The sequence below is a fragment of the Amblyomma mixtum genome, chromosome 8 (assembly GCF_055824585.1).
Source record: "Amblyomma mixtum isolate Tamu chromosome 8, ASM5582458v1, whole genome shotgun sequence".
NCBI lineage: Eukaryota > Metazoa > Arthropoda > Arachnida > Ixodida > Ixodidae > Amblyomma > Amblyomma mixtum.
In genome coordinates this window covers 109453582-109525670 of record NC_143019.1, presented here as the reverse complement: position 1 = coordinate 109525670, position 72089 = coordinate 109453582, and the positions used below count along the sequence as shown (strand labels likewise).

Here is a 72089-nt window from a genome sequence, read left to right as displayed (position 1 = left end):
TAAATTCCGGGTATTTCGTAATCAAACACCTGGCTGCGAATGGTTGACTGTTGACATCGCAGTTTCACAGTGGGCTCCCATTATCGTTGCTAATGTCTACTTTCCTTCAGGTGTACACAGTACAGATCATTTCAATGTTCTTTTGCATTATAACAACAGTGTTGTGATTGCTGGGGATTTGAATTCTCGGCACGTAATTTGGGGTTCTCGTACAGATGCATGTGACCAGCTTCTTTGGTCATGGATGTTAGCAAGGAACATGCGTTGCTGCAACCGTTCAGGAGTTGCATGCTTTCCGATTCTCCATCTGTAATTGACTTAATATTGGCAGTTAAGAGGGTGCAGGTCTCTTCGTGGTCTGCAGTGAATTGTGGTACTTCTAGAGATTACTTTCCGATAGCTTTCACCATAGTAGCTTGTTCTCTCAGAACGAATGCTCAGGGCGAAGGTGTCGCCGACGACGTCACAGGACCAGGGTGCTCCGGCTTTCCAGGCTGGGGACTTCCGAGCTCAGAGGCAGCGGCCCATCAGCGGCTGCAGTTTTATAGAAACCATAGAGCAAGGTAGGCAGCTGGGCTAGGGTCGCCTCCCACGCCTCTCGGCCCCCTTTTACCTCCTTCCCCGAAATCGTAGTGATGGGCCGCGAAATGGCAGTGCTTAGCACATAGGTAGCTCAGCTAGCTGGTGTAAAAAAAAATTATGCTCTGCACACGCATACCCGCTTTCCCCGCCCTCGTCGCCGGTGGGCCCAGTGTTGCGCTCCGAGGGACCCGAGCCTTTGTGCGAGGGCCATCAGGAAAACACACTGGACAGCTACATAACGGCTGTAGAGGACACCATAGCGGAGTTTGTAGGCCAGTTTTCTAACAACCGATTCCTGGAACAATCTCGCCTTCTCTTGAAAGAGAAGGTGACTACTCGCCAACTGTTAAGATAGGGCCGCCGACGTGGCCCAATCGGACTACAACCAACAAGTTGACGTCACAGAGGGAAGCTGGAGCGCAGCTTGAATTCATTGGTCGACTGGAATTTCGCCTCTGTCTGACTGGCGGGGAAAGAACGTTACTTCACAAGGCCGTTTCGCCACATTTCCATCGTGGCTGCGTTCTCACCCACGCCCAGAAAACACCTTGCGGTTTCCCTATCTCGGCAGAGCGACATGGCATGTGAGAGCTCGAGTGGGTTTCGAGTTTGGCCTCAGAGCTGCCGCTTGAAAGAAATTAAAATTGGGAAATGTAGGGAGTACACGGGTTTGTAGAGGTAGGACAAAAAATAAACTTGCAAATCCGGTGGTGTAGTTGTTCAGGTTCTTCATTCCTCGATTCTAAGACAGTGCGCCATGGTGTTCACGCTGGTTAATGTCCGGCTTCCAGCTCAGCCCATGCTCCTTTAGAGATCCAGTGTCAGGGCATAAGAGCTGTGCATGCCCTGAGCAAAAAAATGCGTTGATGCGATTCCAGCTATATTTTAAAGACTAGCTATTGGCGAAAAGCGCGATGCGGCATTGTGTCTGATAATAAACTGGCTTTTTAAGCAAGTAGGAAGACTCTCGCAATAGCTACAATGTATCGAAAAGTGAATGCCTTCTTCCGCAAACGAGCAAACAGGAAGTGAACGTGGAAGAGCCCCAATGGTGAGACTGAAAATGAAATAGACTTCATAATGTCTGCTCACACTGCCATCGTAGAGGATGTGGAGGTCCTCGGTAAGGTGCGTTGTAGCGACCAGAGAGTAGTAAGGTCTCGTATTAGCTCAGATTGGAAGAGGGAACGCAGGCAAGTACTGAAGCAGAAGGCTATTAACGAGTTAGCATTAAGAGGGAAGGTAGAGGAATTCAGAATGTCGCTGCAGAACAGATTTTCCGCTTTAACTGAAGGAGACTACCGTAGTGTTCAAACAATGAATGATAATCTCACAGCTATCGTTACAGAGTGCGCCAAAGAAATAGGTGGTAGGATGGTTCCACAGGATACCAGCAAGCTATCTCAGGAGACTAAAGATCTGATTAAGAAACGCCAAAGCATGCGGACGTATAACTCCACAGACAGGATAGAACTAGCAGAGCTATCGAAGTTAATAAATAAGTGCAAGGTAGCCGAGATCAGAAAGTTTAACATGGAAAAAATCGTGCATGCTCTCATGAACGGAGGCAGCCTAAAATGACATAGGTAAAAACCAGATGTATGCGCTAAAATAGAAAGAGGGCAATGTCATTAGCAATATGGACAAGATAGTTAAATTAGCCGCAGAATTCTAGACAAATCTATATAGTAGAGAATGTAATCATCAAGTTCCTGAGAGAGGCAGTCGAGCACAGCAATGGGGCATCGCGCCAGTAACAAAGGAGGAAGTAAAGAAAGCCTTAGGAGCAATGCAAAGGGGGAAAGCAGTTGAAGGACGGAGGAGAGATTGTGCTACAAAAACTAGCCACCCGGTATACGCAATGCCTTGTGACCTCGAGAGTACCAGAAGCTTGGAAGAACGCTAATATTATCTGAATTCATAAGAAAGGAGACTTGGAGGACTTGAGGAATTACAGACCGATCAGCTTATTGTCCGTTGCCTACATGGTATTTACTAACGTAATCGCTAATAGAGTCAGGACAACCTTGAACATCAGTCAACCAAATGATCAGGCAGGCTTTTGTAAAGGAAACTCGACAATAGACCCCATCCACACTATCAATCAGATGATAGAGAAATGAGCAGAATATAACCAACCCCTAACTATAGCCTTCATTGATTACGGGAAAGCATTCAACTCAGTGGTAACCTCAGCTGTCACGCAGGAATTGCGGAATCAGGGTGTGGAAGAGTGTGATGTGAAAACATTGGAAGACATTTATAACGATTTCACGGCGACTATTCTTCTTCATAAAGTCAACAATAAATTTCCAATACGGAAAGGTGTCGGGCAGGGAGACACGATCTCGCCAATGCTTTTTACTGCCTGCTTAAGGAGGTATTCCGGGGCCTGAAATAGGAAGAGTTGGGGATAAGAGTTAATGGAGAATACCTGAGTAATTTGCGATTCGCTGATGACATTGCCTTGCTAAGCCACTCAGGGAACATCACTCGGTTCGCGCCCTTCGTGCTGCTAGAGGCAGGGCTTCGCGTTGTGCTTAGTTCCAAGATAAGCGCCAGTGGGTTCGGGCGGCAGTTGAAAGAAAGCGCGGCTCCCGTTTTTCATCGTGATTCACACGACGTTATCAAGCTTGTTATATGCATCTTTGCTTGTTTGGATCTTCCCAAATTCGAACCAATGAAATTGTCATCGTTCCTACGCATGCATTCTGCAAACGTGACAGCGCAATTATCGCCGCAGAAACTGGAGCCGCGCTTTCTTTCAACTGTCGCTCGTGCCTACTGGCGCTTATCTTGGGCCCAAGCTCAACGCGAAGCTTTGTCTTGGGCAGCAAGATAGGCGCGAAGCGAGTTATGTTTTTACAAAGCACAGATGAGAGCGCTGTAATCGCGGCGCAATCGGGCGCACGGAGCGCGCTGTGACGTGGTATTCTTTAAACTCCGCGGGCTTTCGTTTTCCTCGAATAAAAACGGCCACGCTAAGTCTACCTCGTTGGAAGTACCTGGTTTGGACAATAATTGTGGAGCTCCACAACTTTCCTATTGACGCCTGAACGTTTGAAGCTATATTTCAAAAGTTCATTTATTTATCTGGAATAGTTAATCAAATTAAAGGAGAGAAAAAATGGTACTATAGCTTTAGACAAACCCTAACAATATCCACGTGATTTCAGTGCTGAAGAACGCTGATTTTTTTTTATAAACCTTGGTCCATGTTAGCTGGGACACCATGTATATGAACTCTAGCTGTGATTTGACCTCGCTCCATCTCAGTTGCGTACGGTGTCTTTTTTTCTATACCGTTCAAAATGCCCGAAAAATACTCCGTTAGATATGGTTGATGAACGGTTGCAAACTTCGTTAGCACACCGTGATTTCGCAGCTGGTCTGACACTGGCGTTTACGGTATCGTGTGCTCCCTTTCAAGGGATCCGTGTCTGGCGATGCCTAGTTTTAAAGCGCAAGACCACCGACAAACCTCCCGTGTCGTGCAATTCATGTTTAGTGAGTAGTAATGCTCTCGCATTAAAAAAATTGTTTTCTATACGCCTCTTTCGACATTTGAAGCAACACTAACCTACTAGCGGAGCCGCCGCGGTGCCTCAGTTGTTATGGTGCTCGGCTGCTGACCCGAAAGACGCGAGTTCGATGCTGACCGCACTTTGCCGCCACACAACTGCAACAACAGCAGTCGCAATTCAATGGTGGCGAATTGCTAGAGGCAGATGTACTGTGCGATATCAGTCCACGTTAAAGAACCTAGAGTGGTCTAAATTATCCGGAGCACCGCACTGCGGTGTCCTTCAGTCCGAGTCACTTTCAGACTTTAAACCCCATTAGCCAAACCAAACCATACCTAAAGGAGCCGTGTTCAAGTAAAAACTCGAAATAAGGACAAACTAGTACCGATTATGCGAGAAATAAGAGCTGGAGCACTTGCCAGCCATTAAAAGAGCAAAAACGCACAAAAACTACATAGTAGAAATAACCATATGCTTAAAAGACCATCTAGTAGCTCATGCTTTTGCCATGTGCACTCTTCCCAGCGTCTAGGCAGCGAATTTTAGAGCGCAGTCACGAACTCGTTGCTCTCCCGCACATGCTACCATTCTTGATGTAAAGCAATCCAGAACAGATCCGCCGTGGTGCAACTCGACCTCAAGGGCCTAAACTTTGCCAGTCGCAAAATCTTTTTAGTTATGTTTATATCGGAGCTGCGGCTCGGCCACTGAAGCTGCATGACCGCATGGTCATCTTGGACGTCCTGCGCAGCTCGTGCAGTGTGGATGGGGGCGCGGTCGTGCTGAAGCAAAAATAATCTTTCTGGGAGGGCCCATCCAACAATCAAGGAACGAGCACGCGCTCCAGTGCGTCTCCGCGGGCGTCAACTGTCATATGACCTGCAATTTTGTGGATCGGACACAGGCCCTGATCGCTGCCCGCGCCCCACACGTTCATGGCTGTGCTTTCGCTCGAGCGCACGCCCGAGAGGTAACCGTCCGCGTAGCTGAAAAAAAGCGACGTGTTGTTCGTGCCGTATGGGAATAAAATGCACCAAGTTCATAGCGGCATTGTTCACGGAGATTTGGTCCCACCGCATAAAAAACGTCGATTCATCATTGAAAACGACGTAGCCAGTCTTCCGGCGCCTAGTCCTCGTGGTACAGTGCGAACTGGAACCGTTCGTGGCAGTGCGAAGCCTCAAGCCCGACTTTCGATGCCAGAATCATGCAGTTTTTTCCGCGCAATGCCCGCACTGAAGTGCAGGCCAAGATCACCTCGTATTTCGCATGCTGTGAGCAAGAAGTCGTCGACTGAAGCTGCGGCAGTCACTTCTCCAGTTGTTGCCTGCTCCGGAGCTGCACGTGCAGCATCTTCTATCCTGTCTTCTTCTCTGAATCCCTGGATAATTATGTTCCCAGTGGAAACGGGCCGCCCTACTTTAGCAGATATCTCGCTTTTTGGCATTGTGTGAGCCATCGCGAAGCGCTCGTTTCTCGGAACTTTGCCGGGCGTCTTTAAGATATGATTCTTAGATGCATGGCTTTATATAAACGTCAGGCCTAACACCGCTTCTCACTATCGTAAATTTCATTGCTTGTCGCCACGCCTCAATCGGCATTAGCGCTATCATTCTGTTCCACCTAGATAGCTGCTAAAAAAGCCTTACTTCGTGCTTTCTTATGGCTTCATGCTCTGGTACTCTCAATAGCTAGGTTTGTGTCATAACAGGCCCAGAACTCTTGCCTGTGGTTTACGCCCGTGGCCAATTTCGTAACGAGCAACGCCATTTCAGGGTATTTTGTCCCGATGCCAACCTGCGCACAAAATACAATGTGCTATGCGTGTTACGGTCATTTTGTAAATATGCTATCAAGAGCGGCCGTAGATGAGTGCCCGCCCACAGTTCACATGTATTATGCCTTATGTTCAATCTTTCTTCGACCAAAGCAGAACTTCCTTTTGATTGGAAATGCAGTAAAATCGTGCCCATACCCAAAGCAGATAATTCATCATTACTTTCGTCTTATAGGCCCATATCATTATTGTCTACATGTTCCATGGTTCTTGAGCACATTATTTTTAATCATATCTCGACATTTGTTCAACATAATAATCTAATCGACAACAGGCAACATGGGTTCCGAGAAGGTCTCTCCGCAGTAATAGCCCTCCTGGAGCTAACTCACGATTTCGCAACAGCCGTTGACATTCAAAGCCAAATCGACATCATATTTCTTGATTTTGAAAAGGCCTTTGATCGCATCTCACACCCTAAGCTTCTTTCAAAACTAGAGCCACTGCTGAAAAACAGTTCTCTTCTTGCATGGATTGAAGCTTACCTATGTGGCCGATGTCAATGCGTCAGAATAGATCAGGTGTGTTCTGCTCCTGCGCCTGTCAAGTCAGGTATACCGCAAAGATCTGTTCTCGGGACCTTATTCTTTTTAATGTTTATTAACGACATACTTCTATAACGTACCCGTTAAAATCAAGCTACACGCGGATGACTGCATAATATATCATGAGATTCACAATTCCAGCGATCAGGCTCTACTTAATAGTGCCTTAGCAAGGATTGCAACCTGGTGCTCAGATTGGCAGATCTCAATAAACACAAAAAAAATCTGTTGTCATGACCGTAACACGCAAGAGGCAACCATTAAATTTCTCATATTCCATAGGCAGCAGCACTCTCGCAGTAGTAAACAACTACAAATACCTAGGCATAACCATAACATCGGATCTAAGGTGGAATGAACACATATCAGATATTGTGAAGAGGGCTATGCGGAATATATTTTAAGAAGAACTCTGCGACAATGTACAAACAAAGTTAAACTAATAGCGTACAAAACCTTAGTTCGACCAGTAATAGAATATGGATCAATTGTTCGGGACCCGCACACTCGTGGCAACATAGACAAGCTCGAATCTTGCAAAAGAAAGCAGCTAGGTTTATATACCGGTCATATATCGGGTGTTTTTTTTAGGAGGTCCAAGATTTAAAACAAGGTAAATTTCTTTAGATTTATTTTAGCACTGGGGCTGTACTGGAGGCTACGGCCAGGCGCCAGGCAAGAGGAAAACTGCCTTAATTAGTTCGCTGATTAACTAAACATGTTAATAAACTATTCTAATTTTTATTTTAGGGGGTATGTTGTATTCGCAGAATTGGACATCGTCCTCCAAACAGTCCAACCGAGAAAAAACAATTTTAAAAAATTTTCACGCACGTTATGAGGCGCAAAAAATTCACCCTGGTAAGCATCTTCACACCGTAACTCCGCAGCGGTGAGCGCCTCTGACGTAGTTCGCCCTGCGCTTTGCGACACGCGGCGGATGTCACCTGGAGCTCGGACGGGCGGCCAGCGCTATCGCTGCTTGTTTCGCTTCGCTCAGCGGCCTCACGGAATGCCGCGTTGGAACAAAAACGCACTGACACAAATCGCAGGGTGGAGCGAACTATGTCACAGGCGCTCACAGACGCTGTGTTACAGTGTGAAGCTGCCTACCAGGGTGACTTTTTCTCGGTTCGTAACGCGCGCAAAAAATTTTTTCATTAATTTTTTTTTCTAGGCTGGACTGTTTGGAAGACGGTCTCTAAATCTGCTAATACAACATATCTCCTAAAATACAAATTATAAAAGTTAATTACCGTATTCAGTTAATCAGCGAACTAATTAAAGTACTTTGCCTCTTACCTGGCCCGTGTGCTGTGCGATGTCAGTGCACGTTAAAGAACCCCAGGTGGTCGAAATTTCCGGAGCTCTTCACTACGGCGTCTCTCATAGCCTCAGTCTCTTTGGGACGTTAAACCCCAATAAACCAAACCAATCTTACCTGGCGTCCGCCGTAGCCCTCAGTATAGCCACAGGGTTAAAATAAATGTAAAGGAACTTACCTTTGTTTAAAAATTTTGGACCTTCTAAAAAAACACTCGGTAGTTGGCGCACTTCCGGCAGTGCTCTAGTAAAAAAGGCAGGTTTAGACAATTTACAAAAACGGCGTCAGTCTGATCAATTAAAATACATGCACTTGCTGTTTCATGATAAACTAGGTATCCGAAAACACGAGTACATAGAGCCTGCACACCGACGAACCACCCGATCGCATCGTAGCAAAAAGCTTAAAGTTATTCCGGTCACACTGAAGCTTTCGCTAAATCTTTTTTTCCAAAAACGGTCCGTGAGTGGAACCGGCTTCCGGCCTGCATTGTAGAGTGTCCATCTACTGAAGCATTTATGAATGCTCTCAAGTTGTAACTGATGATTACGGAGTGTTCTTGCGATTGCTTTGTGTTTTTGCACGCAACTTTCCAACATCTACTTTTGCTCGCGAGTGCATCTCATTGGTTGTGAAAGCAGCTTGTTGTGCCTCGATTTGTTTTGCGCATGCCACTTATGTTTTTTTTCTTATCTCCCGCTCCTGCTTACAGCCTCAACTAGAGGCTAGCAGTACTGTGTAACTAAGTAAATAAATAAATAAATAAATAAATACATGCAATTTAGAACACTCGAGTTGGTGCCCGGCTTTTCTTAAGAACGATTTTCGCATGCATAAAGAACGAATGCAGGAAAGACGATAAAGACGGTTGCGTTCTTTTTCTCTTCCTCGTCTTTCCTGTGTTCGTTTTTTATGTATGCCCAACGCGTTAATAACAAATCACACGGTCGGCAGAAATAACACAAAGTGCGACCGTCAGCTTGTACACTTGGACGGGTCGTACCTATCGACAGTCTTCCTAGTTTCCATAATACTGCCACCGCGGTATCTCAGTGCTTATCGTCCTCAGTTGTTGGTGCCCGGGAGACGCGGGTTTGGTTCCGGCCGCGGCGGTCGCATTACAGTGGAAGTGAAATGCTATGCACCGCGTTCTGTGCAATTTCAGCGCACGTTAAAGAACCCCAGGTATTCAAATTTATCCGGAGCCTTCATCTGCGACAATCTTTATATAGAGCCTGAGATCCTTTGTCAAGCATGCTGACAGCACGCTTAACATGGACGTTGGACAGCGTGGCTAGCACCGAAACCAGCATGCGAAGAATTCGCCGCTGGTCAGTATAGTTGCATCAGCTGACGATAGCTGGGGTGAAATTCGATACGAGTTGTCTTTCGCCTGCACCTCGTCAACAGGATGCTATGTTTCGCATTCGTCGTGTGGGAAAACCGGCGCGGCTACAACGGGCTGTCGATGTCACCAAAGGCGACGCGTGGTCAACTCCCTGCTTAGCCACAGAAGCGGCGACAGTAAGCTTGCCCTGAAAGCAGCCAGCTCAGCTCTGCCAGTGCACCCTCATCTACAGGACGAAAATAGCTGCCAAGGCCAGCAGTACTTGACCTTTCTGAGGGGTCTCGGGGGTTAGTTGGGTCCCGTCATCAAGTTTGACAGCAGCATCCGTCTTCAAGGGAGAAGCTAACGGCGAACGTTTTCTCTACCTCGCATGGCCTTGCGCGTAGCCTGGTCCTTGCACTGATGAGGAGCACGTGCGACCACATACAAAGCATGGGAATGCCGCTCGCGGACCATTCCATGTCTTCGCGACGTAGGTGGCATCATTCTCTCAATCTCAACAAGTGGCGGGGGTGTGCTCCCTAAGGAGAGGGTGCGTGATGAGTGCCAACTATTCAGGACATGCCTTCCTCGGGAGGCCCGGCCTCCATTTAGGGATTACAGGAAAGAAACCCTAATAAACTTGACTCCGAGTACGGCCGAGTATCTCGCTCTCATCGAAACTTTTTTTTACTTATACACACTCTTAGTTGCTGTATGTACGTAATGTAATTTCTTGTATAAAGTTCTCCTTGCCTGTCTCGTAACCCCGTCTCTATCCGACCTTCCTCATCACCTCTCCGACTGGACCATGCTGCCTAAGTCGTAAAAAGGAGAGTGCACGCTTCTGATGTGCTCGTTTTGTCGCGTTCTACTTGTGGATACGGTCTCACGCGCGCACAGAAAACACGACGCAGTTTTCTTATCTCGGGAAGGGTGTGCGATGTCTCGCACACCTTTCGAGTTTGCCTTCAAAGCTGGCGCTTGAAATCAATTTATATCAGCAAAAGCAGGGGAAACGTGGTATCGTGGTTTTTATTGCCCAAGGCTTGCGTGGCTTTTTTGCCCCTACACGCCAGAATGTGTACAATCTTCAGTGCAGCGTGGACATAGCAAAAAATTCTAGTATTAACCTGCGAGAACACTACAATACGTGATCTTAGAGAATGAAGCAGTTAAGAACTTGAACTAAACTACTCTAAACAGAGATTAATTTGTTATATGACATTACCGACTCCACGAACTCCTGTTTTCTCGACACTTCGTAATCTTTATATCTTCCATGCGGCAGTTTTGATGCCAAATTCGTAAGGCTCGTGAGCTCTCGTAAGCCATGTTGAGATGCCGAAATAAGCGCAATGCAATGTATTTCTGCATGCGCATGAGACCGCACCTACGAGCAAAACTCGGCGAAACGGGCCCGTTAAGAGTGATTATTCTCCATCTCACCCAGACACAGACGAAAGAAAAGTCTCATCGAATTGCGCTCTAGCTGCCGCAAACCACCGCAAACGCACAGAGCGTTGTCTCGGCTCCTGAGTCCATTTCATTGCGGCGCTGGCGATAGTCCAAGCCACGCTGTCGAGCTTTCGTGTTAAGCGTGCTGAAGGCGCTACACGACGCAGAGGGTGTGGTTGAATGCTAAATGGACAGACCGGTAGATGCTTTAAGGCACTCGCTATGAAACACGCAATGTCTGGCAAGAGAATTTTGTTCAGAAACTTGTCTAAGCATTGCAAAAACTGAGTCAAGCGAATGCATTACCTTCTTGCATCATTCCGTTTTCCAAGCCAAAGAGAATGAGCAAACAGGTGATTGTTTGGAAACACTGGCCATTGCATATCAGAGCGAAGTCTGCATTTGCACTCAGTCTGTCATGCTCACTGATAAATCAGAGTGAAGCCTGCATGTGCACACAGTCTGTCATGCTCACTGATAAATTTTATCGATTTCGATCTCGCCCGCGTTCTAACCTTACGAGTTGGCCCAGGTCCTTCACTTGTTAGCTGCCGGGACCGGCTACTTCAATACAAAGATATCGCAGAACACTGCGTACCAAGGCTAGCGGTATACCAGCCGGCTGATAGATCACTAAACATAACGTAAGACAGTATTTGGACCCTCCTGCAAGCAAGATACCGCATCTCACTGGTGATGACTAGGTGGTACCGAGGACAACATAAAGACACATGTAAAAGGTGCAAAAGCAAAGCAGACATGGTTCATTTCGTCTGTACATGCCAAAACATAAAGCAAACACAGAACGAAGAAAGAACAGGGGCCTCCTGGGAGACTGATGCTGAGCACTGAACTTGTCATTAAACTGGCTGAACCAGGGAGCTCCGAGCCTTCGTCTAAGCGGATGGGTTTTCCCATCCTTCTCTGTTGGATGTTGAAGTTATTTCAGTCACTCAATCAATCAACCAATCAGCGGAAATTTTATATTCCGTTGATTTTGAGAAAACGAAAAACTGTCTCCCGTTGTCAGTGGACACCTTAGTCGCGCTTTGATGCACGTAGCGGTGTGTCCACCTGCCATGAACCGTGATTTTGCACAATATTTCCTGCTTAGCAGTGCTATAACGCCAGCCATTTTTTTATTTCTCCCCGCTTTCAGAAGCGCATTTTAGCTTATTTCTGGTGAGTGTTATCTCCTTGCGAGGTCTTTCAGACTACTGGAAGTTAATCTTTTTATCTTTTCTTAATTTCATCCTGTGACGTGTGTTCTCATCTCCCCCTGTAAGCAGCGCACCTTCCTACTCTTTCCCTACTCTCTTCATACCGTTATATTTTTGATGCTCGTTTACATGAATAAACTTCGTCGTTAGTTAGCCTATTGCACGTGTATTCTCTGTGTGGCCTCTGTTTGTTTGCTGGAGCTCTCATGAATCATCCACCAAATAGCTCAGAAAGAAATTCTCATACGCCTACAAGGATACACTGTAAAACTAGAAAAATATTTCGCAGTGTTGCTTACACCTGTTTTCAGGGTGGCTCTACCACCAGGTACCTCCATGCGGGAGGGTTTCTTATGCGCTAGTGTGGCAATATTTGAGAAATACACCCCACTTGATATCGAGTTTGATACTTTTGCAATCTGTTCTTAGATGTACTCCATTTTTCTTCACGAACGAACACAGAAGTTGCACCGTGAATTAACAGAAATTCTTTGAAACCGTTTTTAGCGCGTATTCATATGAATTACCCTAGTTTTTATGCCTGCCGGCTAAAGTAGGGTCCTCCCTTTTGCTCACATTACAAATCGGTATTAGTCTACAGCAAAATTTGACTACTGGGGGATAAATGAGGCAGTTGTCTTCACTTGACATGAGACTCAGTCAAAAAACCACCTACTCTATACCAGTTCATGCTAGCCTCGTTTGGTTTGTTTTCATAAAAAGTCGTGTTTTGTTTAATACAGCTTAAAAATAATTTCCTCCTATATTATGTTTTAACGAGAAGCCTTCATTGGCGATAGTAGCCAACGTTTCAAACGGGACACACCTGCTTCAAGCACGTGGTAGAGCGCGCAACGTAAACAGAAGCAGGCAACACAAGTGCGACTTTTGTGTAGTCCTACACTCTGCTCTTCATTAATCCCTATGCACAGGCAGGATTATCGATAATAAACTTATATAACAATTAAAGGAGAAAATTTTGTCATTGTGAGTCTCTTGAGGCAAAAAGAAGGCCAGATTTAGCTATATTTCTGGATTAGCAGGGAATTTATTATTTACGGCATCGAGCCCCAGTGCCTAAAAAGAGAAAAAGAGAGGTCGAAATTTCCGCAGCCCTTCACTACAGCGTCCCTCATAGCCTGAGTCGCTTTGGGACGTTAAACCCCCATAAAAGCTTTATGCGCAATGTTGCTTTAGTATTTATTACTGCTCTCTCTTCATGTTGACCAAAATAAAATCTTAAATCAAATGAAGAATGGCTTTACATAAATTAGCGTTTCGCTTTTGAACCACAATGCCCCTGCGAGAAGTTAAGGCAACACAAAGGCAGCCGGTCCCATATTCTATATCTCAGTCTAGTGTGCACTTCAAATCGCCCGTACACAGTGTTAGTACGGTGACATTAAGTTTCCGCTACAATTCTGAAATATTCTGATCAGAATGACTGCGCTCCACACCTCCACTCTGCTAGTTATGCAAAAAGGTTAGGCGCTGCTAGTTCCCCTCCACCTGCAGCTTCTAGAACGGGAGCTATTGTAGTTGAGCTTGCCACTGATATGGCGCCGCCTTGCTGGGGTGCTTCTAAGTATATGTCCTCCTAATCTTGTCCCCTATTAGCGGCCGTGTGTCGAGCTAAGAGGAGCCGTGCCACCGTTCGTGCTCTGGGTGGAGCCGTACGTCTGCAGCGGCCAATGTACGGACGAAATCAGGGCGATGCCGGCAGGTCTTCATAATCAACCGATGCGGAGAGTTGGTGGTCCCAGCGCTCCAAAGCTCGTCCCGGTTTCGCGCGAGTTCTGCGTGTTTCGGTCCGAGTTACGGCTTCTTTAATGATGTTGTGTGTAGGAGGAAGGGCCACCGTTTCCTCTTCAGCGCTGTTTAAGTGTCACTGTGGCAATCCTGTGAGGGCTTATTGGGCTTGACGACGAATCGGCCAACCAAGCCAAGTCGTGAGGTAGCTGAGTGTACTAGCTTGCACTCGAGGACAGAAAAAAAAGCGCTTGCGTGCAAAGGAGTCTGTCACACAGCCCTGAACAGTTCGGGGCCGTGATGCTCACGGTCCTTTAAAAGTTCTTTTATATTTATTAACTAGATAGGTGGGCGTTGTGATCCATTTCACTTGCTGCTCCCTGCTGCGTTAAAAAGGTAGAACTCATAGCGATTGAAGCCGCAGAGTAACTATGTTACTCTCTGCGAAAAAGTCAGAAGTGCCCTGAGAACGGGAGGGGGGGGGGGGGTGGCATCGAAGGCAGTATGAAAGAACACGAGTAAATAGAGCCTCAGCCACAGTGGTCGAGCTCACAGGTTTAACTTAACCGACAGGGCATCTTCAGCGGCCTCTTATGAGGCAGATTAGATCAGTGTCTTTTACAATTGGACATATTCGAAATCCATCAAAAGCGCCCGCCCGCAGATCACCCCCCTCCGCCCGCTCCCCGGCCGCAATTTCAGCTGGCGTCGTCCTGCACAACAGCCTACTGCCGTATGGAATGGGTTACTGCGGCTTCTGATGCTTTAATCATAGCCTTGCATTGAACCACAAAAGTATTGTTTATTTTTCTGGCGCTCTACATTAGATCAAAAGCCCTTAAACAGTGCTTCCTTCTCCATTCTAGTAAAGTATAACACTTCAGAACTAACCCCCAAACTCTGAAAGCTTCCTTACCTCAGTAAGGGAGCCTTCACTGCAGTGAGGAGCCCTCATGTCAATCTGAAACCTTCCTTACTGAGGAGCCCTAAGTAAGGTCGTCCTTGGTGCCTCCTCACAGTTGAGGCAGCTGCCAGCTGCCTTCATGCGTCCTTACGTCGCTCCTGGCCCTGAAGGAGCGCTTCACCTCACTGCTGCCTCAAGTGACTCCGCACACTCACGCGGGCGGCGAGACGCGGCGCAAGGACGCGAGCCCGGCGTGAGCGCAGTTAGCAGACGGGAGAAAATGGCAGCGTGGACTGACCGCTACGCGGGCGACTACACGCAATTTTTTAACCGCGCTCGTGAAAACGCATTCGATGAAGTGTACCTGTATCCTCGAACAGCTAGGTTGCTTCGCGACGCGGTGAATCCAGTGGAAGTGCACTCAGAGGAAGAATTTGCGTTCAGATTCCGCAGCGGTGCGGCTCTGTCACACTTGGGCATTCGGCGGCGACAGCGAGCGAAATCCGCCACCGCCGAAATGTTGCCTCGTTCACACCTCCCGCCCACCACGTCGCCGCTCGTGGCGTGAGAGATATGGCTAGCAAATAGCATAAATCGACGCTGTCAATGTACCATAAGCGTGTGCATGCTTACGTACGCTAAACGCAGGTATTTTGCGGGACGTTACAACGTTTCTCAAATTTCCACGTATAAATCAGCGTATGCAAACAGCGACGCAATGACATGACGATTGACGTTTATGTGGCTATTCCCTTTGCATCTGGTGGACGAGTTTTCCGCCTAGCACAGCCTAGTGGCGCCATCTGGTTGTTAGGACGGAAACCATTTCTGTCAACAAACCGATGGTCTTAAGCCTAAAATCGGCTGAATCGCCAATCTAAATAAAAAAATAAGGCAAATTTATCACTCATACTTTTCTTATAGGCGAGATGAGAGGAAGCGAAAGACCGATGGCCCATTTATGGCCAGCGAACGCACTGAAAAACGCAGTAACGACGACGAATTCAGTTTGAATCGAGGGGCCCAGCTTCGAAGGGCGCCGCCATGTTTGTTGTCGCCGCGGGAATGCAACTTCCTACTAGGCGTCCTATTGGCCGATGTGAAGGAACCCTCAAACCCAGACACGCGGCGTGCGTTCCTTACTTGAGGAGAGGCGAGGGAAGCTTTCAGAGTAAGCTGGCTTCCTCCATCGAACATTCGCGGAAAGGCGGCCTCACGTAAGGTTAGGAAGACTTCTAAGGAAAGGAAGCTTTCAGAGTTTGGGCCTTAGGCTTTAAAGGCAGAATGAGTATTTACAACCGGCCCTCTTTGAATGAAGGAGCGCATTAGTTTACAAAATATAATCTTTTACCGTCTAATAGAACTTACGAGCGTACCTCAGGCTGTTTTGGGCCAACTTTCCCCTTATACTGAGCCGATATTGTTGCGTGGATCCTACAACATTCTGAATCATAATATAAGCAGACAGATGTGCGTTATATTTTATTGATGACACGTTTCAAAATTCAAATGATAGACAAAAGTGACAATGTCAAAAAGTGTCAATGTCAACGCTTCGTACAGACCGAATCAAGTAACCAATATTGTTCAAGAAACGAGATAAGCTGTTTTGTTTGAAAACAATGGGAATAGATCTTAAATACTTTTTCACATATTCACATTAAACGAAAATCATTAGTCATGTATTCCCCATAGCTGGCCGACACTTTTTTCGAATACCACTTTCGTGGTGCAGGCAAATGGCTTAACAGGTTCGCGCTAAGCGCCATTGCAAATTAGGATCGGTACGTTAGGCTGCTCATTTTTATATTTTACAGAAATTTTCCGTAATATATACACACTCACAGTATAGTCGGAATCGCTTTGGGACGCCGAAACCCCATAAACTAAAGTAAACAAATTTTATACGCAAGAATGGCTAGTTGACGCATAGGATATACTTCTGGAGGAACACAATCCTACATAAGTTCCACTTACTTAAATGAGCAATTATATATTACATATTGAAAATGCAGCGGCGCAAGCGTAGGGCTTTCTGAAAAAATTGCGCCGGTTTTTATTATATAAACTGTGAAAAATATGAGTAATTTCTAACACCTCACCGATTTCTATAAGTGATTTTGTACGAATTGAGAAATTTCTACACACGTAGGCGACTGATGGTTACAGCTCATTATTGCAGATGTAATGAAAGCCGTTCGAATGCCTTTTAAAATGAATTCCTCTGAAAAAGGCTTCATATACAGCATATAAAATGCTATACAACGTTTAAATTGGCTTAATTAGTGTGCATATCGATTCCCAGTTTGTTGTTTTGCTGGTGATATATAATGTGTGCATTGTTGCGATCCATCACTTTTGAAAAATTATCTTTATAACACCTCACTATCCATGCGGCGGTATGCTCATATGTTTGAGAGAGTATTTTAAAAGCAATATACCGGGGCACTCAGCATGAGCGTATCAAATTTTTGTTTTCTGCAAAAATTGATTCTGTGGTTCTTTCTGGGATCTTCGATGGCTTTCCTACCTCGAAAGACTGAATTATTTCAGAGTGAAATTTATTTGAAATCTTTCCTGCCTCCAAAAGCCTCCCGGAGCAAAAATATTAAAGTAAAAGGCGGTGACCGCTAAGCCCTGAGCTCGCTCCCTGAAAACTACACTGAGGCAAATCAGTTTACGTGCGAAATGGAAGCGTGAGTGATGCGAGGTTTTCGTTTTCCTGATTGTTTACAGATAATGAAACACCAGTTTAAGGGAAACTGATGAAGTAAAGGTATGATGAAGTAGTTTAAATATGCAGGCTTTGTTATATTTATGCTCATTGTCTACTATTAAAGAAAAAAATGTCTCAGTTTGGTCCTTAAGCAGTGCTAGAATTGTAGGACGTACAATCTAGGTTGTTTTCCTTGGCCCATGCTGTCGTACAGTATAAATGACGCCAGTGAATGCTAAAGATCTCATCGGTTTGTGTACACTCTGCTCCGATAATGTGCTTAGATTCACAGGTAGCTTTTCATTAATTAAAAAAAAATTAGCGTTTCGAGTCGCATGCGTATTTCAGCTTTGAATGCTACAGGAGAGGGCATTGTTATCTTGTTCACAAAAATACCTCATTCCTGAGGACCTTTCGAAGGGCCTCAGAATTCCAACAATGAAGAGTAGTTTTAAAAGAGAGCTCTACACACAAGCAGACATTTGAGGCACAATTAGACCGAAAACAATTCTCATTCGAGCAGGCATGCTACGCCGTGCAGTTCGTAGGAGAGAAATATACAATAAGTCCGCATGGCTTGACGATCTAATAGTCGGGTGACGCCAAAAAAAGTTACAATGGCAACCTAATTGGCCCCTTCAGACAAAAAAAAAATATATATATATATATATATATATATATATATATATATATATATATATATATGCATATTTTTGAACAACGTGAAAGTCTTCATTCGGTGAAATTGATACCGCATACCTAGTAAGAGTGAGTCTTAGCTCAAATTTGGCTACTTCACGTTTAAAGGCGAAGTTTTGCAATAATTTGGAGATAAAGGTCGACGTAAATATCAAGCATTTCTTTATTTGCGTTGCACAATGGTACAGTGTTTCACACTGGTGCAGCAATTCCACCAAAACAGGCTTTACCCACGAGGACTCTTGCGAAGATAGGTGCAGAAATATTCCTGGCTCTTGTAAGCATTGTATATAGGATGCCCGCAAAGAGCAAGTACCATGAAATCGCAATGACTTGGAGGCCCCTTGAGCAGATTTTCCTTCACCCATAAAGTGCAGAATGTTCGCCCTGAAAGAGCAGAACCATTTGCCTCAATAATTAGACAGCATAAAATCAGAAGGCAATAAAACACCTCATCTTCCGCGTGATATAGAAACATTTTCTGCTCTGAACGCAAGTGCTCACAATCCCCCCCTCCCCCCTCCCAAACAAAACAAACGAAACGTGACCATTAATCAGCATGAATATACATTTCAGGCATTGGTGGATCGAGCCGCCGTGAGGCAGACGCCCGGCTGAGCTCATTTCGTACATCACTGTTTTCCATCAGAAAAAAATGCAGAAGAATCTTTCCAGCTGCAAGAAAGCGCTTGTGCGTTCATTTATTTCTAAATGTGAAAGCATTATACTGCTGATTTCAACAAAACCCGCCCTGGTCGATCAGTAGCGCTGGTCCCAGAACTCACAGATGAAGTCATCGTGGTAAAAAGGAAAATGAATGAGTGAATGAGCTGTTTATTTAGAAAGGAACGCTCAAGACCGTTTGTTGGGGAATTGTAATCTGGGAAGTTATTGGCAAATATCCTAAGATAAGTGGCCTCTACAAAGCAGTGTAAAGAGTGGCTAGGCCACCCATGCCGTCCCTTAATGTATCAATAGACCCTAACGTTTCCCTTCCATGCAGGAAAATTTTAAATTCTCCCGAAGGTGTAGCGTGTTAAACCCCGCGCTTTCATATTGCGAAGAATCCTACTATATGCGTTGTCTTATGACTGGTTGCTGAAGTGTAGATGTCTCATTGGAAAGGGACAGAAGAAAAAGTTAACTAAATAAGGAAATCAAAACAATGCTTTCGCATCGAAATCACGTCATCGGTTTTAAATGTCTTTCGCAATTTTTGTTCTCTGTTACTGTCCGCATTTTTCTTAAGTCTAAAGTGGAAGGAATTCTTCTTTGTTATTCTTCGTTGATTTCAGCGTTGCCTTATTTCAAAAGTATATCAGTACGCGGATCTCATATAATTGCTCCTGCTTGCACTATAGTTAAGATGGGCACCGGTTCTTGAAGTCTTCATTCCACAGCAGGAACAAGAATGCTCTTGTACAGCTTCTCCTAGCACACTGTGCGGAATTCGTTTCGAAAGTTGCGGTTTGACAAGACGTTCGAGGGAGGCGACTTGAATGATCCCAAGGTTCATTGCAATGAGCGCAAGTACTTTTCAAGCATCACGATTCTGACAGGCGCCGCCTGTGTGCAATAGGTTATGATTTGATAGGGTATGCACGAGCTAGTAACGTTGACAAACATGATAAATAAATATCATGACCCAACAAAATGCACCAGCTTAATTGGCTGAACATTTTTACTATCCGTGCCAAAGACGCGGGTCAAGATCCCTCTCGATCTGGGGTTTGGTTCTTACATTTTACGAATAATCTGCAACTGTCTGAAATGATCATGTCATTGATTTGTCTCCGTAATCAGTTCCACCTATAATGAGTGAAAGTACCTAAATTTTTCCTGGATCGAGTAACTGCTTCTGTTATATAAGCTGTTTCATTTCTATAGTATATGAACTGCTTGAAATGTTCTTGTTTTAACATGAACAGCTTTCTTGTGCATAGCCATTTACCGCCATCTGTAGGCATCAGTACCGAAAGTGCTGTACTGGATGGGAATGTTTTCCTTTTTGACTGAAAAAAACTGTACACTGCGGTGAAAGCATAGGCTAAGTTAGTCATGATCGGCAACTCTTCCCACGTTCTTAGAAATCTCACCTAATAAAAACATTGATGCACTCCCATCGACAAGTTATGATGGGAAGAGAGTGAACAAAATATAAAAAATTTCTATGGTAATTTTTTTATGTTATGTGAAAGAGAACACGTGGCAGGACCCACGCATACTAAAACCGTGCGGCCAGATTTCCTTGGCTCGTGGGTGTTACATTTCCAACCCATTCTTCGGTATAATAACAAGAAAAATAAGTGTTTTTGTAATCACTCGCAGGCCTTAATTAAACGGAAACCACCCTCCTTGGTAAATGTATAAAATGTACAACCGGCAGCAAAATAAGTCAAAGCATGAGACAGGCGGCCAGAATCACATCTTCGCCGCCAAGTCTGACGTGGCACTTCTGTGGTCAAGACATCGCAGTGCGTGAGCGCGTCCTTTCACGTTCTCAGCCCTGTCTTTTTTCTCGCTTGCATTTGAGTAGCTGCTTATCTGCAGCGTTTGGCGGTAGGGGTCCCCTTCTTCATTCACTACGTCACGTTCGCTTCTCGGCGGGCGCATGGCAATGATTAAGCGAAGTTCGAGCGTCACGCTGTGAATAAAGAAAAAATTCGCTGTGGCTTAGCTTGGTTAAGCCCGGTAATTGCGAAAGCAATATCCGTACCTATGCCATGGTTCAGCTGGTAGTGTAGCTGGTGGTGGTGCTTTTGGTTAGACTTGTGGTGATGCATCGGTTATACAATCCAATCCAATCTAATCCAATGTAATGTAATCTAATCTAATCTAATGTGATCTAATCTCATGTAATCTAGTCTAATATAATCCAATACAACCCAATCTAATCCAATGCAATGTAATGTAATCTAATCTAATGTAATCTAATCAAATGCAATCTAATCTAAGGCAGCCGGTGGTGACACCGCCACTACTCGCAGACGGCTCAAAATGGTCGCCCAGCTCTTCGGCGTGACGTCACACAGAGGTCATGCGAAAGGTCATTTCATGTGCACCGCCGTCGCACGGCAAAGGCTTGAAAGTGCAAGTAGGAAAGCTTTGGCTTTAAAACGGCGCCTAACGCCAAAAGGTGGATGTCATCGGAGAGTCTGGTGCAGACGAGAAAAAAAGACACGGCTGCGATCATGAAAGGATGCAGACGCTCACTGTGGTGTTTCGACACGAGAAGTGCAGCTTTACTTGCTTTTCGCGGCCTGTCGCGTGGCCCGACTTATTTTGCCGCCGGTTGAACTCTTCATCTTGTGTACAAGTGATTAAGGCTGGCACTAAACAAATTTCGGTGAAAGTTGTGGTAAAGAAATTTTGAATAACCCAAGAAACAAACCTAATTGGAGCTGATTAAATATTTCAGAATCCTATGTAACCATGATACAGGTAGGAATATGGATGTCGTAAGTAATAATGATTCATGAAGTTTGCTGCTCAGCGGAATGCGGCTTCGATATAGAAGGCAGCTAAATATTGTAAGTATTTTGTAAATCCTTCCTATTTCATTCTAACCATCTGCAAATTGTGCAAGTAACGCCAAAACAAATTTGAATCGTGCATTGATTACTACCGTTTCTGTTGTAAGTGCCTGTCAGAATGCAGCTCTCGTCAGCATATAATACTGGCTGGTCTTTTGCGCCATTGTAGGAGAGCCAATTACGGGCATCTGTAAAAAGGGCATCAGTTAAGTACATCGAGGAATGCAATTAAATGTGTATACCGCTTATCATTTTGCGCGCGTTTTATGCAGGATGCCTGATTTGACGGCCAATCTGTTTGCGACTGACATGCTTTGATCCGTTTAGCGCGAAACATGTTTATGGTAGTGAATGAATAGCATAGATGACAAAATGACTCTTAAAAAAGAAATAACTTACCTTACCTATTACTTTCCTCAAGCAGGCGCCTGTATAATTATATCACGTTATCCATTATTACTCGCAAAAGTAATGATGTTTCATTACAAAGGCTTCCAAAGAAATGCTATTGCTACAAAATTAATATGGATTTTCATGGATACAAAACTTGGAGTCAACGAAGTAAAAGATGCACTGAACACGCTGGACGCACACATTCTTTGGCCTTCCCGAATAATGCCGCCCCAGCCAACTGCTCCCCCAACCCTATTTTTTCTTATTAGTATTAGTAGTAATTAGTATTAGTAGTATTAGTATGAATTAGTATTCTAGTATCTTTAGTATTGGACAGATATAATTTTTTCTTGGTAGTGTGCATACTGGGTGATGTGCGGGATTGAATTAATGGATTACGCTGTCGCGTTATACTCTTTTCGGCGAAGAATAAGACTACCCGATTTTTTCCCATACAAGGCCCGAATATAAAAATTGTAGAGCAAGGTCTACCGGCTTACTGCAAGATTCAGCGAAAGATGTTATCGCTTCAGTTCCACCATACAACCGTGAATTGTCCCTCCTCTTCACCTCCTCCTTCCATAGTAGGCGCCCTTTGGGCTTCTTACAGGGCAGCCACCGTCCGGCTGCGCATTTCTCTGCTGTCTCCATAATCCCCAAAGCCGCAAGGCCACACGTTTCTTCTAATTGTCGCTCCTTTGCCCTCACACATTTCCTCCCTCTTTTTTTTCCACTAAATTGAAAAAGGGGATTGCCTTCTCTCCATGCTGCCACATGCACTTTGTGGAAGATGGTCGCCGCCTGCCACTATTCGTACGTTGCTACTGAATTAAATTTGCTTGAACTCAATAAATTGACTTGCCACCTACCAAGCTATGGGTGACAGGTGGAAATTGAAATAAATGTAGCAGAAATAAGGTAAACTATAACATATGGAAAAGAAAGCGCATTCGCAGAGGGCCTAAAGGTTCGACCACCCAGCGTAGGCTGAACCACCACGATGCCTTTTTTCTTATACGCACTAAATCTCCATGCACGGCTTGAGGTGTATAGGCCGAGTGCGAGTGCGCTCTGGTAGCCCTGATGTCGCAACTCACTGACGGCGGCATGTTATGTATGCGCGTCCGGGGGATTCGCTTTCTTTAAAAGCTTAACGTGTCATAGCTCTAAAAGTGGGTTTTCAGTTCACTTTAATATATCAGAAATTAATGTATTATGGCTAACGCTATATATTACAATGTATAATGCACGGCTATATTTCTAAGCAAAAGATATAACAGCGTTCGCCGGAAATAATTGTAATGCATTCGACGCCTGACGCTACATTCATTAGATTCATATGTACCTTGCCTGAAAAAACCTGGTTCTATTAGCTCCAAGGTCCATCGTCTAGGTCTCCTTGCTTAGCTCAACATTCACTCGGATTTCGCTTAAACTGGAAGGCGGTTTTCCTCCCTGGCTACAACTGTCTGCATTTCAACAGAGTAGAACGTGTATAATCAGCATCGGAATGGTTCTATGAAACCAGCTTACACGTTTATTAATGAAACTCGCCAGCGACCGTCGTGAACCTCTCAACGACTGCAGAGGTATGAGTAGATTCTAGCATAATTTTGACGCTCCTTGATCAATCATTGAGTGAATACAGGATATACAGCCAGTATATTAAAAGTGCGCTAACATATTCATTTACTACTGTGATACCAAATGACATCGTAGTTGAAATCAAGAGGAAGAAATGGGCTTGGGCAGGTGATGTAATGCGAAGGCAAGATAACCGCTGTTCCTTATAAGGGTGACGGAGTAGATTCCAAGAGGAGGCAAACCTAGCAAGGGGCGGCAGAAAGTTAGGTGGGCGGATGAGATTAAGAATTTCCGGGGATACAGTGGCCGCAACTGGCAAAGGACAGGGTTAATTGGACAGACATGGGAGAGGCCTTTGCCGTGCAGTGGGCGTAGTCAAGCTGATGATGATGATGACTAACAACTATTTTTTTTTGCACACAAGTGTGAGTAGAGTCCAACGGTGACATCAAACGCAGCACATCCACGCAACAAGATATCCGGTGCGCTGGCCTCAACCAACAAACGTTATATTCGCTTACGGGTTCCAGCGTACGCCGGAGCCGGTCTGCGCATGCGCGAGGCGCAGGCGCGAGCTGGCGTTGGCGCTTGCAAATTCATGCCCATGTGAGATATTGGTATAAGTACTCTAGTTCACTATAGATATTGGCGCCGCGCTAGCGCCGGCGCCGGAAGAGGCTCGCTGGTTTGCGGTCGGTGTAACCAATCAAAGAACGTGATATGTCTTGCCTTTAGGCAGTGCTTCCTCGCCGCCCGCTGCCTCAATGCGAATTGAGGGCTGCGTGTTGCTCGTGATGTTGGCTGTCATGCTGAAATTCATTACACTGAAATGAAAAAAAATGTGGGCCGTGATACATTAGAAGTTCAAAAATCAGCCATGCCAGCTAATCCAACTTGCACCCCTGCCATGGAGAAGTCTGTTGGTAAAGACAGCACCGGTACTTATATCGATCTAGCTCATAAGCAAACGATAAAAGCAGCAGTTTTCAACGGCCAGACGTCTGTGCAAAGCTAACATGACAGAAGCGACCATACGCGAAAGTAGGCAATGGTTAAATTTTTTACAATTCCGGGACTTCATTTCGGACATTTTTGTGACTTTTTTTTTGCTCGTATGAGATAAGTCATAGTTGTGCAACGATTAACTAACCTTGTTTCGGATTAATATTACAAAGGACTTTCTCTACTAACAGTTAACTTGGTTTTGTCAATATTAATGCCTTGTTCTGGAACAACTGCCCTTGATCTGCATGTTTATGTTCAACAGTAGTTCAGTAAGGCTTTATAGCTTCAAACACAGCCTGTGTAACTTCCCGACCAATGCACTAGGCCGCCGCCAAAAAGGCGGTGGAGCGTGATATGCGAGATAGCTACTGCAATTCCTGACAGATGGCAGCACCCGACCTGAGGTAGCCCTTGTCTGGATCGCGTGGCGCAAACGTTGACTTCAGCAATCCGTCACATGTCGTGCGCGCGTTGCGCTGTCACGCCCACGTTTTTTTATGCAATTAAATACGCCGCTATTTTAAATTAGTCGCCCATGTGTTTCCTCTCGTCAGATGCCAAGCCTTAAGGCGAATCTTTATGGGCCCATCCGAGGCGCAAAAGCGCAGCGCTTACGGGTTCCAGCGTACACCGGAGCCGGTCTGCGCATGCGCGAGGCGCAGGCGCGAGCTGGCGTTGGCGCTTGGCAAATTCATGTCCATGTGAGATATTGGTATAAGTACTCTAGTTCACTATAGATATTGGCGCCGCGCTCGCGCCGGCGCCGGAAGAGGCTCGCTGGTTTGCGGTCGGTGTAACCAATCAAAGAACGTTGTTCTCTCGGCGTCCGGTTCGGCCTTTCGCGCTATTTTCTTCGCTGCGCTGAGCTGAGCGCGAGTACCAGCGACAGCAGGCAACAAGCCACCGAGTTGCGTATGTTTTCCGACGCTCGTCACGGCGCGGCGCTGGGCGCGTAGGCGCTCCGCTCGTGCGCCTCGGATGTTTCCATGGAGATGAGCCTTTAGGTCCTCGCATTAGATCTCCGGCGACCATGTGGCTGTCGTGCAAAATTCTTGCATAGCAGCTGCTTTGCTTTGATTGCAGGATTTCGTAAAAGGTACTTGACAATAGACCCCCTCCGCACTATGATTCAGGTGATGGAGAAGTACTCCGAGTATAACCAACCACTGTAAAGAGCCTTTATACAGTTGTTTCAGGGAAGACTTTAAGTAATCCTGAAAAATCTGTTTTCTGAGGTAAAATATGTCTTTTTTCATTGTATTACCAGTGTTGGCGGACACAAGAGAGCCAGTGAATCTTGAAGCTGCTTAACTAATTTTTATTCACGAACTGCTTGGCTATTAGAGTTAGGCGCCTTGCTGCAATTAGAGATTTGTAGCCGGTCGTTAGTAATATACCATATCGATTTTTAAAATTTACAAAACGCGATTACCCTTGGCCCTGTGGCTCGACAAAATTTAGCTTTTTTGACTAGCTACGTGCACTGGCAAGGCTGCTTTGCCTGCATGGTATTCGAAAGCTCATGTATTTTGCCACGATGTACCCAAATTTTGGCGACCCTCAATAGCCACAGTTTTACAACAAAAAGCCTATTTTTGGAAATTACTTAAATCTTCCCTGTAGGTTACCAGGTGGCATTGGACTCGCTCGAAACTTCGGCAGTCATGTAGGGATGGCGCAGTCAGTGTGTAGAGGACACGTAAAAATACTGAAAGGTATCTACAGCGAGTGCACAGCTAACATAGTCATACATAAAGTCAGGAGTAAAATTGCAATAAGAAAAGGCATCCGGCAGAGAGACACGATCTCGCCAATACTTGTTTGCAGGTGTTCAGAGGCCTGGACTAGGAACAATGCGGAATAAGAGTAAATGGAGAACGCCTTATTAATCTGTGATTCGTTGATCATATTCCCTTACTAAGTCATTCAGGACATGAACTGCAAAATAGGATCAATCAGATGACAGGCAGAGCAGCATTGTGGGTTTCAAAATTAATATGCACAAAACCAAAATTCTTTGGTTTGGCTCAGTTTATGGGATATAACGTCCCAACGCGACTCAGGCTATCAGAGACGCCGTAGTGAAGGGTTCTTTATCATGCGCTGACATCGCACAGTACAGAGGGCAAAACACATGCCTAGAACGACCAAACTCTGTGTTCCGGAGCTCCCAAATCCGCTGCAACCAAGAAGGCAAAAAATGACGATGAAATTCTGTGAGTTTAAAAGCAAATGTTTACATCCAGACCATTTTTAACCATCTCTTATCGCTAGTTATCGCGTGATACGCCCGAAACTCGCTCAGAGCGTGTTCTAGACATGCGTTTTACCCTCTGTACATGGGCCTGTACAGTTTCGCCTCCATCGAAATTCGACCACCGCGGCCGGGATCGAACCCACGTGTTTCGGGCCAGCAGCCGAGCACCGTAACCACTGAGCTACCGCGGCGGCTTAAAACCAAAGTGATGTTCAACAGCCTCGCAAGGAAAAAGCAGTTCACATATGGCAGCGAGGGGCGGGAAGTGATAGAGGAATACGTCCAGTTAGGCCAGGTACTTACCGCAGACCCGGATCATGAGAGTGAATTAGCTAGAAGATTAAGAATGAGGTGCTGTGCCTTCAGCCGTTCTCTTAAATCATGAATGGCAGTTTACAATTATCCCTAAAGCGAAAAGGACCTAACACCTGTATTTTACCGGTACCCACCTATGGTGCAGAAACGTGGAGGCTATCTAAAGGGGTTCAGCTTATGGACAGCGCACCGAGCTATGGAAATGAAAATGATAGGTGTAACGTTAAGTTATCGGCAGACGGTGTAGTGGGTCAGAGATCAAAACTCGGGTAAATGATATGTTTGCTGAAATCAAGAGGAAAATAACGGGCTTGGGCAGTGCACGTAACACAAAGCTGGCAGCGGAGATTGTTAATTGAAGGCATATGGGAGAGGGCTTTGCCCTGCAGTAGACGTAGTCGGACTCATGATGACGATGATGAGATGTGCTGAAACCTGCAGGCAGATTATGAGCTGTCCTACGTTCATGCGTACAATGTTTCTGTATAGCAACATGTAACAAGGATTTCGTGTCCTAAAGAACAGTATGAAATATATTGAGATATCTTTGTACGGTTTTTCGTAAATGGCTTAAAATTGGTAAATGGCTAAATGCAACATATTCAGTTTACCCAGTTTTGTGTCTTCGGTCTTCGAAAACAAAAGGATTTGAATGCGCTTCGCACACTGTACAAATCTGGCAAAGCGCGAGATCTAATTTCGTAATTTAAAGACATCGCCCCGTATCTATAGTCATACAGAAAACGAAAATATTAATGTCCGGTTCTCCTGGAGCCGAGAATATCGTATTAGGTGCCATGACACCAACGAAAAGTTCTGCATACATCGATGTTTTTTTGATCGCATATAGTTCCATAATGATCTGTAAATTATGTTTCTCATTATTTAGATATATGAGTTCATTTTGTGAATGCTTGAATATGTCTGCACTCAAAAGTAATGAGCTTGAACTCAGCAGAAACTCATGAAAACTGTATATTTATACGCACATTTGCTGCATTCCGGATCGAGGTCCCCTGTAAATAAGTACTTCATGTTAACAGCTATCAATACAGCAATACGTGTAAATAACTGGCACTGCGTCATTCTTTCATGTAGTACTAAGTACACAGATACAGTTATGAAGAAACCTACAGAATATCTCAATTCATATTGTTGCCTTGAAAGTAAGGCCAGAGTTTTGAAATAAATAGTTTGTCAACAGTTTTGAAATCCAATCTAAATGCTACTGGGGGCCAACATATATTTTCAACATAACTGAGCATGCCACTGCAGAGGCCACATGCGCGCCACTTTGAAAAATGGTTGGTTTGTAGCTTTATTGGTTTGACGTCCCAAAGCGACTCAGGCTATGAGGGACGCCTTAGTGAAGGGCTCAGGAAATTTCGACCGTCTGGGGCTCTTTAATGTGCACTGACACTGCAGAGCATCCATGCCTCTAGAATTTTGCCTCCATCGAACCCGGGTCTTTCGGGCCAGCAGCCGAGCGCCGTAGCTACTGAACCACCGCGCTGCGCCACAATGAGGAATAAACAAACCATTTATACAAAATACACATACACATATAGGCGCAAATATTAGATACCGGGCCGAATTTAACGTTTACAAATTTGTGCTTATAAAACTGCGGGAGATACAGCGGTGTGGTCTGTACGGGTGGATTTTGTAAAGAACTTAGCGCAAAAACGGACAAGGGACAGAAAAAAGGACGCATAAGGCAACGAGTGCTGCTACCAACTGTTTATTCGTGCAGTCGTACAAGGCGTATAAAAAAGAAAACGGCGAGCATGCACGTAGAGAGGGCAAAAAAGGCACAGCAGTCTAGCAACAATTTATTTTTAAAAAATTCTAAAAAAGCACATTAAGCAGAATATACGTGAACAGAAGTAACAGAAGTGCTACTCACACAATGCTCGGGCAACATTTCGATGTAATAAGCCTCTAGAAGGAGCCTAGCCCTATCATTCCCGCTTTTGCCAAGATTCGTGGTCTTCTCAAATCTTTTCCTACACGTGCTGTCACACGTAGCAAGGTTCCGCACAAGGTTCGCATTTGTGTCCTTATTTTCTACGGTATTAGCATGCTCCCGTTAACGTATATTCTGCTCAAGGGGCTTTTTTAGACTCGTTTTTTTAATAACTTGTTGCTAGACTGCTGTGCCTTTTCTGCCCTGAATACGCGCATGCTCCCCGTTTTCCTTTTTCTAAGCCTTGTTCGAACTCATAAATAAACAGTTGGTAGCTCCGCTCGTGAATCTCTTAAGTGTCATTTCTTCTGTCGCTTGTCCGTTGCTTGCACTACCTTCGTCACAAAATACACCACCAACTAGCCCGGCAGCTTGCTCTCCTGTACAGGTGGGTTGTCCAGCGAGGAGGACATACGTACAGCCTTTGTCAATACATAGGGGAGAAGGGGTTTTCTCCTGTGGCCAGAAGGGAGGCTCGTTTTACATCTTCCGTAGTGGGTTGTACCAGTATAAAAATTTGGCTGCGGTTTAGCTCTGGTTAAAGCTAGAGTCACGCAATAGCTACAGCTGGCCGAGTGGTACTCCCTCAGCTGGCGGAGCGGAGGTGCCACGGCTCAGCGCGCAGCCACGCTCAACTCGCGAACGGGCCAGGCGGCTGATGTAGTGTAGCTGTCGCTATAAAACAGGGATAGCGTTCGATGTTGACGGCTTTCAGCTCCGCAGTATAACCTGACCCACTACAATGAAAAAAAAAAGTTGACTACTTAAGTTTGTTCAACAAACTGTCCAATTATTAATCCTTATCATCTGCAGTAGCGATCAGAATGGCCTACAACGCCCTGGTGGCCACATTCTCCTGGCTTGCGTTTGATAGAAATGGAGTAAGATGTGCTGGACAGTACCCGGCACGGGGGCATGCTGCTCGGCAGATATATACGAAACTTTTCAGCAGTTCCAACTCGCATTGCTTCGTGACATCAGGGGTGGTATTCTCCCGGTGTCGCCTTTGCGATATGTCGCATTAGGGCGGGGCCTATAAAAGTGCGTACAGTTGCTCGAAGAAACGCAAAACGCCGCCGGCACTTTCGTCGGCGGTGCTTTCATTCACTCCGAGAAGCGACAATTTACCACTGCTGATTCACTAGCAGCAGTAGTTTCGTATATTTTATAGCAAGAATGTTTGCCATCACATGACGTCTAATGTTCAAAAAATATTTGTAAATTTAATATAAACTCGCTTTACTTCATTTAAGTCTATAAAACACCGCGAAAAAGCTCCAAATCTATTTTGGTTCTTCCGGACGGTTGTGCTAGGTTTCGGCTGCGTTTCGGGCAGTTGCAGACGGTAGCAGTGTAGCTGGAGGTCCCATTAGGCTTGCGCGCTCCTGAATCGAGAGCGTATCTCAAAAACTAGGCTGAATTGCAGCTTAAACTTTTTTGTCGGAGCAAGGGAAGTCATAGCGAAAAGCAACAACACCAGTAGTTGCTGGTAAACATGCCGACTGGAATCGCAAGGACTGCTGAATTGGCTGAAGCCGGCGGCTCTCGCTTGGAAGGACGCCGCCATGTTTTCACGCTAAGGGCGCAAAAGCCGCAACTGCCGATTGCGTTCGTACGCTAACGCTATTTCCCCATTAGTGTTCTGCGCATGCGCACTCTGGACCCGCTATTCCGCTATGCACGCAATTACGCAAAGCCCGCAATACTAAAACTCTCTAATATTCAGTTGTAGGTTTGTAAAAGTCGTCACATTGCTTTAAATCCTCTTTGGCGTCTAGTATCAATTTCGTAGCCCGTCGCCCGCGCGAATCGTTTCAGCGCATTCCGTTGTTCGACTCAGCGTAGTAAATTAGGGCGATGTCACGATGACGTAGCCGGAAGGCGGATCCGTGTTGTCATGACGCCGTCACCGCGGCTCGAGCCAATCAGCGAAGAGCGAATGCAACATTTCGCAAAAGGCGACACCGAGAGAATACCACCCCAGCTCGTCATACTGCTCGCGATAGTACGTAATGTCCGCCTTGTTGCAGAATCCACCTGCGCTGACAGCAGCGACGTATCTCTCGCCATTTTTAAAATGAGAAACTCGCACTATGTCATAGTCAAGAGTTGATACAAATATGAAATCTACTGCAAGAACGCCGAACCATATTCTAGGCTGGCTCTTAGTTACTGATAGCCACGCTCGAGCCTTGGGAAGCATCCCCCGTCGGGCGGTTTCCTTATTTTTATTCGCGAGTGGCACCGCGCTCGGGTTCCTTTTCCCCCTTTTATGTAGGCCGATCCGCCCGAACAGGGATTGAAACGTGCCCAGAAGAAGGTAGGTGCCTGCACGTACTACACAGAAAGCTGGGACATCTGCTTTGGCCGGATGCGGCCGTAACCCTTACAAAAATGAACATTGAGATGCAATTAACTGTTTATAGAGTATTTATTGAGTCAATAAAAAGTCTATTAATATTCAAATCCTAATGACTTTGGTCTATAAAAAGTCAATATGTTCTTGACTGGTATGACCCAATATAAATTTAATTGACTACAAGTGAATTAAAACTCAAGCAACAAAAAATCAATTTACATCGATTTCTCACTATGTCATTAAAAAGTCAATAAGTTCTTGACTTATATGACCCAATATAAATTTAATTAACCACAAGTGAATTAAAACTCAAGCAACAAAAAATCAATTTACATCGATTTCTCACTATGTCATTAAAAAGTCAATAAGTTATTGACTGATATGACCCAATATAAATTTAATTGACTTCAAGTGAATTAAAACTCAAGCAACAAAAATTCCATTTACAGCCCATTTCTCACGACTCATTAAAAAGTCAATATGTTATTGACTGATATGACCCAATATAAATTTAATTGACTACAAGTGAATTAAAACTTTAGCAACAAAAATTAAATTTACAACAGATTTCTCACAAATTTTAGAACCAACCGCAACAACAGCTCAAACGATTCCCATTTCAGCTGAACAGCCTTTATTCATATTATATCTGCTATGGGAGAGGTCATGATGTTGAAGTTGGTTGTAGGTTGTGACTCGGAAAAACACTGCTCATGAGGTCGCTTCGCAGTGTAAAATTTAACGTACAACTGAACACAGTATTCTTTTTTGGTACCAAGTGAGAAATGTGGTATGAAACTATCCTTAGGTTGGAATTAAATTGCACAATGTAAGGGAGAGCTCACTTGAGTTACTGATTCATAAATGTGACAGCATAATGGTGCGGAGGCAGCATTACCTGAATACCGGGCGTTTCAGCAATCACCTTCAAACATTTTCAAACATAGGCTTTTTGGGGTAAAAATATGGTTTGTGCTATCACCAGTGTTGGCGGACAACAGAAAGCCGGTAAATTGTCTTCAGTAAGCTGGTTTACTAATTTTTAATAAATAACTTTTTAATCAGTAGAGTTAGGCGCCTAGTTGCAATCAGAGATTTGTAGCTGGTCGTAATAGCCATATCAGATTTTAGAATTTGGAAAACGCGATTACCCTTGGGGCTGCGGCTCGACAAAATTTGGCTTTTTCGACTAGTTACATGCACTGGAGGGCTTGCTTTGCCTGCATGCTTTCGAAACCGAATGTATTTTCGCACGATGCAGCCAAATTTTGTCGAGCCACAGCAGCGAGTGTAATCGCGTTTTAGAAATTCTAAAAACTGATATGGCTACTACTAACGACCGGCTACAAATCTCTAATTGCAACGAATTGCCTATCTCTGATAGTTAAAAAGTTAGAAATTAGTTTACCAGCTTACTACCTAAGACAATTAACCGGCTTCCCGGTGTCCAGCGATACTGGTAATAATGTGCCGCAAAAGCCATATTTTTACCCCAAAAAGCCTATTTTTGAAAATTTTCGAGTCTTCCCTGAAAAACCTGATATTTATTACGATTGAAGATGTCAATCCAATTGGGGATTTTTACAGGTGTGCGTTATAAGGGGCCGTACACATTTGCTCACAAAGGGAGCATTCACACGTATGTACACGAGGGTAACTAAAGACTATTACAACAAAAAGGAGGCAAACGCATGAAATAAAATGGCATCATCTTGATTGGACCATAGAGTATAAGCATACAGGCTGTTGAAATGCCTCGTGAGACCAGTATTCAACACACCTATTGAGAAACCAATATACAGCATATGTACCTTGCGCCCGCGCCGCGGACTTGCTAACGCCGTTCAAATCGAGCGCGCAGGCTGGCAGGTCACGTGACAAGACGAACACATCCGGGCACCATGTGACCACGTGGGTCGTTCCGGCGTGCTGCCGTTTGTGCTCGCCGCTCGCTCGTTGGGGCATGTTTTGTGTTGTATTTATTTCAAAATCGCTGCTTCAAACTCGTGTTTGGTTTGACTTGTGATCGTAGCTTTTGGCACCGCTGGCAGTACAATTTCCAGCCCTTCGTGTGCTTCGTGAAAAAGCGACCGCGCCGGGAACCCTGCTGGCTTTTCGTCATGACAGCACGTTGGACTTCACCGATGGAAGCTGCTGCGTCTTTTATCTACCGGAACCGCCTTACAAAAGAAGAAAGCGGTTACTGGAAGGCGTCGAGTCTTCGTTTTCAGGTAAGACCTGTAATAATGCGCAGGAATGCGCGCAATTTGCCACCACGCAAATTAACCACCTAGCACTAAGGCGAGAAGAAACGGAAGAGATGAGGCGCTGCCGCCATTGTGCACGGTTATTTCTGCGGTGGCAAAATGCACTCTACATTGAGTCACTATAACTAGCTGGCCTGTCTGTGTTCACAGTGTATCCGTTGCGACGCGAACGCCGTGAAAATAAGCTAAAATCATTGTTCGACGTGGTTGTGCACTGCTGCCTGCACGCATGTTTTTCGTCGCTATCCGCTCGCAGCGGTTTGACGATAGTGCACGCAACTTGACCTGTTTAGCGTTGCATTATGTGCTGCGCGTACACGCGTCGATACAATTTCTTGAAGTGGCTTCGTAAGCTTTGAACACACCTATGCGAGACGATTAAACCTGCTGTCGAGCTCTAGGGGTATGCTGTGTTCGCTCTGCATTCGACGCAGCTAACCCATAGCTGCCCGCCTCGGTGGCCCATAGTGCGCGTCATTCGGTCTCTGGCGCTGCATACTGCGCTACGCGAGTACGCGTCAGGGCTCGGCATTTGATATACTCTGCTCGATACGACATCGAGTCGAGTTCGCTGCAGCGGACTGTGCGGCACCAGACCCGCCGCGGTGGCTCAGTGGTTGCGGCGCTCGGCTGCCGGACCCGATAGACGCGGGTTCGATACCGGCGGTACATTCCAGCGGCTAAAAAGACACGGACGAAGGTAGACGAGACAGGACGAACGCCGGACTTCCGGCGTTCGTCCTGTCTCGTCTACCTTCGTCCGTGTCTTTTTAGCCGCTGGAATGTATCACAATAGTACTACCAACCAACTAGCCCAACTTTCTACGCTTAATTCGATACCGGCCGCGGCGGCCGAATTTTGATGGAGGCGAATTCTAGAGGCCTGTGTACTGTGCGATGTCAGGGCACGTTAAAGACCCCAGGTGGTCGAAATTTCCGGAGCCCTTCACTACGGCGTCCCTTATAGTTCGGGACGTTAAACCCCAATAAACCAAACCAAACCAAGCGATACGCGCTACTGGCCACTGTGGCGGGCGGTTAATCGCGTTGGAGTCAAAGGCAGACTGAATACGTCGTCCTCCAAGGCTGAACTGTCGGTGCAATCGCCTTGCAGTGGTGTCTTACAAGCTCAAAAAGCCACATTCAGTAACAGGCTGTATGAACGCGTATTCGCGTAAATAGAGGAGTGATGCGGCTTCCCAAATGAGAAAACTGCCTGTTCGATCATTAGTGTAGCCGTAAAGTGCTTTTAGTGGCAGGCGACCGTGAAGAAAAATCATTGTTAGATGTTGAAGAATAACCAGTCCAAAAATAGGCTCGAGCACTTTGCAGCCTTTTCTAACAGCCCTTTCAGATTAATTATTTCTGAAGAACCCTAAACAGTGCAGAGCTTATTGTGGATTCAAGTGTGAGCAAAGTAACTTTTGTCTGTTTAAACTTTGCTTTGTGTTTGTGTGAAACTGGCAGTACGAATTCTTACCCATTAACACAGTCATTGTGGGTACGTCATCTTCCATAGATTGCACAGGTGAAATTCAAATTATGATGTTATGCAGGTGAAGTGCCTGCTGTCCAATGGTGAAGAGGTCTGAAAAGAGCTGTCACTGAAAAGGATGTCTCCGCTGTCCAAATGTGGGGCTGTCTTCCTTGTCTGTGCCCGTTCAACGTGTATTGCAGAACACATGTAAGTACTGAGTTTTCTAAAGTGCGTTTTTCTAGAACTCTGTGTTGAGATCAGTGCGTTGCACCAGTGTGCTTTGAACCAGTGTTGACGGCATATGTTGGCATTTGCCTTTGAAATAGTATATGTGTGTTTCTTCTCAATAAGGCGTCATCCAATACTGCAACTTTGATTCTGGATTTGAAGTGGCGGGCTACAGAGCAGCATTTTAAGGCGATATTACAGCAGGAGGACAGCCTTGTTATCCTTCTACTGTAATACCTGTGTCACATAGCACTCCTCCTAAACAGTTGTAGCCGTAGGATAACTTTCATTCTTCTACTGTAACGCCAGTGTCACATGACACTCCTCAGAGACCCATTGTAAGAGGCTGCGCAAAAGAAACCAGGATGAAAGGGAAGACACGTATACCAAAGGACGAGCGCTGAAGTACCAGCTGGTAGTTCAGCACTCGTCCTGTGGTATATGTGTCTTCCCTTTCATCCTGGTTTCTTTTGCGCTGCCTCTTACAACGATGCTTAACCGACTAGCCCACACAAAGTTATTGATCCTCAGAGACCTTTCCAGCGAAGGCATCTGATTTCACTTGAGGAGCAAAATATGAAAGGCATTAATAGTAATTTAACTGTAAACCTTAAGATTTTTGCCATTTCGGTGAGTATACTTGCTCTAATTCACATATATTTGTCTAGGAGATTGTAGCGACCTGGTTGACTCAGATTTTTGGCTTGCTACCTGATGGCATGGCTAAACAACTCGAAAAGAATAAGATATAAGACATGAATGCATGCTGCACTAACAACTGTTTATATTATCAGTTTTCCACATTATATGGGTTGCACTGTATATACTCAGAAATAGAAAGGAGCCAAGTACAAAGAAAAGCAAACCAAACAACAAAGAGGTAAAATGCGAAATGTTACCCTCTTTTTCTCATGCACTTAGTAGCAATGGTCATAGTGAAAAATAGCATAGCAATAAAGAAGCACTTGGCTTGTAACATGCGCACCTTTTTGGAAATACTAGAGTGTAGTGGTGCTTTTGCCATTCTAAGAAACTGGCTTGTCTGGCATGGCTCTGCATCTTGATGTGACTAATTGCATCATGTTTTGTTATGAAGGCTAGTGCGTTTTAGTGCTGGTTATTGCATTACTATTTCTACTTCCTCTGTCTACTAGTGAGTCGTCAGTGTGTGTTACACTTCCTTCTTTATCACATTTAAATTTTTTAGGTATTGCACATTTCAGTGTTGTGTCAAGGGCATGTGGAAAAGCTGGAATCACAGAATTGCTCTTAGCAAGCCCAGCCTCTTGTGTGATATACAGGCAGTGCTCCTACTGTTGCATACTATTTTTATTTTTGAATATTTGCTATTACACACACTAATCTGTGATTTTCATCAGCATGAAATCATTTTCCTAAATGATTTGTGCAGTTAACGTTATAAAAAGGCAAAGTACACAATTACCGTTTTCACTTCTTTCTTACATCGGAACCTACTACTATTGCATGACACCATCATTGTGAGGGTGTAAGTTTTGTGTTTATTTTAAACAACTACATGATTTCTGACTTGCATGCTTCAACAGGCATGAAAGCATATTACCATATGACACTATGCAATCAACAAATGCAATTCGATCTTGGCCGCGCCGGTGTAATGTCGATGGAGGCAAAATCTAGAGGCCCGTGTACTCTGCGATGTATGTGCACATTAAAGAACCCGAGGTGGCCAAAATTTCTGGAGCCCTTCACTGCGGTGTTCCTCAAAGCCTGAGTCGCTTTGACGTTAAACCCGCAATTAACGCCTCATTCCTGGCTGTGACTATAGCATAGAAATTTTATTCCTGTGTTCTGTTTCCTGCAGGTGCATTCATTTATTGCTTCGAGATTGAAAAGGCTGTGTACAAACTCTGGACGGAATCCAGAAGGATGCAGTATTTCTGAAGCGGGCCACCACAACTGTGTGGTGAAGAGAAGCAGTGGTACAGCGCAGCTTCATTGGCAGCTGCTCAGGAGAAGGATATTGGAAGGCAAGGAAAAGGCTCTACAGAAGACACTCACGCAAGTGAAAATCGATGCACTCACAGGTGATTACTGGTTTTAGCTGGATTTAGCACAGAAGTATATATTCACTCCGTCAGTGTATTCGAGAATTGCAACTCAGGATTTGTTAGTGGTTTATTAGGAAGCACAAAACAAAGGGTAATAACAAATGTATGGGATGGAAGCTAGTGACCAATTCACTGTAGGTATGTCATCATGTGAAGGTTTGTGTAGAAGAGGTTAATTGATGGGCATAGTTTGTAGCTCATGTGAGGGACAGTATAAATAGCTTAAATGGCAAGGTTCTGAGACCAATCGGGCAGTGCATGAGCAGAAAAACTAGCCAGGAGTTAACAAATTTTCATGAATGCTCAACTGTCATGCTTTAGAAATAAGGCTGTTGGTATTTGGCAGCCATGTGCTGTGAAGCTCGGTATTTTAAAAGTGTTGAGGCCTAAGAGATCTGATTCAGTGTTGGCATTCATGGGTGCTGTCACATTAGCCATCCTCCTTTAATGCAAATAGCAGCATTTGCTAGTTGTCTTTGCAATGGGATCATTGTAGCAGTGTATATCATAATAAATATAATTTTTCTCCCTTAATCTTCAGGCACTGTCGCTACACACAAATGGATTCAAGCTGTCATCAAGGCAATGAAAGATATTCGACTTTCTCGGAAAAGATGCACGCTATGACGCGAGGGGCCTCCAGTGCGACTCATTCGCTGCTTTTGTCTACTAATAAAGCTAAGGTTGCTCTTAGGCAAATGTGAGCATTTTTTTTTTGTTCTTTCAATACATACTTGCTCTTCGTGCTTCTCAAGAACATGAATCATGTAATACTTATTTGCATGCTGCTACGTACATACTACCGTGCTCAAATTTGAGAGACCCCTGTGAGTTCTTGCCGAATTTTACCAAACTGCATGTGGGCGCCGCCTGACGAAGCAATCCTGTTGTCGAGACCGATGCCCATATGCAATATGGCACGTTTCAGCATGCACTTGCATTGGTTTCTTAATTTTGCTCACGATAGTATGTCCAAACATGGAGCATCACTATGAAGACATGTTAGGTAACAAATTTGTTTCTGGATGGTTCACCCTTCCTTTGACATCATCATCCCGGAATGCTACACCAACCGCACCAGGAAACAGTAAACCAAAGCACACCAGAGCTGGTATCAGCCGGCTGAGTCACACCAGATGAGAACACACTATGCCATGTCACAGAACTCATTTCTGAAAATCTGGTCTCGAAACACCAGGAAGGGTAATTCGCCAATTTTCTTTTGTGCGAGTGTATCGCAGTGTTGTGATTTTGAGATCACCACACGCACATAGCGGATGCACTATGTAGCTCGGAACACTGTGGCAAGGTAATAAACAACCAGTAAACTTTCGACTAGATGTATTTAGATCTTTTAATAAACAGTCAGTTAAATGTGAACTGCAGGTCAATTAAATAAAAATGCCAAGTAATAAACTGGCAATTAAATGTGAACTGCAGGTTTATAAACAGTCAGTTAAATATGTATTGCCAGTCAATAAAATCTCTATTTAGATCTATTGAGTTAAATTAATAAACTGCCAATTGGAATACGGTGGCCAATTTTAAATTGAAACTCAACACAAAAAAGTCTATAAACTGTCAATTAAACCACAAAAGAGTTCATAATAAACTGGCAATTAAATGTTAACTTAATATGAATTCAGTGTTAATTGACATGCAATTAAATGTGAACTGCAGGTATATAAACAGTCAGTTAAATATGTATTGCCAGTCAATAAAATCTCAATTTGGATATATCGAGTTAAGTTAATAAACAGTCAATTGGAATACGGTGGCCAATTTTAAATTGAAACTCGACAAAAAAAGTATATAAGCTCTCAATTAAACCACAATACAATTTATTGCCGAGAGTCAATAAGTATTTAATTAAAACTGGGTAGAAATTTTTGTAAGGGAACCGCCGCCGCCGCTCTGTCGACAACCAATCCGAACAGTAAATTCATGACCACCTGGATAAGGCGCGTGGTGGGTCCTGCCGCGTGCCCAATATTATCGGCCATGAAAAACATTAGAGCTGATTAATGCCCGTGCTATAGGATAGGGTCACGGAACCCCGGCTGCAGGGCTCTGTATTGGCTGGTCGGCTGCGTGAGCATTACGAAATTACGACAAATCACGCGACACTACCACTTCGTTTTTCAAGTGCAACAAAAGCTGAACTTTCGTCTCCCAGTATGCAGGACAGAACTTCGCCTGCTTCGCGCCTAGCGTTGGCCTCGTCCACCAAGGCACCACGAAGACGCTGTTATTGACGCATGCGCCGCTCCGGTGGCGGCGCAGCACGTGGGCGGAAGGGGGTGAAGGAAAGTTTCCCCAATGTTCCTTTAGGTTTCGCTCCATGTTCTCCAGCCGCTATGACGCCAAGGTAACCCACGATGTGTGACGACCGGGAGCTTAATGCATTTTATCCTTTAAATCTGTGAATGTTTAAAGAAGTCACCCTTAGAAAATGCGTATTGTCCCTATAGAGTGATGTTTCTCAGGTCGAGATTTCCGTTTTGCAATTAATAATTGTTCGAAAATTGAGCCCAGAAGGAAAAAAAAAGCCTGTTAGACTTCCGCGGAAGTTTAAGCAGGAGAAAGGTAATGAAAAAAATTTTTCGGGTGAGCAAAAAAAGATCAGGTCAAAGAGCTAATAGAGCTACAAATAAAAAAAAAATGGGAGACGATAGCGTGTCCGGTGCCTGTTCGGAAAGTCTTTCCTTGCGACCTCCGCTGAAAGTATCACAGTTCCTACCGCTCCTACTACACCAAGGTGCACGAACACTGCCTTTTCATTGCGTCTGCAAAATATATTTCTTGATAAGGCCACAAAGGCGTTCTGTTCTGAACGTGACTGTGTCTACGCCGTTAACTTGTTGGCGCTGCGCTGAACATGAAGAGAACAAAAAAAAAGCGCTATCTCCCGTTTTTACGCATTTGAGCTCGTCGTTGCTCTCGGCGCCAATACAGCGCTCTCTGGGCCAGTGAAAGCGCTCCTCAGATTCTCAAGGGACTCGAGGTTATATTCCCGCCTATAATCTTTAAGTTTTCAGTGCGCGCCCTCTGTACCAGTGTCATAGTGGTCGCTGGACACTTGGAAAACTCATTTAATTGCCGCTCTTTTTTCTTTTTTTCCCTTTGATCCCCTCCCCAAGTGTAGGGTAACCTACTGGGCATCGCCTGGTTAACCTCCCTGCCTTTCCGTCCATAGCTCTCTCTCTCTCTTACCGCATCAGCAGTATGCGATAGGCTCTCTTTCTTCTCTTACTTCATTAGCACGTTGACTTGTGCGCGCTTTTGTATGTTGACTTGCGCTACATTTAATTCTTAATTTTAGTTGCTTCCAGTTGGCTTACCTAAGCGATGGAACGATCAATTAGCGAGTCCGTACAGGGCCAGTCACACTTGGAGGGAACAGGGCTTTCCATGGCCACGTACAAGCGGAGTGCCATTTCATCTAACCCGTTCATGAATCATTGCAGAGTGGCGCACGATAAGCACGACCTCGGCGTGGTGCTTCGTGTAATCTTCCCCTTCGCAGGGGTTTGCCAGCGGCTTGGTCGCAATAGGTCTCTGCGTGTGCGCAGCCACGCGCTGCCCTGTTCTAAGTGGGATTGACGCTGTACATTGTAGCTCAGTCTACGCTACTCTGGTACGTACCTGTTGTTTCTACTTTCGTGAAGCAGGGAATTTTCACTGATTGATTAAAACACCAAGCTAGATTATTGGCCTCATTACCTTTTAACACCGAGTGTTCGGTCATTGGAGCCGAATTTTTTTTCACGTGTCACCCATGCTTAAAGAATTGGTAAAGCTCGGAAAAGGCTCCGCATAGACACTCAAGAATTAGACCTTGGCAAATCCCTCCTCTACGCAGTTCTAAATCCTGATGTGCTGCAAGCATCATGGAGCATAATGAGCATTAGGAAAGGATAAAAAAAACGCGGAAATAAGAATTTTTTCAGTGTAATACGCCAAAATTTTTGTGACATCATGAAACACCACTGATTCATGAAACATCATTGTTCGGCAAAATAATGATGAAAATCCGCGACACGCACTGGACAGCTCGGAAATATAACCAAAATCAATTGCCTCATAAACACCTTGGTGTCCACAGCAGCAATAACCTAATAAGGTCACGTTATGCCGAGGAAGAAGCAAACAAAGATTAAAGCATGCTGTCCTACATTGAATGTCATTTTTATTGCTGCTATGTACTCTTAGGTATTGCTAATATGATCTTATTGGCCCAGATCAGGTTGGCTTTAGAGCCTGTTTCACAAGTTCCACTATGACGCAACAGTGCATTATCATCTCACCCATAAGCCACTCCATGAGGAGAAAAGGGTAAGGCAGGAGGGGTTCATTAGTGTATACAGGGTCTGTTCTGAAAGTAGTAGAGTCATTTTTTAAATAAAATTTATTCATGAGAGTAGTAAAAACAACTAGAATTTTTCAAAGTAGCACCCTTCCGCACCTACACGCTGCTGCTAATGAGTTTTCCAGTTTTCGTACGCCTCCAGGAACGCCTGGACCAGAATGCTGTTTAGCACCCTCGTCACGGCCTGTTGAACCACCTCTACCGATACGTGATGTTTCCTCTTAAGCGTCGATTTTATTTTCGGGGATAGAAAAAAGTCTGACGGGGACAGGTCGGGGCTGTAGGGGGGCTGAGGCAGCGTTGCCGCCTTGTGCTGGGCAAAAAATCGGGGTCCTCATTCACATGATGAAGAAGATCCTGGCAGATCGCTTTCCGGTTGGCCTTTTGCTCCTCTGAAAACACTCCCGGCACCAACTACGCGCACACTTTTCTCATGGCTAAGTTTTCTGTCATGATCTCAAAAACTTGGGTTTGAGGAATGCGCAAGTCATCAGCAATCATTCTGATACTCATCCTACAATCACTGTTCAGTAAATGTTTCACTCGCTACACATTTTCGTTGGTCTTCTTGGTCGAAGGGAGTCCTGAGCGGTCGTCGTCTTCCAATATTTCCTTACCTTCTCGGAGCAGCTTGCGCCATTCAAAAAATACCTGGTCTACCCATGGCAGCGTCACCGTAGGCGTCCTTAATCATGTCGTGAGTCTCTTTGCCCGTTTTAACAAGATTTACACAAAATTTGATCGCGTATCGCTGATCCGGTAAACGCTCCATGATTTGGCGTGACGAGACGTTTCGACAAGGGTTCACAGTACAAGCGACCTGCTCTCTTCAACGGCCGAGAGCCGACTGCCGATTTTCCCCAGCATTCCAAATATCCCCCTTCAACGATCCTGCACGCGCAGACCGCCTCTCGTCCGCCCGTTCGCTCAGGAAAAAACCAGTCCTACTACTTACAGAACAGACCCTGTATAAGGAGAAGAAAACATTCTACATAACTTAGGAAGGTTTCAGTGACGGTTGACTTCATTCGTGTGCTGAGCTAATAGATGCGCTCCAAGCAGTGATCATCGTAACATATTTGGCTTTTTATCAAACACGGCAAAACTACCCTACAAACGTTTGCGTCAAACCTTCCACAATTCGGACCCAACCGCGTATAAATATTAGGTGCAGCGATTATTCGCAGGTCCATGAAGCATTAGATACCATTTTTACATTGCGGTGCTATCTGTCTATATTGCATTGCAAACTTTCATTGAGTACTTCATTGGTGGGTTGGCGCTACTCAATCTATCTCGCTTTTTAACGCCTCTGGCACCGAAGGCGAAGTGGGTCATTTTTTGAGAGACAATGGAAACAATTAGCTCTTTTGATGCACTTCCATTTTTTTAGGCCAAATGTATTGAATTCCATGATTTATTCGTTGGCCAGAGCAAAGTTCATAGATTTCAGACCTCGCAATTTTAGATCAGATTATGGCGCACGTAATGAGGACGTATGATCGACTCGGGAAAAAGACAAAAGGTACTCACGGTAACGCTTGTTTGAAGTAATCTATAGTTCTGATAGAAACGTTTGCAATCGCCGCAACGAGAGAGGATTTCATGCATAATGTGGCTATTGGGTTCCAGCTGATAGAGGCCCGGTAGAGATGAAGTGCTGCATCACTGCCAAGAATCTAAAATAAAGGAGCCAGAAGGCGACGCTGGTATTAGGTAATCGCATTCAATGCCACTGACACAAAATGTGCAAGTTTCTGATTTTTCTAGTATGTGTACTACGTCACAAAATGGTCATTGAAAGTTGCGAAGGAGTCCACTTCCCGATGAATGCTGCTGCTTCAGAATAATGCGGGAGTTCTTATTGAAAATATCAGACACCACAATTTAGTCTATTTACTGTGCGCCATTTATTGCTAAATTTCAGCTCTATGCAGTTTTGCTGCAGCAACCGAATGGCGACTCTTTTGTCCCAGATATGTTCAGATTATGTGACCGATGCCGTAACACTTATAATACATCTAATTGATCGTTTTAACTCGCTTCAGGTCTTCAGGTCATGCTTCAGGTAGGAACGCTTCAGGCCCTACGAAGCCGCAATGATAAAACGGAATAAACCGTCTATGCACTTTTTGTATCCGACGAATGACAGCAAGCCTTGTCTTTCAGCCACTGCCACTACTCGGTTGCTCAAGCCGGAACTATAGCAGGCGCGAAAACACTAATGAGTTCCTTAATAGTTTTGAGTGATTTCGACGTCATTATAATGTTTACTATTCTCGTAAACTTTATTAAGTTTGGTTTATGGGGTTTAACGTCCCAAAGCGACTCAGGCTATGGGAGACGCCGCAGGCAAGGGCTCCGGAAATTTCGACCACCTGGGGTTCTTTAACATGCACCAACATCGCACAGTACACGGGCCTCTAGAATTTCGCCTCCATCAAAATTCGACCACCGGGGCCGGGATCGAACCCGCGTCTTTCGGGACAGAAGCCGAACACCATAACTACTGAGCCACCGCGGCGGCTTAAAAAGAATAGGTACGCAAAACTGGGTATATCTACCTCTTGAAACCATCACGCCACCTCAGCGAAAGAATATCGCAATATATAATGGTGTACAAAACGACGACTCATCTGAAAACTGTACTCTAACAAAAACAAACAGCTTAGTGCTAGAATGCTGCACCACAAGAGCAAATATTATATTGCTAAACACGTTGTGAAAGGTGTTTCTTAATGCTCGGAACCGCGTTACACAGCATACAAGAGGAAATTCCCTACTGAAAAATCCGGTATGAATTTTAAACCGGAACCGCATACCGGGTTATTGTACAGGATTTGCGATACCGGGTTACCGGAATATCCTGTATAAAACAGGACAGTCCTGTATAAAACAGTACTCTCCTGTTTTGTGCAGGATACTCCGATAATCCGGTATCGCAAATCCTGTACAATAACCCGGTATGCGGTTCTGGTTTAAATTCAGACCGGCATACAGGACAGTCCTGTATTCTACAGGCTAGGCCCGTATTATGCAGGAGGGCCCTGTATCACAGAAAAAAGGCAGGAATAAAATGCTTCAAATCTATCCCACTTGGACTAAATCTGCCCAAAAACTGGGGCCATAAGTGTACATGCCAAATGCTGCAATATACAGAGCCTCAGAAACTGGTAATCTGCGATTACCAGCGACTCGTATTGCAGTCGATGTGCAATTGTGTTATTTTCTCCCAGCTTTTACCAAGTATTGGTAGCTTGGTGAGTATTATAATGCATCAAAAACTCCAAAAGATGTTTATTTTTTTCGCATGTCTTGAACCAGCTCACTGAGGTAATAATTTAACTCTTCGCGACGATCTACCGGTGCTGGGGTCTCTACAGGGTGCTGGCCAATGAAGTAGTCAAAACCACCTGCAGAAAAGAAAATATGATTGGTAGTACATAATGCCCCCAGCTTATCATTTAATTGGGCACTGACACACAACATAATGCATTGAGCACTGTGACATGCAACTTACGGCCAATGGCTTGTAGCTTTTCAGGGGTCATTGGCTTTCTGCCCACTGTGGAGGCTTCTGACTTCAGGTTGCGATGGCAAGCTTGCCCTGTAACGCTCCTTTCCAGGAGTTGTGGAGTCGTCCAAAGGCTGCATCCTTGCAGAAACGCGAATCTTTGGGTGCCACCATAACTGCTGCCCACGTTGCCGAAGGAATAAAAATTCCATTCCCGACGTGGACCTGTATGCAATAATTACAAATGCATACCCCCAGTAGCACAAACCATGCTCTGAATTGCGGGCCCTCGTGGGCCCAGACAAGCCACAGACAAGCCAGGCGTCTCAAGACGCCAGGCCCTGAGCATTGGCAATTGTCAGTATCGTGAATGCACCTCACGCCTTCCATATTTGAATCAATAATGTATTGCAAATCTGCGTCGTAACATTGTTGGTGTGTAAACAGGTTGCTCGGACGATACCGGTGCTTCCGTGGTCATCCTCCATTATTTACGGCACATACCGCAGCATCGATGCGATGCGTGATGTTTTTTCAAGGTCTTGAGCCGCTCCCCCTCAGGACGCTTATCGCTGATTGCTCTCGCACGTATACACGATATGCCTCTGTAAAGAAAGAATACAAACCATAAAGCTAATTTTAGTCGTGTTATCATGAAGGACCAGCAATTTCGGTATGTAGCTGAAAGAAAATTTTGAGCTATTTCGTCCCTCTACGCTGTGCAATCCACAAATTGCTAGTTAAAAAGACACTGGACAGTTAGAACTTTTCTGTTGACGCCGAGAATATAACCGAGACGGAGGCAGTACTTAAGAAACGGTGATTTGAAATGCGTACTTACGTCCTAGCAGCACGACGTCGCCGTCATGAAATCCGCCTTCACCGCCGTGGCCTCCACCGGTCAAATGTCTGTAAATGTCACGGTTCACCACTCACGTCTTTCGGACCGAAGTTATCTAGCACTGAGACAAGGACGACAGGGTTCCACCATACTTGCACTGGACGCACGCATGGAAGGCGATGTCATCTTCGATCGTGGATTGATCAAGCAACACGATGAAAGGCACAAAAAACTGTATAACACAAATTCAACGAGGACTAGCGAGTGCCAGCGTGTTTTCGCAGCTACCTTCATCCCTTGACACTCAACCCAACCGCAGGAAAGAAAAACCTGTTCCAAACAAACGTGACCGGACACAGTGAACAACAAGTAGAATCGGAGCCGCCTCTCCACTTTATGGAGCGTCGCGGGGAGTGTGGTAGGGAGGGCGGCTTAAAATGTTCGGTAGTGGGCTGTAGAGTGAGTGCCTCCTCCCCATTTCGGGGAAGGGGGCTGGGAGGGACAGGACAGACACAAAGGAGACCTCGGGGAAGGATCAAAGGCAGACAGAAAAAAACAGGGTTGAGCAGGTTTTTTTTTTCTTTGAGAGTGGACCCAGGAAAAGCAGGGAAGGCGGTGGTGAGAGGAAAGAAAAAACTTGAAAAAAAAAGTGCGCAAAGACAGGTTACTCGTGTGACGTTTTTACGGGAGTTTGTTTTTATTTTGTTCTCTCTAGCTCTGTACCTTTTCACTAGCTAACCTTTTCTTGTTCGTCGATAGAAATGTTCTCGGCGATTTGTGATTAGTATCTCTTCCTTATAGAGTGAAGGGTGGGGTCGCTCGCGATGGCGCTTGGACAAGTTGAGTTATCAATGGGCAATCACTTGACGAAGAAGAAGTGCAAAGAATTCCTGCACGAAAACCAAGAATTTTCTTTCTTGATCGATGCGTCGCTACAGACTGCCGCTAGCGAACAGCTGCTGCAATGAACGCGACAGTAACAAACCTTTTGGAGCCTCTGGCGCAGTCACCGGAGGCTCGCCATGTTTATCAGCCAGTCGTGAAGTTCTGCACTGTGAAATCCAGAGTAATCTGCGCAGGACTTACGAAGGCTGCTGGCGGATGTATACTAGCCGTTTGCCCGCACACAGCCACCCTGGCTTAGTCAGGGTGCTGCACGGGAAGCCAATATGGCGGTTGCCCGCAAAACCCCTTCATGCAGCCCCCGCCTTTCATGCACAAACTGCATGTGTTGCCAGTGAGAAGCTCACGCTTAGCCCTTTTCTTTTCCTAGCCCTTTAAACAAAACCGTGTATGTGTTGATTATCGCACTTGTGCGCACGCTAACCCCCCCCCCCCCCCCCCTTCCCCTAAAAAACATCTGCTGGCGTACAACAGTCAATCTGCAGACCAAGCACCGAAACCGCAGCACATATCGCTCTGAATACAGGCTGGTATGTCCGGTTTGAGCTCCGTACCGGGCTGTCTGTCCGGTTTGAGCTCCGTACCGGACTGGTCTGTCCGGTTTGAGCTTCGAACCGGGAATGTACTTTCCGGTATGAGCTCCGTACCGGAGCGGTCTGTCTGGTTTGGGATCGATACCGGACCGGTACGAACCGGTATAGCCATCAAACCGGACGGGTCTCGCCGGTATGAAACCGATATGTTCCGGTAAAATCCGGTTTGCCGCGATGCCGGATTTTTCAATAGGGTTGCGAGGGCTTCTAAGGTTCAAAAGAAAAGGGAACAAATGGCGTACAAAGCTATCTCGCCTGTCTTTTTTTCATAAAATATACCATCATAACACAACCTTGCGCTATCTTTGGGTTCAACCACCGTCATACATTTCAACTCGCCGTGACCACAGCAAAAAGGTACATATTCCACACTCAAATACGCTTGCATATTCATACTCTTTTATTCCTCGGACAAGCAATGACAGGAATAACCTACCAGCATCACTAACAAGTATATCTGAAATTGAGAACTTTAAATCAGCATTACAGTTTCTTTTCATAGCTAGTGCTCATATCATCATCATGGCGTTCATAGATGGTGTTCATATTCCCAATACGACTGTTTGTTTATTAGGAACTGCAATCCTTGTTTATTATTTGTTTTCCTTGCCATATTTTTCTGTATTTATTAACACCGTTACTGATGTCGTAGTTTACTCTTTGTACCTTTGTTCTTTTTCATTCTTTTTGTATGCTTACTTTCGTTTTTGTACAGGTTTTACAGAGATTGTGTATATTTTTTACTAATAACTTTTTTGTGTAAATTGTGTATGCCTCTTCATCCGCCCCTCCCCTCTATAATGTACACTTGTACCCTGAGGGTATAATAAATAAATAAATAAATAAATATCCAAACCGAACATAATAAACTGACACTGCGGCGACTACTCGCTATGATCATGAGATGAAATAAATATAAACTGCGCAAAAACTTCTTCCTGCCACTTACTTTAGCTTGATGCTACCTTTTCCTGCTACGAGCAGAAGGGACTACGTGGGAGATCTGGCGTAGGACAACAATGTGGGTACAGTTAGGAAGGCTGCACCCTGTATGCCATCACACGATGATGTTCTCTACGTAATCGTACTGATTAGCCTTGGAAATAAGGCAGTTGCAATTTTTAACGGCTGTTTTTTTTAATATGACTGGTTAAGACTCGGCTAACATCTCCATGACGTTGCTGCAACACCTGCTACTGCTTTGAGGCAGCGCAGTATCGCGCTGTAAGTGCGCAACATCTTACCGAGCTGGCAGCTACTAAAATAGGTATTAAGTTAATTTACACTCGTCCCATTCTACTTCTTTTCACGATGTGTACCTAACTGGGTAGTGAAGTTCGAATATTGCCCAGTTTTCCTGTAATACTAGCCATTTCGCTCTCTGAAGTTTGAAAAGTATGTGCAGTTTTTTAGTTTTTGTAGAATATTTGTTTTGCCGGACTCCCGTTCATGAGCGGTAAGATTTCTTGCAATATTATTCCTTGCGGAAGTCGAAATAATCTGGAAAAGAAGTATCGCGCGATAGTAGGCTTCTTTTTTGATTAAGACTTCATTCAGATGAGTATTACTGCTAAGATTACAAGCCAACTGTACTGTATACATTAAATTTCAATGAGATCACTCAGCGAGTTACACAAGTACTGGCCAGCGAATACTGGGAAGCTCGAATCTAGCTGTTTAGAAGCAACATGAGCTGACGACGGGCACACAGAGGCCATAATGGCGAGCCGATTATTGACCGCGGGATTATTATTAGCGCTATACTTGTCACGCACTCGCCTACGATAATTCGTCCTTAGTAGCGGTTGTTTCTCGTACCTTCGACGTAGAGGAAGAAGTAGGAATAGGTAGTCGCATAGGGCCGGCTTAGACTTCAGAGTTGGTCTTACCTGCACCTGGGTAGCACTGGTTTCATATTGGGGAAAGGATTGTATTCCAGGGCTAAGCCTCTCAAGCGGTGGCTTGACTTATGGACAAATGTCGTGTCCAGGGGCTGCGGCTGAGCTCTGGAGGTTCCCAGGATCTCTTCGTACATGAATCGATTCCCAGCACCTCCACAAAAATGCCACCGCACGCCAAAAGAGCGTCCTTACTGGCAGAACAGTACTTGGCAAGAGCACTGAGCAGAGCACAGCCTACTGATCCTAGAGCCGAAAAGAAAACGATGAAATCCGGCGCGCGGCAAAGGACGAAGACAAACTGCCTGAGGACATCATCATCATCATCAAACTGCACGGGGGCGCCGGTAGAATGTCTAAATTAAGTGTGGCAATATTTAAGACAAGCTCATGGGTCTGCGACAGCTGGACGGTTTCGGATGGGTCTGAGATGATCAGTTCACCGCTGAATTTGTCAGTCTCGCCAAAGATAGTCATTGTCATGCCTCATCTCTTTTCAAGATATTTTTAAAACGTTCAAGACCCCATCACCAGCACTTTGAAGTTTTTTTTTTCATTCCAATTAGTAGTGCTCTTCTGCACAGGCACGTGAAGCTGCTGTGTTCGCGCTGCCATGGGCTCGAATCCCAGTTGCGGCAAAATTGCAAAAATCGCAAGATCTTCCTCGATGTTTACGCATCGGAACAGTGCGTTCGGACTAAAAGTAACAGACCCGCTCCATGTTCAGACTCAAGCCACTCTACGTAAGAGCGCCACCTAACAAAGCCCTACTGGTGTCTACGCCAGCGAAGTAGACCCTTCTTGACACCAGAATATCTTTGCCAGGTTTCCTCCCCATGGAGAGAAGTACGTGGCGGAACTTAAAGAAGAGGTCACTAAATTTTGCCCAGAATGTACAGTCGCCGAATGAAGAACATGGACCACGGTTCAACACACATTCTCCAGAAGAGCTAACTAGCGAAACGAAATGAATGTTTGGTACAATGCAAGTTATACTTACTTTGCCGTAACGCATAAAAGTAGCAAATATTTCTTTTTCTCTTACGCCACGTTACGCAACCGAAATGTTTGAACACGGATGCGTGGTTCCTGTTATTCTGTCCGCGACTACAGTATGCAGTAGATCTATGACTCTTTTCGTCCTGAGTCGAGAAATCCGTGTCTATGATGACATGATGCCATCATTCCTCAAGCGAAAAGTATACGAGAGCTGTATCTTACCGCTGCCCACCTATGAGGCAGAAGCGTGGGGGACAAAGCTTTGAGCTATCAAAAGAAAAATGATAGGTGCAATGTTAAGAGAAGGGAAGCGGGAAGAGTGGGTGAGGGAAAAAACGCGATCTAATGACATGCTATTCTGTATCAAAAGGAAGAAGTGGTCTTGGGCAGGGAACGTAATGCAAAGGTACTTAAGGGTAACCGACTGCATTCCCAGAGAAGGCAAGCGTAGCAGGTGCAGCAGAAAATTAGGTGGGCGCATGAGATTAAGAAGTTTGCAGGGATAGGATGGCCGCAGCTAGCAAAGGACAGGGTAATTTGGAGAGTCATGGGAGATGCCTTTGCGGTGCAATGAGCGTAGTCAGGCTGATGAAGATGATATCACCGCAGCACTGCTGTAGCCCGGGCGAAACGCACAGTCAGCATGTTCCCGGTGACTCCCTTGCACTACTACTTTCTAACCGCCTGATGAGGTTTCCTCCAGCTCTGCGTATCTGCCGGCTGTTCCAGGTCGCGATGAGGTGTGGTGTATGAAGGCTTAACGTCCCAAAGCGACTCAGGCTATGAGGGACGCCGTAGTGAAGGGCTTTGGAAATTTCGACCACCTGGGGTTCTTTAACATGCACTGACATCGCACAGTACACGGGCCTCTAGAATTTCGCCTTCATCGAAATTCGGCCGCCGCGGCAAGGATCGAACCCGCGTCTTTCGGGTCAGCAGCCGAACGCCGTAACCACTGAGCCATAGCGGCGGGGGTTCACTTTCTTCAGCTGATCTTTCAATCATCCAGTGGTGACACGTTATACTGCTCCCGTGTCCACGATAGCAGTAACATTACAGCGGGTATGCGCTGGCTAGGAGCCGGTTCGACGCTTGGTCGCTGTGTCGAATCGCAGTGGTGTTTGGTAAGTTTGACATTACTGTCCGGCGTTGGTGCTGTTGTTCCTAAATAGTGCATAATGATCTTTATTTACAGTTTGCTGCATTTGTACTGGTTTATATTTGCCGCTTCGCTGTGATATCACCCTTACTAAAACGGTTGGACTTCATTCTTTTCTATATGGGTGTTGGAAGGCCGCTTGTGGAAGGTCGCTGCGCAGTTACAGCTTGATATTCGGAGAGAAATGATGATCGCGACAATGACCACGACTGAGCTGGGAGCACCTAATATTCTTAGTGCACGCAGTCATCGGATCTCCGGAAACGTTGCCAGGTGATCACTGGCATTCCTTCATGAATAAGCTATGAAGAACCATTCCTTTTTTTGGGCAGCCTCGGCTTAAGTGGCCAAACTAATCTCATTCAATCGGTTTGTGACAGCTTGTCCGAAGTTTCCCAGGCGTCGCGTTTTCAGCGGCTAGAGCGTAGCTCATAGGCTGGCCAGATGGACGTGTTCGGCGGTGCAGACGGGGAATAAGCCAGCTGGTACGGGCTGATAGTGGCCTTCAACGGGTGGAGGTGCTGATTAAAGTCATGAAGACTTTCTTCAACGCCGATGATCAGTATCGCAAGTTCAGATAGCGCTGGTGACCGTCGCAAGCGCCGTGATTGCTGACAACCTCATAACTATGTCGCTCCGCTTTAGTTAAAAAAAACGCGTTGGTGTAGAGTATATTCACTTTTGTTGCTTGTGTATATTTCAGACCTGGCTATAGAGTGTCTTTTCACCATGAGCGATTTCTGATTATTTTGGCGACCAGTGTCGTGAGATTGTGCAGCAGGCCGGAAAACGTTGGTCCTTGACACCGCTCATCCATGAGTTGACTTTGCTTTGCTCCCCTTTCCCGGGATTTGCGGTTCGGAAGGTATGCTGCGCTTATTTTATGAGTATGGTAACCGTCTAATTGCTACCTGCGTGAATGAAAATGCTTCGATAGAATCAAATATTGTCTCTTAAGCTATGATATCTTTTATATTCCGTGCAATGTGCCTGATAGGAAAAATGAATGCCTTCCTGTTCGAAAAATATTTGTAGTTTTTGCCATCTACTCGATGTCATTGCACGTTAGAGAACCACAGGTGGTCGGATCTGTCCGGAGCCCTTCACTATGGCATCTGTCATTGCCTGAGTCAGTTTAGGACCTTAAGCCCTATAAACAAAAATTCCTTTTGTTACGGCTTTCATTGTTGATTTGCGTTCACTCATGATCATGAGCTACTGCATATGCAGGCTGGTAGCTTTATCACAATGCTTCTTTTGTGAAATTTATTCTTCCTTCTAGCCACTTTCAGCCCCTTCTGTATAATAATGATTTAGCGGCTTCCACCTTCGGCAATCGCGGATTTATCTATTTACTTGGCAGCCCTACCTGCATAAGCATGTAAATTTCCCTAATAGTGTTTAGACATGTGGAAAAGATTTTCATGTGTCTTTTTTGGTTCATTTGTTAGCCTTAGTGGCAAGAACGTGCACTTATGGAATGACAGTTTTCTACTATGAGAGAGAGATAATTTGCTCAAGAGATTATTATAATGGACATTTGGTATACTAGGCTTGCAAGTTAATAGTGTTACTTTCCGTTATCCCTTCAAAATGGATTGATCGTCTTCGTAAAGGTGCAACATTATTTTTACTTAGCATAAAGAGCAGCGCTCAATATTGTAACGGAAAACAGGGCGACAGGTCGCTAACCAGCAGAATGCAGCAGCCAGCCAGCCAGCGCGAGACACTTCAACGTCTTCGAAGACACTTCAGCGCCACCTGAGAACGCCAGGTGGCATTACTCCCCCTCCCAAAAAAAAAAAGAAAAACGTAAAGGCGGGGTTGCAGTACGGGCAGTGGAAAGAGAAAAACAAAACAGCACAAGCACACAAAAATGTACAAGGGAGGTGGGCGAAGGTGTCCCACGCGAAAACTAGCGGAACACTGAGCGTACTGTCCATTACCTCGTGAAATACGGCTTCATGCGGACAACGTGCACAACCTCAGAGCGGGGTGGGCGACGCTGAGGCTGCACAGTCCCGTCAGGAAGAACTTCGTAGGTCACTTCTGTGACGCGGCGCAAAACTCGATAAGGTCCAAAATAACGGCACATCAGTTTTTCAGACAAGCCTGGGCGGCGTACCGGGGTCCACACCCAAACTTGGTCACCCGGATGGTATTCGACGTGCCGATGACGGAGATTGTAGCGGCGCTCATCCGTGGTCTGCTGCCGCTGAATGTGAATACGGGCAAGTTGACGTGCTTCCTCGGCGTGCTGAGCGAACTGCTCGGCGTCCGGCGTGAGTGGGTGGTCATCAGTGCAGCATGGAAGCATTGCATCCAGCATCGTCTGAACGTCACGTCCGTAGACCAGACGAAATGGTGTAAATCGGGTCGTCTCCTGGGTGGCCGTGTTGTAAGCGTATGTGACATACGGGAGAATCTCGTCCCAGGTTTTGTGCTGCGAGTCTATGTACATTGCGATCATGTCGGCGATCGTTCTGTTGAGTCTCTCTGTGAGCCCGTTCGTCTGTGGGTGATAGGCAGTGGTTTTGCGATGGTTCGTGTGACTGAGCTCGAACACGTCGCGCATGAGCTGTGCTGTAAACGCCGTACCTCGATCAGTGATTACGTGGGACGGTGCGCCATGACGCAGCACGATTTGTTGCATAAAAAACTGGGCGATCTCAGATGACGTACCGCGCTGCACCGCCTTGGTTTCCGCATACCTTGTTAAATAGTCGGTCGCGACAATGACCCATTTATGACCGGCCGATGACACAGGGAATGGGCCCAGAAGATCGATGCCGACTTGATCAAACGGCGTCCGAGGCGATTCAATAGGTTGGAGCAAGCCCGCTGGCTTGAGAGGAGGCGCCTTACGACGTTGGCAATCGCGGCAGCCTCTGACGTAACGCTGGACGGCGTGAGAAAGTTTGGGCCAATAATACGCCTGGCGCACGCGTGCCATCCGTTACACAAAAATATGTAACGGAAAACAGGGCGACAGGTCGCTAACCAGCAGAATGCAGCAGCCAGCCAGCCAGCGCGAGACACTTCAACGTCTTCGAAGACACTTCAGCGCCACCTGAGAACGCCAGGTGGCAATATACATATAAAAGCCTAGTTGTTCAGCCTAGTGCAAGCTGTGCATTGATAGCGCTGATTTCTTAATTAGTTTATGAAGCATACTTTTGAAAACCATGGCTGTCGTCATATGTTGATCAAATCAAAATTTCTTAACTTCTTCGGCAAAAATAGGGCTGTTAAATTTTCTAGAGAAGCACAATCTTCAAAGTTATGCTAAATATGTCCTTAAATGGCCACCGGTTGCCTGAGCATTTTGCTTTCCAAAAATATTGAGGAATGCCGAGCTTATAATGAAGTTGCGTTACAGAGGTGCCAGAACGCGTCTAGCGTCTTAAATGCATGTTTCTAGACAACGTCGGCCTTACAAGGACAACTTTCGACAGTTTTAAAAGCGAATCGAATATTCGTTCCTTTTTCTTCAAATCTTGAAGAAAACAACATGCGCACTCAGCCAGGATGCATTGCAAAGAACGGCTAAATTTAAATTCTAGTCCCAGGGAGCCAAAGTGCTGGAAGAAGTTAAAATCGTAGTATATACAGCTGTATGATGCAATCACACAGCTATCTATCATAGGTTTCTATAACAAGTGTATGATTTTTCAGGACATATGGTATCTGTTCGGCACACTTTTTGAAGTTATTGTATCATACAACTTTTTCATTGGGGAGTATATTGCCCCTATGCGATCTTTCACAATGCGGCGAAGAGGACAGACATTGAGGGTTTCGGTATTATTGTTAGCTTAACTCCGACATCAACAGCCAACCACAAAGATATACGGCACCATGCGCATAATTGGTTAACCTCATAATGAGACCTTCGCCTAAGAAGAATGGATTTCAAGTGTGCGAGGTCAGCATCGAACAGGAAAATAATAGACCAAATATTTGTCACTTGATGAAAATCATTATTGCAACACTTATTGCTAACGTGACAGCATAACAAGGGTGGCGGTAACAATGCTGCCATAGCCGGCATTGAAGTGCTAGCCGAAAGCTAACGCATAACTTGAGAGCAAAACACAGAAACAGGTCTGGAAAAATCTCCATTAGGCAAAGAAGTACAGGGTATATTTACTGCATTCTAATCGGAGCGAAAGCACGTATTTGTTCTACATAGAAGACGATGGTGAGCATGCAGTGCCTTTTGACAGAGCAGATGGAAGTTGGTGAAGACGCCGCTCTCCAATGCACAGCGCGAGAGTGTGGTCTCGTTCTCCGCGCTTTGAGAATATAACCACCATGTGCAACGATCCCTTCCTCTCTACTGTTAACTACCTACTTCTCACGTACCCATGGAAGGTTCGTGCGTGTAAATCCCGGCAGTGTGAGGTAGCGATGGCTCTCTTTCGGTGCAGAATCCCCCGCTTAAATTGTTACTTATGCAGATGTGGGTTCAGTGTCTCCAACCTTTGCGCAACTTGTGGAGAAGTAGAAGCACTGGAGCATTTCCTACTCTCTTGCCGGGGGTTTCCACATCAGAGGAGGACGTAGGTACAGAGGGCAAAACGCATGTCTAGAACACGCTCTGAGCGTGTTTCGGGCGTAACACGCGATAACTAGCGATGAGATTTGGTTAAAAATGGTGTGGATGTGAACATGGGCTGTTAAACTCTTTGAATTTCATCGTCATTTTTTGCCTTCTTGGTTGTAGCGGCTTTGGGAGCTCCGGAACGCAGAGTTTGGTTGTTCTAGGCATGTGTTTTGCCCTCTGTACATATTCCAATTACTAGGTAGGGGCTCACTTTGCCGGTCCCGCTTCTTCTCTCCTTCTGTGCTAGCTCCAGAGGTTTTGCATTGCATCGAGTTTGCGAATACCTCCACAATTACATATTTTCTACCGGCAGATTCCCTTGCTAATGGTATCCAAAATTTCCACATTTAAAAATCGCTCAAAATTTTTTTCTTCTGTTCAATTTCCTAATCTGTTCGCCCGTTTATTTTTTCAATTTAATTTTTTTATTTTTTTATAATTTCCTCTTTAAATATTTTGAATTCTTACCCAAAGTAAAACCATGAGCTTGGCCCCAATTTACCTTCTTTTGGCTCTCCTCACTGAACTCTTGCCTATTCCCTTTCGTGGGTATGGGCAATGTCACTAAGGCAACAATGACATCAACACGAGGCGTGTTGACTGCGGCGATAGCCAAGTGGGAAGAGGAACCCGTTCGGAACGGCTATGTCTTGAAATGCTTCTAGCTGCAAACTGCGCATCGGCCGTTGACCGAGGTCTCCCGACACCTGGAGTTACCATGGACTCGTGCAAAGTTCTCCTCCCTCGACTACCCACCAGTAATGTTGTCCTCAACACCGTCTTTCTGCATGTTGAACTCAAGAGTCGCCGATACCGTGCTCCCGACTCCCGAGACACGCTCGCGTACATTCTGGACATCCGTGAGATTCTGTGTATTGGCCAGTACCAGATGAGCCGCGTTTGGATGGCTACCTGCGATAGCAGTTCCTCAGAATAGAAGGTTATTAACAAAGCAGAGTTCCACGTCTAAAATGTATCGTGTTTGACCCAAACACTAGAAACGTGAAGCTTAAGGAACTGTACAAACTATCGACCGTGAGAAGCGGAAGCACATGGAAGCAGCCAACTCTGAAATCTCGCTCACGCTTGACGTTTTCGGGGTGCAAGCTGTAATCGTGATCCCAGGCAGGCCTCCGCAGTGCCTTCGTTGTGGACGTGTGGGCCATGCACGGCGTCATTGTTGTACGCCTCGATGCACCCAGTGCCGACGCTTTGGGCACACGGTAGGCAACTGTGTTATGACATAAGCTGAGAGGTTGCGCCAGGGCAACTTGACACATGCGGATGAAGTGGTGTCAGAACACATTATGGATGTGTCGGATGTTGTGGAAGGGTCGAGTGTACTCGGTCATGAGATCCCGACAGAAGAAAGACCAAAGCCTTCTGCACCGATTAACGGCAAGGGACCACCTGCAAGTACGGACAAAACGGGAATCCCCGCCTCCAGACTCAAAACCACCCGACCCGGATCAGCCCGGGCCTCCTACTTTGAGTCCTGTGCTTGCTACTCAGGAGCCATCTGTCACCCAGCGATCACGAGAGCGGAACACCCTTTCTGTAGAGTCAGTAGAGGCGCTACAGCCAGTGAATGTGCGACATGCCTTCTGCGCCGGCGGTGCCCCTTCGCCGCCAGAGTGCAGCAGTGTCAGCCTCTAGTCTGACCGATGCCCCGTCGGCTGACAGCGTGGTTACGAGCAACTTGGTCCACTCGGCTACACCGGCCGAAGCCATGGCTGTCTTAGAAGAGGCTATGGACAACAGCGCACCTTTGAAACTGTCCTGCACATGATGAGGTGTGTGCCGATGGCGATAAGCAGAAGGCACCTGGTGTGGCGGCATTGCGAAGGGTAACCTCAAAACGAAGGGCGATGTCGGCCCTACAAGCCGCCGAATTGCAAGCGGGCCACCCCAGTATAGGAGATGGCACTCGATAAAACAAGCACAAAAAATTCTGGGAGGCGCAGCATTTCAGGTCGCTATCCTTAACATTAGGGGTTCGCGTAACCATGGAAGGCAACATCAGTTACGGCATCTTTCAAAGAAATGTGGAATGCCTTGTTCCTGTGGAATGTTATCTGAAGGCCTCCGTCACTACTTCTGGGAATTTTACCTTACTCCTTCTTTAGTTTCTCGTTTCTAATCTCGTTGCTAATCAGACATCACACAATCTATTTACCCCTCCCTTCTCTGAGAACCTGCTGCTTGTGCTCTTCTCCTTCAAATGGTTCACGTCATAAGTTTGGTTGGTTTGGTTTATTGGGGTTTAACGTCCCGAAGCAACTTAGGCTATGAGGTACGCCGTAGTGAAGAGCTCCGGAAATTTTGACCACCTGGGGTTCATTAACGGGCACTGACATCGCACAGCACACGGGCGTTCACCTCATAAGTAGCCCAATTCCTAATTATCCACGCTCATTTCTGTCTTTCCTATCAATTCTCTTCCCCATGCTCTGCACAGAGCAGAGGTCCGTGCTCCTTTGTTGGGCAAAGACGGATTAGTAGTGGCCTGTATACTGTGCTTTGACTGTGGGATTGTGAGTGTTTCTTTGACTGTGTTGTGGCTTTGGTTTTTTGTCTTGTTTTGTTTTGATTACGTTTTTACTTCCTGTTTTTACTTCCTTCATAAAGTCAGCTATAAAATTCCAATAAGAAAAGGTGTCAGGCAGGGAGACACGATCTCGCCAATGCTATTCACCGCCTGTTTACAAGAGGTATTCCAGGGCCTGAAATGGTAAGAGTTGGGAATAATAGCTAATGGAGAATACCTGAGTAATTTGCGATTTGCTGATGACATTGCCTTGCTATGTCTCTCAGAACATGAACTCCAAAGCATGATCAATGAGCAAGACAGGCAGAGAAGAACGGTGGGGCTAAAAACTAGCATGCAGAAAACTAAAGTAATTTTCAACAACCTAGGAAGAGAACAGCAGTTCGCAATTGGTAGCGAGGGGCTGGAAGTAGTAAGAATATGTCTACTTAGTGACCGCTGATCCGGATCATGAGAGGGAAATAACGAGAAGACTAAGAATGGGGTGGAGCGCTATGCCAGGTTCTCTCAGATAATGAATGGAAGTTTATCAACATCCCTCCAGAGAAAAGTATACAACAGGTGTATCGTACCGGTACTCACCCATGGAGTAGAATCGTGGACGCTAACAATGAGGGTTCAGCTGAATTTAAGGACAGTGCAGCGATGTATGGAAAGAAAAATAATAGGTGCAATGTTAAGACAACGGAAGCGGGCGGAGTGGGTGAGAGTACAAACACGGGTTAATACGTCCTAGTTGAAATGAAGCGGAAGAAGTGGGCTTGGGCAGGGCATGTAATGTGAAGGCAAGATAACCGCTGGTCCTTAAGGGTAACAGAGTGGATTCCGAGAGAAGGCAAAAGTAGAAGGGGGCGGAAGAAAGTTAGGTGGGCAGATGAGATTAAGAAGTTTGCGGGGATACAGTGGCCGCATATGTCAAAGGACAGGGTTAGTTAGAGGGACATGGGAGAGGCTTTTGCCCTGCAGTGGGCGTAGTCAGGCTGATGATGATGATGATGACATGTTGTGAAGGCGGAAGAACTAGTGTTTTATTGTAAGCCTTCGACAACGACGAGTGTTGACCCCTTAGACATAAAACGAAGACGTGGCTCCGAACGCTGATTTAACAAACGCTGAATCCACATTGGTAAAAGTGAAACTCTCGGTTTGTGTATTTTTCAGGATATAGCCTCCAACATCGCTACGACCTATGCTAATGCAAACAGAAATCGTATGGCACCACCCGCAATTGTGTATGACGAATGGTTGTGCCACAATTTTGATACGAGAATTGGTTTTGAGGAAAGGCATTGCTCAGTAACTGTTGGACACCTCAGACGCGCCTTAAGAGAAGAGGGTAAGAATCTAGTGGGTCATGCTATTCAAGGTTCAGATGTCGTCAGTTCGAATCCTTATCGCAAGCTACCCTAAAACTCTAGTAACACATGTAAGCTGTATACAAAGAGAAAGCATATGACACAACTCAGAACGTTGAACGGCAATCGGTTGCTTCCAAATTTGGTACGAATCTAGTCCGGAAAACTGGGACGACTTTGTGGTCAGCCAGGAAGGGGGGGTGGGGGGGGCGAATATATATATCGACCCAGATGTATATGATTGGCTAAAATGGCGGTGTTCGGCTCCGGGATGCACAGCCGCTTGATGATGTCGCCTTATTTTCCTTGCCATCGCTGCAACTTACTGTGCCATCTTTGAGTACACACACTAGCAAACACACGCCGCCTGTTCTTCTCGTAATGTAACTACTAATGCCTTTGCATTTTGTACCCGTTTTGTAACGGCCACTTACGGAGCAGTTTTAGGCATTAAACGGAGCTGGAATTACCCAATGCCGGTTAGATATCTGCATATCTGTGTTTATTTTATAGCAGTGTTACATACAGGGTCTGTTCTGAAAGTAGTAGGAGTGGTTTTTTCGTGGGCGAACGCGTGGACGAGAGACGGTCTGCGCTTGCAGGATCGTTGAAGGGGGCTATTGGGAATGCTGGTGAAAATCGCCAGACGGCTCTCGGCCGTTGAAGAGAGCAGGTCACTTGTACTGTGAACCCCTGTCGAAACGTCTCGCCACGCAGAATCATGGAGAGTTTACCGGATTAGCTATAGGCGATCAAGTTTTGTGTAAATCTTGGTAAAACGGGCCAAGAGACTCACGACATGAATAAGGAGGCCTATGGTGACGCTGCCATTAGTAGACCAGGTGTTTTTTGAGTGACGCAAGCTGCACCGATAAGGAACTGAAAGAGCGGAAGACGACGACCGCTCCGGACGCTCTTTGACCAGCAAGACCAACAAAAATGTGTAGCGAGTGAATTATTTAATGAACAGTGATTGTAGGATGGGTATCATTGTGATTGCTGATGACTTGAGCATTCCTCAAACCCAAGTTTTTCAGATCGTGACAGAAAAATTAGCGATGAGGAGTGTGTGCGCGAAGTTGGTGGCAGGAGTGTTTTCAGAGGAGCAAAAGGCCAACCGGGAAGCGATCTGCCAGGATCTTCTTCACCGTGTGAATGAGGACCCCGATTTTTTGCCCAGCACAAGGCGGCAACGCTGCCTCAGCCCCCCTACAGCCCCGACCTGGCCCCGCCAGATTTTTGTCTATTCCCAAAAATAAAATTGACGCTCAAGGGGAAACATCACGGATCGGCAGAGGCGGTTCAACAGGCCGTGACGAGGGAGCTAAACAGCATTCCGGTCCAGGCGTTCCTGGAGGCGTACGAAAAATGGAAAACTCATTAGCAGCAGACTGTAGTTGCGGCAGGGTGCTACTTTGAAAAATTCTAATCGTTTTTACTACTCGCATGAAGAAAACTTTATTTTAAAAAATGACTCTACTACTTTCAGAACAGACCCTGTAGACAAGCATACAGGCAGTGTTACAATATAAACACATATATGCAGATATCTAACCGTGCATTGGTTAATTCCAGTTCGGTTTATTACCGCAAAATCGTTCCATTCTTACACAAGAAAGCACACACGTAGCCGCCGCGGTGGCTCAGTGGTTACGGCGCATGGCTGCTGACCCGAATGACGCGGGTTCTATACCGGCCGCGCCGGCCGAATTTCGATGAAGGCGAAATTCTGGTGGCCTGTGTACTGTACGATGTCAGTGCATGTTAAAGAATCCCAGGTGGTAGAAATTGCCGGAGCCCTCCACTACGGCGTCTCTCATAGTCTGAGTTGCTTTGGGACGCTAAACCACCATGGACCGTAAACCGCTAACCGAAAGCGCACAGGCAATTTACAAGGATGATTGAGTCTCGAATATAGCACGGCAAATATGAAACTTAAGTCGTCTTCAATGAGACGACTAGTGCCGCCCTGCCGTCACCTGCGAGTTCTGTTGGCTCCTAATTGCCTCTCTTTGCTAATAAATGCCTCCCTTTATATAGCACGCAGAATTGTCCATTTATTTCCTTATCTATAACATATCGGTAACGTATTGATCACGTGTCAGTTGCTTATCGATCACTAATGAGTTACTTATCGATTACGTATCAGTTGCTCAGGATCACTAGTGAATTACTTATCAATCACTTATCGGTCACCCATCGATCACTTATCGTTTACGTATCGATCACGGATCAATCTCTTATCGATCGCGTAATCAACTGACAGAGGGAATCTGTGCAATTCGTCCAATTCCATTGCGCTTCATTCAAATTCCGTGCAGTGCGTTGGCTCCGCCCACCTTTCCGGTCACGTATGCCAATCACATGGTTCGTCACGTGGTACCGCACTCCCGGCAATTCAAATTTCACGCCTCCCCCGGCTCCACACGCCCACTTTAAGTAACTTTTTTGCTGTAATTAACTAACTATCCGATCGGAGCCCAAATTTTTGCGTCGCATCCACTCAGCATCCTCCTTTGATTATAACTACTTTTGAGGGGATATCTCTTCATATTTTTTCCACAGTCACTGCGGAGACGGTTTTGATGACAGAAATGCGCCGACATGGCCTAGTAACGCTTTCACATTAATAAAAGAAAATGCGTCCTTGGCTCATCTCCTATCATAAGGGGAATTACTGCTATATTACGGAATACTCTTCTAACATGCATGAATTGAGACAATTTATATCCGTGCTTTTATAAATTGATAAGCCGACAAAAACCAGACTTTACCCAATGTTTTTTTTGTTTGTGCAAGAAAAAAACTTTTCTGCGTAAGTAATCATAAACGTAATCAGAAGAAACGTACTTTGGTTGGATCTTGATAATTGAAGATCTCCTGAGGCATCGCGTGCTTGGGTCCAGGATCATTAGCGAATGCTCCATGAATAATGCTTAGGTAGGCTATTACAGCTATTAGAGGGCACCAATACATGCCTCGTGGTTGCCGCTCAAGTTTCCAGTAAAATGCTGGCATTCTCTTGTTCACTCGTAAAAGCGAGCGGATCCCTAGTATTTATATAGCGGATTTGTTCCAGTACAATCGGTAGTAGATTATCATGTCAATGCGATCTTAGAATACCGAAAAGGTCATAAAGCAGACAGAAAGATAAATGCACCACTGAAAATTAATTCGAAACTACATGCATCTTTCTACATTTGCATGGCGACTTTAGTATTTTAAATTTTCCTTAAGCTAGGCACACAACCTGAAATAAAAATTTCATCAGGTATTCGTTCCACTGAAGAGCGCTGATTTAGAAATCCAATGTAGAGGCCCCTTAGCAAGGGTTTGGACGCAAGCAAATAAAGTTTAGTAATATTGTTTACTCTCGCATTCCAGTTTACCCCCTGTTCCGTGCTTTCAATGAACATCAGCTTGCACATTTCAAAGCAGTGACATCCGAGAGCATTGCCTCGGCCACCGTAGCGCGCTCCACAGAGAGGCAATCGCTGCATGTCCTCCTCTTGCTTGGCGCCCGAGGCACATTACTTCTACCGACATTGAATTTCTTTGACACCTTGTTGACGAGCCAAAAATGTCACTTATCTTGCTGTTGTCAGCGTCATTGGCGCCAACAAAGCTGCTTTGCCAATTTCACCTGTTTTCCTTAAAGAAAAACACACATATATGCCGCAGACTTCATTTAAGCATGTGTTTGACTGGCTATACAGCCGTGACATTATGACTTGTTCAAAGACTCCCGAGTGATATATTTCAAATTTGTATATCTGCGACAGAGAACACAGAACATTTGTGGCGACAATTACTTGCACTGGTCATCTTTTGCATGCTCAGCAAGTGCGAGATCGAGGTCAGGAACAAATTTGTGCATTAAAGGGGTCATGAAATGTTTTCCGAAAATTTTTAACGACGTGTGTATTTGGAATTCTGACCCTTCATTCTATAGTATACCTTGGTTCGTTTCATCGTCTGGGTTGATTGAATAGCGAAAAAAACTAAATTTCGGTTTCCCAGCGCGCGTCCCCCTCAACTCACAGCAAACGTCATTTTAAGAAGCCAATCAGAGGCTTCTGTCGTCAACAAAACATGGCGGCGTAGTGAGGCCTGTTTAGCCATAGTTGACCGAGGTTACAGCACTCATATTGACTCGAATGTGGCACCGTCGTCTGATCAGAATGGAGTCTGCTAGCTGTCAAGCTGACACATGTGCGAAAGCTTGGCCAGCGCGCCGCACCAGTCGCCGCTTGCGAACTGCCGCCTACTGCAAGCAGGGACACGGAGCGGCAAGCATCTTTGCGCCGCTAGACTCATGCCCAGCCCACATCCGGTGTAACACTGCCACCGCACACCAGCGCCTGTGCGCTGCTTGGCTACTGAAGTTCGCACCAGAAAAGACAAAATAGCGATGTTATCAGAAAGGCTGCCGGCTGTACTCAGGCGGCGACAAAAAATGCCTGCCCACGTAGCGCGCTTTCGGCAACGGCGCTGGACGCGGGCGCGCCGGGCGACGAACTGCACTGCTCTCTGGCTGCCCTGGTCGTCGCTAGGCCTGTTTTGCATTGAAGCCGCGGTGGACAGCGCTTCGAAAGTAGCCTCGGTTATAATAAAAGGCCTGCTTTTGGCATCACTTAACTGTCAACAGCACCGTCTCACAACAAAAAATATCGTCATTGTTGCGGTGCGCTCGGCAGCGGAGCCATATAGCGGACGCCAGGCGCGCAAGCCGGACCGCAACGGCCGGGCAGCGGCAGCTGAGGGGCGGTTGTGGCAAGAAATTTGCTCGTATTACAGTTGCTGCTTCTACCAGCAACTCGGCATTGTTCAACGATCCTCAAGAATGATCTATTTTCCACACTTCTTGCTACCACAATTTATTATTTGCGCGAAGAAAAATATTTAGCTCATTTTTATAACGCCAGCGGACGGGATCCAGGTTTGCCGGCCGGCCTGCAGACTCGATCGATGTATTTCACATTCGCACCAGAAAAGACAAAACAGCCATGCTATCAGAAAGGCTGCCTATTATATTCGAGCAGTGGCAGCATGCCGAGCTTTCGGCAACGACGCCGCCTGCGGACGCGCCGGGCGATGAACTGCGAGGCTTGCCGGCGGCCCTGGTCGTCGCTAAGCCTACCTGGTTTTGCATCGATACTATCGATACCGCAGCTGAGGGAGCTTCGGAACTGGTCAGCGCTGTAAAAGGTACTACTCTCGTCACCCCTTTAACTGTGAACCTGTCCCATAATAAAATAAAGATATGCTCGATTTCCGCGACGCCAGCGGAGCTAGCAAATGCCAGCTATGCGAGCGGCGACCAGGCATTAAATAAAGCGGTCAGGGGATGAAATTTGCTTGTATCGCCGAATTAAATACTGCCAGCAACTTGGCATCAGCCAACGATCCTAAAAAATGATTCATTTTTGGCATTCATCTATTCCACTGCTTGTTATGAGCGTGAACAAATAATACTAGCGTGTTTTTCTGACGCCGGCGGCCGGCATCCAGGCTGACAGGCCGGCCCCGAGAAACGCGCCCCCACGTCATTATGACGCACGCGCTCTAAGCGCTAACATTCTGCCCCTTGTCAGTGCGACGCGCCGCGTGCGGCCTGTCATTGACATCGGTTGGGCGCAGGCGGCGAGCTGCTGTCAGTCGTTGTTACGCCGCTCTCAACGGCGCGTCGCGCGCCCGGCAAGTAGCAGTCATTCCGAGAGCCCGCGACACCTCTGCCTGCGGGAGCCCCGACCGTGAACCTCCGAACCCGGTCGTAGACTCGAGTCTTCATCTCTATCGCAAGGGGTGGGTTGACTCGCAGCCCCATCTGCAAATTATGCCTAACCCTCTTCACGCTTCTGGAATATATTTTTCTGCAGCAAAGAACAGAAGCGCGGAACCGATGCGCGCCGCGATAGCTGACTCGTTCGTATCGAGTTCATGTAAACAGAGTCGTCGAGATGGGCTGACTTTGCTCAGCTCGATTCTCTGACTCAAACCACCGCTGTCAAGGAACACCACCTAGATAGGTTCACGTAAGCAAGGCTATGTCGAGCCGCTGATACTGAAGCCAAGGAGGATGGAGAAGCAGAACCGAAACCGAAACTGGTCCCAGGTCAGTGATTGATGTATAACCACGCGCTGCAGTTCAACAGAGTGCAATTACGTGTGCAAATAATTGGAAAACCTTGTTTCGCTTTCTGAATTTCTCATAAAGCTATTATTTTAGGGCAAACGAAAGTTGAAGATCTCTCTATACGTTTCTGAAGGTCTTAAAATGACGTAGTCGAGTAGTGCGTGTGCCGGCCGACGGCGGCGTATGGTCGTTTCATGAACGCAAAAAGGCAGCGATTTCGAACGGGCTTTATTAAATGCAGACTCAATATTGAGACGAAATATTTCGGAATCAGCATGTCTAATGTTTATGGAAGCAGTAAAAATTAAAACCGGGCAGCTTCATTTTCTTTTCACAACCCCTTTAATAACGTATTCCTTCAGTTCAAAAGTTAGGGCTCCGAAATGACATTAATTTAAAGAGCAGATTTTTTAAGGAAAAAAATATGCCTTTTTCAGCATAGCAAGACCAGTAGTGCCGTACACCAGAAAACCGGTGAAGCGTTTGAAATAGTAAGCTGGCTAAGTAATTTTTAATAATTAGCTAACTATTAGAATTCGGCGACTAGTTGGAATTAGAGGTTTGTACCTTATTTTACCTAAAGCCATATCACTTCTAGAATTTAGAAAACACGAGTGCCCTCTGCGCCGTGGCTCGAAAATATGTTTTTTTTTTTTACTAGTTACGTGCACTGTAAACATTGCTTTGCCTCGGTGCGTTTCGAAAACGCATGTGTTTTGGCATGATGTAACCAAATTTTGTCGAGCCACAGCACCGAGCTGAATCGCGTATTCGAAATTCTAAAAACCGATGTAGCTATTTCTAGCCAACGGCTCCAAATCACTGATTACAACCAGTTGCCTTTTTGTGATACTTCAAAAGTTAATTATCAGAAATTTGTTCACCAGCTTGCTACTCAAGAAGTGTCACCGTCTTTGCGTTGTCCGCCAGCACTGGTACTAATATGACGCAAAATCCATATTTTTATCTCATAAAAGCCTACTTATGAAAATTATTTAGTCTTCCCTGATACACGTGGGATATCAAGAACCTGTCTCAACGCATGACACTTGACCGGTTGTGTTAAGAGCATGAGCATTGCAATTACCACGAGTGACTCCTCCAGCTGAGAGCGACAGATTTTTGCCGTGCCCGATAATTAGAGTCGCGCCTAAAAATGCAATTCTACAACAGACACACAAGTAGTTCCTACACGGCGAGCATGAAAAAAATATTTGGCTCTTGACAAAATTACCGGAAAAACAGCCTTGTACCGTATACCTGTTCTCATCCTAGACATGACAAGCTTTTCGGCACATCAGCCACCAGATTCATCTGCTGGAGGCTAGTAGTGAACTCCGCGCAGCCGTAACTCGATAAGGTATTGTAAAGTAGTAATTTAGTGAAAACCATACAGTCCCTAGATATTCCGCGGGGACAAGAGCAATATCGTGGCAGACTCATTCTCCACGCGCGAAATGTGACCTAAAAATGCTTGATGCTATTGCACCAACTACTCCTGCCACTCATCCAAAGGCTGCACGAGCAATCGAAATTATCGCGCAGATTTCGAGTGTTAAGCGCCACAAGGCATGGGTTTGGCGGCTGTAAAAACTTGAAGGGTTTGCCCGGATTTACAGGGCTTGAATGAAAAGGATAACGTGCTCTGCAAATAGGTTAAATAGTTTTAGGCAAAAAGGGTCTTAATCTCATAACGGGGCACATGTCGTTGGTCTGAGATTGTTTTAGGCTCGACAAATAACATCGGTGAATTGATTTCCTTTCGCAAGTCTCTAAGCAGCCTTTAAGACTTTCCTGATCACAGTAACTATTCATTAAAAAAGGTCTATGATTTCTCGACCAAGTTTTGAAAGTCTCATACGAAAGAACTGTTTATGAGGCATTCAATAACGTGTCAAATTCTTGAGGTAACCTAGTGTTGCCTTCGATCCTTCCGACTTAGGTGACTCTCCTATATACATGCGTCTCCTAGCACACCGGCTCGCCGCCCGCGCTGCCCGTGAGAAATTGCACCATGTGAACAGTTGCAGAGAGCCACCGTCGTAATCGACAAGCTCACTTCCCGAGGCCGGCGTGTTTCCCAGCAAGATGCGCACCGTTTATGTAAAGGACTGGGGCCACACTTTACGCTCTGCCTCTCATCACAATGCGCAAGCCGCAGGGAAGGCAGTCTAGGAGCCTGCCACGCGGGAAGCCCTGGTTACGCACCTAGGCCAGCTAAAGAATATAAGTGTGCGAAGCAATACTGGCAGGTACAGGAGCGTGGTCTTCCGACACTCCAGGCCTTCCAACGTGTGCTGCACGAGACTGATAAACTTCATAGCCTCCAGACGCTATCTTGCTCTTGGAGCACCTACTGCGTTACGTTAGGAGGGACAGCTGACGCTCGCTAGGCCTTGCCACTGGCTCCGCTCGCCCTGGGCTCACCTCGACGGAGGTACATCGGCAGCTCGTCGGCACACTACTTCGCACCCAGCTGTCCAAAAACAGCTCGCTGGGGCGGTCATCTATGCGGAAATGCAGTAAGCGTCTTCTTTGGTTATGTTATTACGTATCCTCTAATCAACAACAGAAGCCCACACCATCGTTCTTTTTGACAGCAACCACCGGCCATGTCCACGCGCTTTCAGACGACTTAAAGACACCATCAGCAAGTGTTTCGGCGGCCCGATTCTGAATATGTGCGCGTTCCTTTTGTGAAACAATGTATGGGCACTCGCTTCGAGACTGTACTTAGGCCCACCTTCGAGTACACGACGAAGTCTGAAAAATCTCCTAATAGGTCCAACAATATCATTCTGGGCAGCTGACAAGTCCGCGTTTATTTCAACGCAGTGCGGAACGTGGCATAGGCCAGCAACGCATTGAAATGTTACCCCTAGGTCGCAAAAATTTGGCAAATCAACAACGTCATGGAGCAAAACAACTGCCTTGCCTTTGACAAAGTGCTGAAATTCGTTTTGAAAGGTAGCGAGGAGGACGTTGGTGCCACCACCACGTAGTAGAACAAGACCTTCAGCAACTAACTGACTTCAAGCTCTCTCTCAAGAAGCAAAGGAATATGGTCGTCGGCAATGCCCTCGTAGTCGTGGAATAAGTAGTTCCACACTAATATTAGGATGCTACATCGTGCAGTCGTCCTCGATGATAGGCAGAGTGTTTCTCCAGGGACCTAGGTGTCAAAACGTGCCACGGCTTGTTTCTTATAAATATGACATGACCCGTGTGTTCAGAAAAACAATAACTGCGCCTTTCACTTGCATTAAGTTTATTCCCAGGATGAAGTATAAGCAACAATCGGAAGTAAGGTCATTTACCTATGTACTATTGCGACCAAATTTTGCGTGACGCGTGCGTCGGGAAAAAAATTATTGCAGCTCTACCTCACGAGTTAGACGCGTGGTATGGTTCCCAGGTGATAAAGCACGCACATACTTTCATACATTTATTAACACTAGATGACTGCTTTAGATGAATCAGCCTAAATAATTTTTGTCAACAATCACTCACATCCAGTAACCTTTTGATCATGATAGAACCTGAGACCACGGATGCTGACTGGCGCTGTGCACGTGCCCAAAGGAAGAATTTTGTGGCCCCCGCAATGCGAATGTCGGCCTCTGTGCACTGCGTCAGATCGCTTATAATTTCCCGTGCGATTGCACTTCTTATTACAGAATAACCAGCACTGATAGCAAATAGCACCGTTAGCTTGGCGTCCTCAACTGTTATGCGCAAATCGAACGCAGCGCATCGGATACTATAGCTGCCAATCTCCGCCCAGGTATCGTCAGCCGAGGCTTCGTGCTGGAGGATCTTGGCTTATCAGGAAATCAGCGGACTCTCCTCAAGAGGTCGCACTCATGAGGTGGCGAAGCTCCTCTTCCTGCATGTTCCCTTCCACCATACAGCGCGCGCAAGCAAGTAATAGACATTGTGACCGCTCGCATGCATTGCGGATCTGCGCCTGGCCCCTGACGTACGAGTGGTCCCACATTTTCTTCATGGTACATGTCGAGATGTCACTTTTTACTTGGTGTAAGTAGTCTCTTCTGTATCCTTTCTTCCTATCGCACTTCTCTGTGTTTGACCTCCTTATCATCTCCCCAGTCCCCTTTGTTTCGGCCGTCCTCACTTTGGGGGCTGGTGACTGTAGACGCCAAATAAAAGCAAGAACGGTGCGATTTAGACAATAAAGGAGAGAAATAAATAAAAACAACACCATGGCCACATGCCTCTGACTCCTAATTTATCAGTAATCGAAAACAAACTTAGGAGATCGTAACGTCACCGCGGAGGGGCTTCCATAGTCGTGGAAGTTTCAGGTTTTCTTTTTAGTTAGTTAAAGCAGAGGGGATAAAACTTTTTGGCTGATGCAAAACGCTTTGTACATATTGTAATAAATAACTTCTGAAGGAAAGCCTTTCAAGTGTCTCACCGTCTGAGGACCTGCACCTGCCTGAACTCACCAGTCCCGAAGTACGTCCCCAGTACCTCCCCTCTACCATTTCACGTACACATCAGTATCCAGCAACATCGACGAGAAAGGGAAACAGTCGTGACTGATAGTATGTCGAGAGGATAAGAATGTGCAACTGAAGAGTAGTTGTCATGGTATAGACCGGGAGCTTAGTTACCGTGGTAGGAGGAGTTGATGTTTAGGGCGAGAAATGTTTAACCGTAGAGCGGCTGACACGGGGATCATCGATGAGTGGTTTCCGTGGATAGAGGGAGGAGAGTGTTGTGTCAAGGGAACAGCGCGGCTCAGGAACAGACACAGACAAGCCAGCTGACAAATGAAGGGCAAATGACCTCTGTCCTTACTTCCCGCTTCCTTATATATCAGCATGCCATGACAAGCTTTCAGCGTGCGCCGCCGTGTCACGGTAGCGCATGACCGTGTGTACACAAGTCAGGATGGCACGACAGCGAGTTTCGCGAGAGCCGAGGAATGTAGCGGAGTCTGTCTGCGCTGACTGCTGCGAAACGCCCCCCACGAGCGCATCAGCGGCGGTGGTGCCGAGCGCCACCGGCGGACTGAAGACGAGAGAGCTAGTCGACGAACGATTGGGTGGTCAAAACTATAACGAAGTTTCTTTTAGAAATCATATATGCACGTCGCTACCAGATTTTTTACTTTTATATATGTCGCTGAATCCTGCGTCCCGCAATGGTAACTGTCCTATGGGTGTTGCTTTTATATTTTCGGTTGCGGCTTTCTGCCAGAATTTTTGTTCGTTGTTAATTACATAATTTTTCACTTGTTACGTCCCCAATGTACATACACAATGCGCGCATAAAAATTCCTTGCTTTCCCGCAAATGAAATTTGTTCAAAAAAATTCATGTAACTGTCCCTACCCTAGTGCTCCAGTTTCGCTCGGTATTATTATCCGCTATTAGTTGCTTAAAAAAAGAAGCGGACAAAACCAGAAAGTTGATACAGGTAGCCAGTAACTGACTGCTTTCACCACTCACTCCTTTAGTTCATTAAGCGCTCTGCGAATAGCGTCAGCGCCAATTCTTTTGAGATCAACAAGCTTTAAGGAAATTACTTCTTTGTTCAGGTATTTTACCACCACTGTGTAGCGAGCAGAACACTGTAACAGATGATGCGTGGACACGTCGTCGTAGATAAAGACAGCGGCCGACAAAAAAAACTGTGCAAGCCAGGGAAAGTGGACGCGTTCGTGAAGTATCTACGCGAGAGGGAACTGCGTCTGCTTTTACAATCTCTAGCTTGCCACTGAAAATGCATGCCAGAGCGCAAGCCACACCCAGAGCTGAGTGCAGGATTGTCTTTTCCACTC

The 72089-nt window shown here is 45.8% G+C and overlaps 1 protein-coding gene and 1 long non-coding RNA gene across 2 annotated transcripts; one reads left to right on the top strand and one right to left on the bottom strand.

Annotated features, from left to right (window-relative positions):
* Positions 1-18111: 18111 nt before the first annotated feature.
* Positions 18112-63120, bottom strand: LOC149333886 (uncharacterized). The gene is made up of 6 exons (XM_089558825.1): positions 62995-63120; positions 43262-43407; positions 27962-27988; positions 24125-24219; positions 21511-21606; positions 18112-18272 (listed from the first exon to the last, which is right to left on the bottom strand). The coding sequence occupies exons 1-6, from the start codon at positions 63118-63120 to the stop codon at positions 18112-18114; spliced, it is 651 nt and encodes a 216-aa protein (XP_089414951.1).
* Positions 33216-37575, top strand: LOC149333887 (uncharacterized). Its single transcript, XR_016285339.1, has 3 exons — positions 33216-33528; positions 35121-35248; positions 37113-37575. It is a non-coding gene; the product is annotated as an uncharacterized LOC149333887 (long non-coding RNA).
* Positions 63121-72089: the final 8969 nt, after the last annotated feature.

Excerpts from the sequence above, each read along its gene's own strand:
- LOC149333886 (XM_089558825.1), bottom strand. The coding sequence starts at position 63,120 with ATGTATTGGTGCCCTCTAATAGCTGTAATAGCCTACCTAAGCATTATT. Across the intron at positions 27,989-43,261 it reads TACTTCAAACAAGCGTTACC|GGGACCTCGATCCGGAATGC; the intron begins GTGAGTACCTTT and ends ACTTATTTACAG. Across the intron at positions 21,607-24,124 it reads CGAGGAAGCACTGCCTAAAG|ATGCCCGTAATTGGCTCTCC; the intron begins GCAAGACATATC and ends CCCTTTTTACAG.